Genomic DNA, 72,089 nt, shown 5'->3' with positions numbered 1-72,089 from the left:
TTTTAACATTCATTGATTAGGTCAATAAATCTTTATTACCAGTGGAGTTTCCTCAATTAGAATTGTAGCAAATTCTAAACCTTTTTTTCATTGAAGCCGTATTATGGGCTATATCATTGTGTCTGTTCATAGAGTTTAGGCATAATCAGGATGACAGTTTTAAACCCTGAAAACCATGATGTTACTAAGAGCACAGATAGAATTTTTTTTAATAATTTAGTTTCATCATTCCTGTTAACTAAATATTTGGTTGGCAATCTCAGAAAACTACTTACTAATAGATTTTAAATGAATAAATGTTAGAAAAATTATTGAAGTGGGTACTGTGAGTCTTAGAAGCAAGTTTTATTACATGTTGGGGATGGTTTTTTTGGTGAAACATCCAAAACCGAAGAAAGAGAATAGTTTACATGCAAATACTTGCTTTATACACAACCATGTGGTAACATATCCATGGCAAGTTAAAAAATGCAAGGGCTACAGTCTAAATGTGGCCCGTAGGTATGTTTCACTTGCCTTCATAAATTGTGTCAACATGTAAAATTTAGGAGACTAATACATAAATCTGGATTTTAGGCTTCTCTTAAGCATCAAATCTGGTGTCCCTTGAGCTCATATCACTGACCTGTTGTGCAGAGGTTGCTCCTTTCTATGAGGCCTGTGTTCTCTAGTTTGCTGTGGTGCCATCTAGGCACCCCACTTAGGCCACCTCCTTTGCCCTTGTAAGCATTTGACAACTCTCCTCTTACAGTATATTTTGATAAAGACGTCAAGGCTTTCAAGACAGTTTCTATTTGTTTATAATATATAATCTATATTTTATATAAATCCCTTAGCATTGGGATTGAATTCTAAAATTTAGAAGTTTTCAAAAAACTGATAAATTCCATATTCTTTTTATTTATGGTACATATTCTTTATATTTAATATAAGATAACTCTTATTCTTTATATTTGCCATAAATAAGCAACTTCTCATTAGCATGCCTGTAAGTCTTTCTAGCTGGATGTGTTATGCATATTACAGACAACATTATATCTTTCTCCTCAGCATCATTCTTTAGAAATGCAAGTGATTTAGTGACTTCCATCATGATAGGGATAGATAGATCAGTAGGAGAACTTTTAATGATAAGCCATTGTATTTTTGTTTCTGATACATATTTTTTCCTAAAATAAAATGTAAAAAAAAGTGCTGGAATTACAGGCATAAGCCACCGCCCCAGCCAAAACTGAATTTTAAAAGTAGATATGAGGCTGGGCGTGGTGACTCATGCTGTAATCCCAGGACTTTGGGAGGACAAGGTAGGTGGATCACCTGAAGTCAGGAGTACTAGACCAGCCTGACCAGCATGGTGAAACCCCATCTCTACTAAAAATACAAAATTAGCCAGGCATGGTGGTGAATGCCAATAGTGCCAGCTACTTGGGAGGGTGAGACAGGAGAATTACTTGAACCCTGGGAGGGGGAGATTACAGTGGGCCAAGATCCTATCATTGCATTCCAGCCTGGGTGACAGAGCAGGACTTCATCTCAAAAAAAAAAATAAATAAATAAAAAAAATAAAAAAATAAAGGCTGGACACAGTGGCTCATGCCTGTAGTCCCAGCACTTTGGGATGCCAAGGTAGGCAGATCACCTGAAGTCAGGAGTTTGAGACCAAACTGGCCAACATGTTGAAACCCTATGTTTACTAAAAATATAAAAATTAGCTGGGTGTGGTGGCAGCGACCTGTAATCCCAGCTACTTGGGAGGCTGAGGCAGGAGAATTGCTTGAACCTTGGAGGCAGAGGTTGCAGTGAACTGAGATCGTGCCATTGCACTCCAGCCTGGGTGACAGAGCCAGACTCCATCTCAGAAAAAAAAAAAAAAAAAATTAAAATAAGTAGATATGCATTAGGGTCCTAGGATTAGAATGACAATTGAGAATAACATTTTATATAGAAGTTTCTAATGGCTAAAATAAAAATCTATTCTCTTTAAAAAGGAGAAAACTCATGGATCATTTACTAATAAGCAGTGGAAGTTCATTTAAAGCTGATTTAATGCACAGACCATTTTCTCAGTGACTCATTTGCAGCAGGAGTGCCTGACATTGGCATCTGGGATTCTGACACCGTTGACAGAAGAGAAACAAGTGAGTTTGTATATAACCTGGAGGAAACCTCCACCTTATTGGAAAGCTCTCACAGCTGTAGCCCTGAAATTCTGATTTCTCAAATGCCAATGTTTGCCACAAAACAGTGTTGTGAAAAAGGGATTAGACAAAGTGTAAGAGATTTCTTGACTACTAGACATATAATGCACAGTTCTGTACCATTTCTCAAACATCTATGATCATGGAATCCTTCTGTTGGAGTACAGTCTTTAACATCTGGTAAAGTAAACATTCTTTGAATGCAGTGTAAGAAACACTGCTCTAGAGGCAATAATTTAGATCATTAATGAGAATGCTTGAAGCATTTACTAATATTTCTTAAGACTTGGGAACATAGGTATAGAAGATAAAGCCCCTGCCCTCAAGAAGCTCTTGGTTTACATGAAAAATAGTAAAATCATTGCAATATACTATGCTAAGTGCTGTGACAGAAGCAAAGATTATTGGAATTGGTATTGAAGTGAGTTTTGGAGATGACCAGACTTCATGTGATGAGGTGGAAGACGTTTTTCCATGGGAAGGAACAGCAAACGGGAAAGCACAGAAGAATAAAAAGGAAGGGACTACTTATTATTTAATTTCTATATTATATGTTTAAGTCTATAGGATCTTATATAAATATAAGTTTTCCAATTCAGATGAGAAGTATGTAATTTTGTGAGTTATCAGTTCTTCTTGCTGTTTTACAGGATGAACTCATACCATTTTTACTAGCTGTACATGAAGAAAAACAGGAAATGGTAGAATTTTTAACAAAGCAAAAAGAAAATTTTACTGCAGTTAAGTTGGAAAGGTACAGTATTTAGTTTTTTTAAAAAGCTGGCTGATATTCTATAGTGATAACAGTCTTGTGTGAATATTATAGTCACACAATATCTATATATCTAGTTAGAAATATTATATTAATAAGATTAACTTATAATTATTGTGATAGTAAAAAATATCAACACAAATCATTGGTTAAGTAGAAAACTATTTAGGCTGGGCAACATAGAGAACAGTATATAGTAGGATTCATCTTTTCTTATTATATTGACTGGTGTTTGTTATTTGTAATGTGACGTTTTTGGTCATATGATCTGACCAAAGGGTTTTTATATTGGTGTTATTAGTTTTATGAAATGTGGATTTTAATTTTTAGTATACTTTAAGACTTAATAAATATTGAACTTCTTTACCCTTTCATAGTAGCTTTTTTTTTTTTTTTACCTCTGTTTCTTATATGCTCTTCCTTTAAACGTGCTGTATTAGACATAAATAGGAGTTGAAAATCATTATTTCTTCTAGATCACTTTTTAAGTTGCTTCCTTTGAAAAATAGTAATGTTAAGTTATTCCTACATGGTTGTTAATTACTATTACCAGATACTCTGGGTTCATTAGTTTTCTTCTATTTCGTGTCTAGTGTATTTTGATGTTATTATTATTATTATTCTTGTATTGTAGGCAGAGTCTCGCTCTGTCGCCCAGGCTGGAGTGCAGTGGCATGATCTTGGCCCACTACAACCTCTGCCTCCCAAGTTCAAATGATTCTCCTGCCTCAGCCTCCCAAATAGCTGGGATTACAGGCATGTGCCACCATGCCCAGCTAATTTTTTGTATTTTTAGTAGAGATGGGGTTTCACCATGTTAAACAGGATGGTCCCGATCTCCTGACCTCGTGATCTGCCCTCCTTGGCCTCCCAAAGTGCTGGGATTACAGGCTTGAGCCACTGTTCCCGGCCCTGATCATTTTATTTGTAATTGCTATGGGAAGAGAGAGAAAATATAGCTTTAAATGAATAGCCATTTCTTCTAAGGAAGACAAACCATAGGTGGGTAATAAAGAGAAAAGAGCTAGGCTTTAGATTCATACAAGACTGGGTTTAAGTCCTGGCTTTCTCTCTTGTTAGGTATGTGAGCTGGGAACATTACTTATCACCAAATATGATTTTCTATATGAAAAGGAGGATAATAATATATATCCTTCAAGGGTGATTGTGTAGAAGAAAGATTATATATATATGTATGTATATGTAGCATTTAATTCAGTGCCTAGCACATGTGTTTAGGCATCATCAACTGAAACTACTATGATTACTATTATTACCATTATTATCATTTCCTGCCTGCAGACAGCTCTTACTTATCTGACCCCTAGCTGATTTTGAATTACAATATATCTGTCTTTAAATCTTTGCTTGCATTAGATAAGTGACCTCAGCATAGTTTCTTGCTCATCAAAGAACTTTAAGTTAGCAACTTCTATGATGTAATACCCTACTGGGACAAGAGGCTTCATATTTGTCTCCCCACCTTTTTTTTTAGCATTGGTGGTAATTTATGAAGATGAACTCTTAGGCACCCAAGATGCTTATGTTTGTTAGTACATGTAAATGTTTAATTCTACATGAACAGGCAAGATATTAAATTGGCAAAAATATCAAATTTGCTTTTTAAATAACTTTCTTAAAGTTCCTAAGAAAGAAGTTATCTCTCTGGTATTTTCGAACAGCCCTCATTCTTGCTGTACATTGTGCATCAGCAGGTATAGTCAGCCTTCTTCTTCAGCAAAATGCTGATGTGTTTTCTCAAGATCTGTCTGGATGGACTGCAGAAAATTATGTCATTTCTAGGCCTTTTACTAGGCAAGTTTTTACATTAGAAGGCTAGCTTACACTAAATTGCAGCTTAAAATAGTTATATCTATTGTATCCTATATATCAGGTGAGATTTTATAGTTTAATTCAGGTCATCTTGGGGTGACAGTCCACTTTATCAGCCAGAAATCAGGCAAAACACTACTAGACTGGTTAGAAGTATCAATGGGTGCAGAATTCTTTATCTCAGGACTTTTGAGATCTTTGTCTTAGAGATCCAATCATTGTCCCATTTACTCCAAGTATGGCCACATGCATAGGATAAACATAGTGCCACATCTCTGATTTTTCTAATTAGTTATTTGGGTCTTGAAATGTTCAGTTTAGCAGAAAATCTTGTACTGTCTTCTGAGGGCTATCCTCCTCAGAATTTTCTGTGGGCTATACCTTCCTCCTTGAATTTTTCAAGAACCTAAGGGGTTTCCTAAGCTCAAGAAAAAAAAAAAAGACAATCCTTTACCAGTGAGAAGGAAGGGAAGAAAAAAACATTGTAACCATTCTGTTGTTTCCATTGATTCTTTCCCTGCATTATTGCCATTGAAAATGGTTCTGCGGTCTGTTAATGCTTGACTTTTCCATCAGGATTCACTTACTGCTTCAGAGTACTCAGTTTTCATGGTGATTCATACATAGACTTTATAGTTACAACTTTTTTTAGTTAACAAATATGTATACTCAGCCGTTGTTCCCAAAGCATCCTGCTCTGACAGCTGGGCATTCTAGCTTTAGCCACACACATGGTGAGAAAATTGACCAAACTTCCTCCACATTCAAAACCTTATGTGGAGCCCCCATCTTAGCCTAGATATAGCCCAGGATTTCATGGTAAGTTATCCTTTGAGGCCTTGTTTGTCTTTTCTCTGTCAAATATTAGTTGAGATTGTTCTAAACTGTTAAAGAGGATCAAATTATGTTGCAGAAAGAGATCAGTGTTTTCTTACTCCATTGCCACCAGATCTGTACCCTGAGACTCCTTTATATCCTGTTTAGCACATTTTCTTAGGGAGTGGAAGGTTCTATATTGTCCTTCCCCACAGCATGGGTGTCAATTTGTGGGTTTCTTTTTTTTTTTTTCCAATTTGTAGTTTTATCCTCAAGTAATCTGTTTTCCACAATAATGAAAATCTCCCAAGTTACTTGCATTTCTACCTTAAGTTTTAAAAATATTTTCATATTCTACCTCACAGGAAGCCATTCAACAGAATTCTCTGAATCTCAAGTAGGTTTATTGGGTTTGTCAGAGCTAAGCCTCATCCATGACTGATGAATATTCACGTATAAAGTAGGGTTTTATGCTTGCTTCAGCAGCTCACATACTAATACTGGAATAATATAGAGAAAATTAACATGGCTCCTGCATAAGGATGACACACAAATTCATGAGGTGGTTCATATTTTGTGCAGTCCCTGGAAGGTCCTTTGACAATTTTCTGATTAGCTCCAAGGAAACAGCATGAGTCAGAGCAAAATGGTTGGCACCTAATATTGAAATTGTGATCTTCACTACCAAAATATTCACATATAGTGATCTATGGAATGAGAATGGAACTGAGTAAAGCATGCGGATGTTGTGTGCAAATATATTATTAGTATGTGTCTCAGAAATGAGAAAATGTCACCTTGCATCTCCTTCATGGAACTTAAAAAAATAGTTTTATCTTTTGTGTCAAATGGAGGTAAACATGGGGATTAAGTGTCATTCTACAAAGATCTACTGGCTCAGAGTTTGAGTCTGTAAAGAAGAATCATAGTCGAAGGCAGGTCTTGATTCCATTAGTTTTCTGCTCTTGGTGTTCTTGATGAGCTCAGTAACAGTGGATAATTATGTTATCTAATATAATGAGATAATATATTTATAAATAAATGTAGTTACAAACTATGAAATATATGAGATACCCTAAATTAAAAGCCACAAATAGTAGAACACCTAATAAACAAAATTAGGATTTAATAACATTTCCCCAAAACCACAATGTTTCAGTATTAGAACATATAAAAAACACATTGGACTTTATTTGCAGTTCCAAGATAGTTTCACCAATAAAGTTCAAGAACAAATTATTTCATTGCTTCACTATTTTTCTGAGCATTCAAAACATGTTATCTTATTAAATTTTTAAAACAACCTAGTGAAATAAGACAGTAAAATTCTCACTTTTTAGAAGAAGACATTGAACCTAACAAAAGCATCTTACCCAAGAACTAATAGCTTTTGACTATAGAGCTAGGGCTTTTTCTGAGTTAGGACACTTTCCATTATGTCAGGCTAATGCAAGTTAATTTACTGAACTATACTGCCTTCAATTCATGAGTACTTTATGTTACTTTTTTAATTCTTTAATTAGAAGCTTAAAGAGAAGTTTGTAGAGCTTACAAATGAGAAGTGTATGGGATAATTAAAGTTCTAAAATTAACACCAATATTATTTGAAATACTCTAAGAATTTAATATAATTGGTAATTATTTTTAATCAATTTAAAAATAGTAATTTTACTTATTGCATTTTTAGACATAGCATTCACCAACTAATGTCTGAATACAAAGAAAATAAGACAGCTAGAAATCCTCAAAATAGCAATCCAGGTAAGACTTCCAGGTAAATTACTCTTGGTGGTCTTACCATAGGTTAACAAATAAGAGTAAGGAAGTTTTAATTACCAAAGAGCAGCTTAAAATCTCACTATGTAAATTGCATACATACATATATGTGTGTGTGTTTTAAATTTCTTCTTAGTAGGTTAGATTTCAGAATTATTAAAAAAGTTATGTGTAGATAATTCATAATCTCAAACAGTATTATCTGAAAGGAGTCATTTCTTTAATTGTAGTCCCTAAAATCTTATATGATATTTTTTGTATAAATAAGAAAAAAGATTTTTAAGTTAGTATGTGGTATGTTTTATTTATAGTCTAATTATAACAAATGGAATGTGTTACAAAATTGGATCATCTAATTTTTAAAATAAATGGTTTTTGTTTAGTAAATAAATATCAATTACAGTTGGCCTTTGAACAACATAGGATTTAGGGGTACTGATCCCCTGTGCAGCTGAAAATCTGTGTATAACTTTTGACTTCCCCCAGAATTAGCTACTAATAGGTAACTATTGACCAGAAACAGTCAGTTAAAACATTTGGTATGTTACATGTGTTACCATATTATATTCTTATAAGAAAGTGAGGTAGAGAAAAAATGGTTATTAACAAAATCATAAGGAATAAAAATATATTTACTATTTATTAAGTGGAAGTGGGTCATCCTCATCTTCTCCAAGTTGAGTAGGCTGAGAAGAAGGAGGAAGAAGGAGATTGGTCCTGCTGTCTGAGGTGGTAGAGGTGGAAGGAAATCTACATATAATTACACCGCTGTAGGTCAAGTTCCTGTTATTCAAAGGTCAACTGTATTACATAGTGATTTATGTCACTTAAAAAAAGGAACTTTTTAAAACTGGTAACTCAACAATACCTTTTTGGTAACATAAACAAATGTCACTAAGAACCGCAAAACTTATCCAGTGGGCACTAATACTAATAGAAGATTATTTTTAAAAGATACCAAGTGTAGAAGTCAGAAAAGGAATTTCTTGTTGAAAAGCACAGCTCATGTTACATATTATTATACCAACAAGGTCTCACTTATTGACTTCATTCTTCCTAATTTGAAATTGAATGAGATACATTTACTTCATTAAAACAAGATCCACTAGTTAATTGTCATGATAGCAGTAATTTTGTTAGATCAAAATACTCTGTTACCAGTAGCCCAAAGGTTATTGTAATGAATACCCAATAGCCAAACTCTAGGCTCAACAAATTATAATAAAAGTGCTTCACAATAACAAAAATGCTACTATGCTACCTAGATGTGACACCTAATACATTGTACAGTCTGAACTGTATGAGGACACTTTTAATTTAGTACATATTAATCAAAGAACTTTTATAAGTTAGATTTTGCAAGCCACAGGTGACAAACACATAGTCTTGGTCTTTTTTTTTTTTTTTTTTTTGAGACGAAGTCTTACTCTGACGCCCAGGCTGGAGTGCAGTGGTACATTCTCGGCTCACCCCAACCTCCACCTCCTTGGTCCAGGTTATTCTCCTGCCTCAGCCTCCCAAGTAGCTGGGACTACAAGCACATGCCACCACCCCTGGCTAATTTTTTTGTATTTTTAGTAGAGGTGGAGTTTCATGGTGTTAGCCAGGATGGTCTCGATCTCCTGACCTTGTGATCTGCCCACCTTGGCCTCCCAAAGTGCTGGGATTACAGGTGTGAGCCACTGTGCCTGGCCAGTCTTGGTCTTTAAGGTGCTCTTAATAGACTACAGCAGTCCTTATTTCATATCTGTGTTTTTTTCAAGATTATTATTATTATGTTTTTGAGATGGAGTCTCACTCTATTACCCAGGCTGGAGTGCAGTGGTGTGATCTTGGCTCACTGCCACCTCCATCTTCTGGATTCAAGCAATTCTTCCTGTGTCAGCCTCCCAAGTAGTTGGGATTACAGATGCTTGCCACCATGACCGGCCAATTTTTTTATTTCTAGTAGAGACAGGGTTTCACCATGTTGGCCAGGCTTGTCTTGAGCTCCTCAGCTCAGGTAGTCCACCTGCCTCAGCCTCTTACAGTGCTGAGATTACAGGCATGAGCCCCTGTACCTGGCTGACAAATTTCAAAGAAAATATTTTTATTCATTTATATACTTGGTCCATTTAACAAACTATCAAGTGTCTTTTAGATAGTAAGTTTCTTTTTTTTCATGTTACAGAATACAAACATTTAAAAATACAGTTGGACTGTGTGTGGTGGCTCAGGCCTGTAATCCCAGCACTTTGGGAGCCCAAGGCAGGTGAATCACCTGAGGTCAGGTGTTCGAGACCAGCCTTGCCAATGTGGTGAAACTCTGTCTCTACTAAAAATATAAAAATTAGTCAGGTATGGTGGTACATGCCTGTAATGCCAACTACTTGGGAAGCTGAGGCAGGAGAATTGCATGAATACTGGAGATGGAGATTGCAGTGAGCTGAGATTGCAACACCGCATTCCAGCCTGGGCAACAGAGAGAGACTCCATCTCAAAACAAAAAAAAAAATACACTCAGGGCTGGGCATGGTCTCTCATACCTATAATCCTATCACTTTGGGAGGCTGAAACAAAAGGATTGCTTGAACCTAGGAGTTTGAGACCAGCCTGGGTAACACAGTGAGACCTCAACTCTACTAAAAATAAAAATAAAAATAAATGAAAAATTTAGCTGGGCATGGTAGCATGCAACTGTAGTCCCAGTGACTCGGAGGCTGCACTCCAGCCTGGGCAATGGAGTAAGGCCATCTCAACAAACAAACAAACAAAAAACAGTCAGGAGCTTGTTATGATCATTTTCATTTATGTTATTTGCTACATCATTCAATGCCTTCTACTGTGTGCTAGATGCCGTCTGGAAGCATCTAATGATCATTTATTATGTTAAATATGTGCCAGACACTTAAAGTATGTGGTGAGGAATGAAAGCTATTAAAAAGTGGGGTAGGATTTCAGGTAAGCATGCAGAAGGGGTAGACCTTTTCTTGGTAAAGAGGCAGAAGGATGATGTGGGCAGAAGGAACATCTAACAAGTTTGTGTTTTTGGCAGAAGGAACATCAAGCAAGATGGCATGCTTGGGAGAAGGAGCAGCAGGTGCAAAAGGTAAGAGGCTTGAGTGAACTTTGCAGGATTTATGAGCAGTCCTATTTTGCTGTTGCAGAAACTGAGATGAGAGTGGTCGGGAATGAGGGAAAAACTTAGGTAAGGCAAGCTCATGATGGGCTTTTTAATACTGTAAAACTGAGTAGATCTTACCCTGCAGGCTATGGGAAATTTACCAGGTGGAGTGCTTTGGGCTGCAAATACCAAAGAACCTGACTAACAGTGACTAAAACAGTGTGAAGCAGAGTTGCTTTGGTGGCCGGTTCAGTGATAACACTGGGTCCCATTTGGTGTTCCTATTTCAGCTGTGCTCTTGGTAGTGTTTTGTTCATGTCTCCTTTCATGGCTGGCTAATTAGCAGTAGCTCCAAACATCATGTTCTCACAATACAATTTCTGAAGGCTGGAAGGGCTTCTTTTCTTTCCATGTTTCTTTGAAATAGAGAGAAAAGTCAGAAGCTTGCAGTGGGCTTTCTTTCACATTTTATTGGCTTGGTTACACCACATACTCATTCCTAAACCAGGCACTGGGAAAACATACGTAATGACTGTGATTAGATTAGAATAGTCATTTCTCTTGTTGAGAATGGGGAGGGATATTAGGATGATAAATACTCCAATAGACTTGTGGTTCTCCAGCAAGAAAAAAATAAGAAATGGTCATTAGGTAGGGAGACAGCAAATGTTTTCTGTAGGAATTCATTATAGAATTGTGAGAACAAAAGTCACAAGATTAGATTTGGGTATTAGGACATTCTGATTATGGTATTCATAAGCTTTTTACGTAAAGGACCAGGCGGGAAATATTTTAGGCCATGTGGTCTCTGCCATATCTACTCAACCCTGCCATTGTAGTGTAAAAGCAGTCACAAAACTTTATTTACAAAACCGTTAGGCAGGCCAGTCTTGGTCTGTGGCCTGTAGTGGATGACTCCTTATATGGAGGCTAGACGGAAGGTACCTCATAAAGAGACTGGAAGACAAAGGAAGCTTTTGCAGTAGCCAAAGCTATAACTTCCTTGTCGCCAACCCTTAGACTAGCATCAATCCATTATGAGGTTTTCACCCATCCATGGTGAAATAAATGATGTCAGAAAGCTACTTAGTAATTTTAAAATGTTGGTCTTTCTCTTGATTTTTGCATTTTTCATTTGTTTTGCTTATTTTTTAATTTAAGAAATAGTATTAATAGTTGGTAGCCTATAAAAGCCAGTAGTTAAGAATCAGCGGCAGTGGAAAAATATAAAGCAGAGGCAGAAAAGAGACAGAGATAATATGAGTTAGTGATTATTGGATGTACAAATTTAGGGCACAAAGAGAAATCTCAGATGATTCATGGGTTTCCAGGTTGTGAACTAGCATTTAATCTGGACATGAGGAAGGAGTAGGAGATTTGCAGGTGAATGGAGAAGAACAACAGATCAGCAGGAATGGCTAACCTCTTTCTGTGCATGTTGAGTTGAATGGAATATTCTTGTAGGGTATTTTCAGTAGGTAATTGAATTTTAGGCATTTCTAGCTGGAGCTAGAACTGAGGTTGGAGATGCAGACTTGGAATAATGTAGGCAAAATCATGTATCTAAATGAGCTTGTCCATGGTGGGAAAGACATGGAATAAACAGAAGGCAGTGACAAGACTTGGGAATATCAACATTTCCCAGAGGAAAAGAAGTTAGTAAAGAAGCCTGAGCAGTGGCTACAGAAAAGTAGGAGAGTTTATCAGAGGAAGGGATGCTGTAAAAATTTCAAAAATGTGAGAATTTCAAGGAGGGAGAATATAAATTCTTACAAATAAGATTACTAAAAGTAAGTTAAATTAATATTTTCAAAGCTCTTTGATGGTACCCTCTTCAAAAGAACACTTTTAGAGTTGTAAGGTCTTCTATTTAGGTACCTGGTACTTCTGGTGTTCAAGTATGAGAGGACGAATACACCTATCAAAATCCTACCTAATATTTTTATAACTGCAGCAGCTACCTACACAGAGTCAGGCCTAGACTGGTGAGTTCCTGTGCCAACATTTTCCAAGAATTGTCAGAACCTAAGGGTCCACATGAGGAAAAGTGTAGTCTTTCTTACTGGTTTTTGTGGAAATGCTTGTTTTGTACTCAAACCCTTGATAAGCAGTTCTGGATGTCCCAAACAAAAATCTGACAGCAAAAACTGGAAGCCACTATCAGATACTCATTTCCTTTCTCTGACATGGAATCAAAATACAGCCATGGCTGGGTGCAGCAGCTCACACCTGTAATCCTAGCACTTAGGGAGGCTGAAACAGGTGGATCACACAGTCAGGAGATTGAGGCCATCCTGGCTAACATGGTGAAACTCCATTTCTACTAAAAATACAAAAAATTATCTTGGTGTGGTTGCACAGGACTGTAGTCTCAGCTACTCAGGAGGCTGAAGCAGGAGACTCACTTGAACCGGGTAGGTGGAGGTTGCAGTGAGCTGAGATCGCACCACTGTACTCCAGCCTGGGCAACAGAGTGAGAATTCATCTCAAAAAAAAAAAAGCAAAACAAACAAACAAACAAAAAAAAAGCCATGTTTTGACAAAATTTTAAGTTTTGATCAGAAATAGTTTACAGATCAGCAGTTTGGAGAAACTGATATCTTTAAAATATTTTCTTGCAGAACACTAATATAATATCACAGAAAAATATGACATAATATGCTGTACACAGTAATTCTTCTTCTGTGAAGAAGGTCATTGGTAGCTTGATGGGGATAGTGTTGAATCCATAAATTACTTGGACAGTATGGCCATTTTCACTATATTGATTCTTCCTAACCATGAACATGGAATGTTTCTCCATCTGTTTGTGTCCTCTCTTGTTTCATTGAGCAGTGGTTTGTCTTTCTCCTTGAAAAGGTCCTTTACATCCTTTGATAGTTGTATTCCTAGGTATTTTATTCTCTTTGAAGCAATTGTGAATGGCAGTTCATTCTTGATTTGGCTCTCTTTCAGTCTGTTATTGATGTATAGGAATGCTTGTGATTTCTGCACATTGATTTTGCATCCTGAGACTTTGCTGAAGATGCTTATCAGTTTCAGGAGATTTTGGGCTGAGACGATAGGGTCTTATAAGTATACAATCATGACATCTGCAAATAGAGACAATTTGCAAGAATGAGTACCATCAAAATGGTTATACTGCCCAAGGAAATCTACAGATTCAACACTATTCCTATCAAGCTACCAACATTGTTTTTTCACAGTGTTAGGAAAAATGACTCATTAGTCAGTAATTAGAAAAATGTGATGTACTTAGCATATAAATTTTAGGAAATTTCCCTCACTACTCTTGTTAGTTTGATTGAATATGTGTGTAATTTAAAAAAAATGTAAACTGAATAAATATGTGTTGAATCTATATATGTATTGAAAATGTAAGTTGACATCACAGAGTACACTTAGTTCATGGCAATGCTTTCTCTGAAAGCAACTGCAGAAATTTACTCTCTTTCTAGTTTGTAAGAACTCAGAGGCCACAGGGGAAAGGGAGTTCTTTGGATACCAGAAAAGTCATGAAGCAGATGTGGTTATGGTAATTTTAGTATAATTCATTGTAAGGTGATGATTTCTAGGAACATCATCACAGTGGAGAAATGTGAAAGCTCCCAGCAGCCAGCAATGAATGAAAGGTGGGGGTGGGGCTGCCAACAGGGTGGGGCCTGGTGAGCCACATCACAATGGGGGTGGGGGGCTCCATGCCTGATTGGTTCCTGGGCACCAGGTTGGAACTCTGGTGGTTGGTAGGGCAACCTCCTTCAGTTGGTAGAAAACAGTGGAAGGAGTAACTCCCGCTCTGCTGTCTTCTCTGCAATCTCAGCTCTCAGGCTTGTTGTATCTAGACCCATTTTAAATCAAGCAGGTTCCCTTCAGACCAGTCATCTCACGGGAGGCAGCTGAGGCGGGGAGTGAGCTGTTAGTGGGGTGCAGCCCCATAACCAGGGGCTGGCCCTGCCAGTGTGCCTGTGTTTGAAAGAGGTGAAGTGCTGAACTCTGCAGACTGGGAGGCAAGGGAAGGTCCAAGTTGCTGGAGAGGAGCCAAGGTGCCCCATGGGGAACACACTGAGTTGTTGCTTGTGCCCCAAAGTCAGCCACAGGTGAGGTCCGTGTAGGCAGTCTGAGGATCTGTCCTTCAGCTCTGACATCAATGAGGCGGTGGCAAGCAAAGGTGCAGGCCAAGACAGATCAAACATGTTCAACACCAGTTCCAGACCCATTTGGGGCCTGAGGTGGTTGTGTGGGCAGGTGTCTGGCAGCTGTGACATCTATGAGGCAGTGTCAAGCATAAGTGCAGATCAAGGCAGAGAGGAGCAGAGGCCGGGCAGAGGGATCATGGTGCTCCCCAATGCCAGACCCAAGCAGATCCAGCGCAGGGTGCACCGGGCAGAATCGATGGAGGGGGTAGAAGCACCAGACCCTACTGCTGTGAAGCCTGCCCTATGGGATTTGGGAGCTGGCGATGGCCCTGACCTGCAGCCCATCAGCGACTAGGAGATGCCCAAACGTAAGGCAATGAATGATACTGTTTGCCCTCAGGCACGCCTTTGGCTGACACTGATACCAGTTCTCACCCCTCCCCCCACCCCAGAGGCATCCACAGCCTCAGGCTCCTCCCTCCTGCCCCTAGCCAGCTTTCCCAGGCCCATGCACCAGGCAGGAGGACTAGCCCTGCCTCATGCCTGCCCCCAACCTTCATTCTTTTTCCCTTCTGCATCTGGTGGTTTCTTTCCTCCTCCCTACCCCAATGTCCAGTTCTGGCCCCTTTCTCAACCCCAGACTGGCTGAAAGCTAAGTTTTCCAAATAGAAAATGTATGCTACAGATTTCATTGCTGTAGAGGAAGTGTCTTACAGCTCTTCTGTTTACTTTGGTTGGCCTCTTAATTTATTTAAACATTAGAATAATTAAGCTTCATGATGAATGTGACTTTGTGGCTGAAAGGTATTGTTCTCTCAGAATATTCAAAAATGGTGAAAGAATGAACAAAGATAGTATGTGAATGAATTGTGCCTTTATACACAAAGCATGCAAGTACTTGTGAAAGCTTTTCCTTGTTTGGTGGTGTCAAGTAAGCCTCTGAGTGCTTTCACACACCAGGTAGCAGATGGGTAGTGTTGGATGAGGGCCCAAAATAGACTCTTCATATCATTTTTGGGGATTTATAACACATTTACAGGTATGTCTCATTTGACCCTGTCTCTACAAAAAAATGGTTAAAAATCAGCCAGATATGGTGGCTTGCACCCACAGTCCCAGCTACAAGAGAATCTCTTGAGCCCAGGAGTTTGAGCCTTCAGTGAGTTATGCTGGCTCCATCTCACCATTGCACCACTCCAGCCTGGGCAACAGAATGAGACTTTGCCTGTTTAAAAAATTGTTTTTGCCCAAAACAGCTCTTTGTTTTAAGACATTTGGAATATTGAGCTGGTGTCTGACCACAGTAATTGACCACAGCATCTCTTACTGCTTGAGACTTTCCCTGAAATGTGCTGGTAATAGCAGCCTAGAGGAAGGTGGTTATATTTGATAAGTAGAGAGAGGAGGGCATATATGTGATTCATCTAAAAGTTACATCCATTTATTTAGGTGCAAGTTTGAAAAAGAAGTCCCAGCCCCAGCCTGGTTTTATTCCACATGCATGGAGAGATTCTGTGATTTTTGCATTCTCCAGTAGAATTGGGACATTGGTGCCGTTATTTCCTTGACATTTATTACTAAAAGCTTTTCTCAAGACTGTTAAAAGTGATTAAAATGGTTATGTAGCTTTAAAAAGAATCTTTTTTACTCACCTCACTTATGACATTGTTTCCTTTTCTTCCTCTACAGATATTGCTTCTGACCATCCAAGGGCAAGCACGCTCTTCCTGAGAAAGTATCAACTGAGTGGTGAGACAATATTGTTTCTGCCTTCAGGGAAAACCTAAACATTTTCTGTCTTGTGTATTACAGAAAGTATTTAGAGAAACTCAGATATTAGTTAAAAATGTTCAACTTTTCATAGATTTACTTGTCTTATTTTCATATGTGATATAATTTCCTTTAGTTGTCACTGTTTATGGAAACACACAGACTTTGTGTTTACACATTTGGTGACATTTTTACCAACACAATTAATTGGCCACATAATTTAGTGTAGTAGTCACAGATTTATGCCTTTTTTTCATACATCTTTGCCATTTTTCCCTTCCTCTAAGAGTATGTTTTAATAATGAGTGATAGGATTTAGGCCACAGCTTGGATTTCACTTGAGCAAATCAAAAGAATCCATTGTTCTAGATTGGATCTGTGATTTTGGCCTCCTTTTTCACAGTGCTCTAACCACTGTCACATCCAAGTCGATGCTAGAACTTTTTCATTGGAATGTAATAGAAATGTAACATGACCTGTGCTGTTTTCCGTATTAGCATTAGTGTGTGAAACTAAAGTTTCCATATCCCGCCTGTTTTAGGATGAGAATTAGAACTGTAGGATTTTTCTGTACTGTTGCTTATGTTTCATAATGTTCTGTTGTCTTTATTTTCAAAAAAGCCATACACCATGTTTTTTAGTTAATTTTAACAACAAGAATACAAGAACTGGGGGTTCTAGAATAATATCTGAAGTAATGCAGCACAATAAAGAAGGGGTTGTTCACCTGCATTTTCATAGTTTGTGTGGACTTTGTCTGACTTGAGCTAGTAATTTCTGGTTAGGATTGTTATATTTCTCAATTTCTTCCAAGAGCCATGTGCTTTGCACACATAGAGTGTATGGAAGTAGAGGAAAACTGATCCCCTGCCCCTGTCAGTTCAGTGGTGAGAAATGTGTGTCAATGAGACCAGTTCAACTTCAAAGAAGGAGGCATTGTAGGGAAGAAATTGTGGCCCAAGTCCCTCTTTGGAGCTTTTATTCTTTGGACCTTTGTTAGAACAAAATGATTGTGTGTGCTGAGGATACCCTGTTCAGTTAGGTTGGCACGCTCATTTTGACATTTAAGTTTAAGATAGGCTATCTTTCAGTTGAGTAAAGACCCATTTATTTTTTCAGTAATGTATGAATAGATGACCGAGAAGTCATTTGGGATGCTTCCAGATATTCTAGTGCATCTCGAGATTGACTCCTGGCCAGAAACTGGTTCTTAGAGCTGTCAGCTATTAGATCCTGGTAATGAAAGTAAGCTATGTGTAAATGTAGAATCAGAAAACAAAACAGTGCTGCATAGGGGTTCAGAAATACAATAGGTAAACTTTTTTATTAGCTAAATTTCTCATCTGTCTCACATTTTGGCATTTTTATGAAGGAATACTTGAGACGGGATAATTTATAAAGAAAAGAGGCTTTATTGGCTCATGGTTCTACAGGCTGTACAGGAGGTGTGGTGCTAGCCTGTGCTTCTGGCAAGGGCCTCAAGAAGCTAATGATTGTGGTGGAAGGTGAAGAAGTCTTCTTTCACATAGTGAGAGAAGGAGCAAGAGAGAGTGGGAGGTGCTGCGGGCTTTTAAATAAGCAGATCAGGCCAGGTACAGTGGCTCACACTTGCAATCCCAGCACTTTGGGGTGCTGAGATGGGCAGATCACTTGAGCCTTGAGTTTGAAACCACCTTGGGCCAACATAGTGAGACCCTGTCTCTGAAAAATTTAAAAATTAGCCAGATGTGGTGGTGCATGCCTGCAGCCCCAGCTACTCTAGAGGGGAAGGCGGGAGGATCACTTGAGCCCAGGAGGTTAAGGCTGCGGTGAACCATAATCCCTCTGCCATACTCCAGCCTGAGCATCAGAGTGAGACCCCGTCTCAGAACAACAACAGTAACAACAACAAAACCCCAAGAAGATCATGTATGAACTCAGAGCAGGAACTCACTCATCACTAAGGGGATGGCACTAAGACATTCATGAGGGATCTGCCCCCATGATCCAAAGACTTCCCCACCTCCAACACTGGGGATTACATTTCAACATGAGATTTGGAGGGCACACACATTCCCTAATTTGTTTTGCCTTTCCTTAGGTACATGGGGATTCTTTCATTTGAACGTAATAGAATATGTGTTAGGTCAAAAAGTAAAACTGTGTATTTAAATTTTACATTATGAGATTCATCATGCCAGATTATTTAAATGTTAAATTTTGTTTAAAGATTTTTTAAAAATTGATTTTTTTAATATAGTGATAATCAGATTTATCTTGTTTTATATAGTGATGATCAGATGATTAGCAACTACTTTTATTCTATGGTATTTTATTATACCAGAATTGATTAGTTATATTTTTATTTTTAGTGCAAGGAAAGAGGAGAAGCATTCGCCTATATTCTGTAAGTAAGCTTTTGAAAAGTTAAGAAATTAACTGTTTAAATTAAAAGTCTATCTGTCATGATTCCTTAGAAATGTAACAGGGACCCAGTGCTGTTAGCATGATCCTTTTTTGTGAATTTTCTAACGCTTTTCTATTTTCCTAAGTGTCAGATTTATGCAGGAAAGTCTTTAACTTTACTGTGCCCATTTTTAAGGCTGTCTGACATTTAAGTTAAATTTAAATAATTTGGTTGTGATATAAAGATCTGCCTTAAATATTTAATCTTTTAAAATCAATAAAATTGAAAATAGCTAAGTCCATTTTCTTCAACACTTTTTGCTGACTCCCTGTCATAGCAGCTGAAAGCGTAGCATCCTCACTCCACTGCGACCTTATTTCCCTCCCCATTTCTTCCACCTGTAGCACATTTTTAATTAAATCATGAATTGATATTTACATGATTATGACTATGCACATATTATGCACTGCTGAGTCATATAATGTTCTGAGTGTGCCTCCTGCTTGTACATCCTTCATTCTTTCTCTTAAATATTTCTGAAACCTGAACACTTCTGCACTTCTCCCAGATAACCTCCCTTTTCCTAGCCCACGATGGCTCATAAAGCCAAATGTGACCCTTAGCCTCTGGCTGGTCTCTTTGTTTTCACAGCCTTCATTTGTGTGTGTGTGCGGAATTGATTTTCTGACTATATTCCTTTGGCTCTCTAACAGCTATTCTTCCCCAGGAGTTGTAACATTTGTCATATGCCTATCAAAAATATGTTTTATCTACTAAAAAAATACATTCCATGTTTTTTTATTGAAGCAAGTTTCCTTGGCCTTTCGTTATCCTCCTCAGGATAGACTGTGTTTTCCTAGGCTGCCCTGCACCTGTTGGCCTGGGAGCTCTCTCTGAAATCTTCTGGGACCACTAGTGTTGGTTCCCTGAGTCCTAGAGTGTGCATTGCCCTCTGCCTTGTGTTACTCCCCTGTGGTGCTGGAGCACAGTTTCTGAGAAAAGGCTCATGTATACACATGTTTAGAGATCTGGGCTTTCTTAAAACCCTTCCTTTGATGTAGAGTATAAAATTCTAGAGTGAAAACTAAATGTCATGGCTTGAAGACATTTTTCTATTGCATTTTTATTATACTGTTTTTGAAAGTATTGCCATTGTGTGATATGTCATATGTAATCAATGTTTCCATTTGTCAAATTTTTAGGACCTTCTCTATCCCTGAGATTCTGAAATTGTATCACAGAGCTTGGTAGGGACCTTTTATTTTATTGTAGCCATTAAGTCGACAATAAAATTTAGAGAATTTTTCTGTGTGCTCTGTTTTATTATTATTTTAGTCTAATGATTCAGATGTTGGACCTCTTAGACCAGTATTTCTGCATTGATCTGTAATTTCCTCATCTCCGATTCTCCAGTTTGTCTTTTGTTCTGTTTCTTAGAGATTCTTTGACTGTCCATGATAACTGTTCTATTGAATTTTTAAAAATCTCCTTAAGGGTGTTTTAAGATTTTTAAAAAAGTTTTGCTCCTGAATTTTTACTGGTCCCAGGAATACATTTTTCCTGTTGTTTTGATCTCCCATTGGAGGCTTTGCTCAAATGTGTGGTGGTCTTTGGTTTTCTCTCATTGAAAGCAGGACCTTTTTTTCACTGAGGGGTCTCACTGTAGGGATTTGGATGTCGAGGCAGCTTTTCCTTTGAGGGGCATCAGTGTATTATATGAGGGAATGAGGGTATTTTCTTTGCTATGGTTCAGTTTTCTTCCAAGAAGGGCCTCCCAATTTTCTGCTTGGGCAGTGCAAGCATGGCTGCTGGCTTTCTAGAAGCAGTGTTGGGAAGCAAGGTGGAGTTTCACTTTGTGTGTGCCATTTACTCCCATTTCCCAGGTTTCAGCCCTGGTAGGTCTGAGCTCAGAAAACTTCAGGTATAATATATCCAGAGAACACACATCCACATTCCTTATAAGATGAGAGGACAGGTGGACATGGGGTTCTAACCACAGATTTACTATTGACCCTGCCAACTCTGTTGTATGTTTCACCCTACCTTCCCAGGTACTATGTGCTCCGATTTTGGAGACTGTGTTGGGTTCTTCAAAATACACAGGATTGCTTGTTTCTGTTCAAGTCACTCCCTGTGGGCACCAGGGTTGTGCTTTCATGTCAGTTACCACTCCTCTATCTGCTTGTCACCTTGCAACATTGACTAAGAATCATCTGCTGTCAATCCTGTCTCCTAGTCCTGTGTATAATGTTTATTTTATGACTAATTCTCATGAGATTTCAGAAGAAAGAGAAAATAAATTTGGGGTCAATCCATCATATTTAACCCAAATTTAGAACCTATATGTAAGTGTAAATTTAAGTTTAAATTGAACATAATTATGACATTAATTCAATTTTCTAGTTATACCTATAATAAGCATATTACGCTTTTCCACTCAGGTCTTGTGTAATAATTCTATTCAAACTCCATACCTGCCATGTGATCCCATTGCTGTGCAACATAAATGGAGCTGATTTTGTTAGCACACAAAGTATTGGAAATTTTCAAGTTAGCTAAAAGTCATTAATTATTTTAAAAACATCTAAAACATGTCTTATAAAAAAGTGGGAGAAAAAAGTGATCTTGAGGGCTGGGTGTGGTAGCTCATGCCTGTAATCCCAGCACGTTGAGAGGCTGAGGCAGGTGAATTACTTGAGGCCAGGAGTTCAAGACCAGCCTGGCCAACATGATGAAACCTCATCTCTACTAAAAATACAAAAACTAGCCAGGCGTGATGGCACATGCCTGTAGTCCCAGCTACACGGGAGGCTGAGCCAGAAGACTTGCTTGAACTTGGGGGTGGAGGTCACAGTGAAATAGGAAATTTTAAATAAAAAAAATGGGAACAGATATCACCTAAAGCTGTACCAACTAGTCTATGTTTTGGTGCATTTTTCCTGTTATTTTTATTCTCATATATGGAATTTTCCTCAGAATTGACTTTTGTTATGTTAAAGTGTTACACTGCATTACCCCTAATAGTAGTGGCCTTAAGGGATACCTTCTTTCCCTTTGAATGAAAGTGTCTGAATGAGTCCATTTTTATTTTTTATGCCATATTTGTTTTTGAGACAATAAAAGTATATACATTGACACACATACACTGTTAATGTAAACTATAACAGAATAGCTTAAGAAACAGAAGAGTTTAGCTAGAGTTAAAACATTTCTATCTTAAAGGGTAGTTTGGTCCTTCAAATAGTAATATTGTTCAAACACATCTTGGATTTTGGTTAAGAAATAAGTGAATTTGCAGTAAAAAGCATCCGAAGCAGCAAAATGCTGTTGGACTCTATGGATATTTCTGATTATTGGCTACTGGCAATGTTTAAATGCAGTGTAGTTTTAGAAACAACCATTAGATCTTCTCCCTACCCTGCCTTTTTTTTTTATACTAGCTCATTAATAGTAGATCCAAACCTGTTCTGTCTTCAATATGTTTGTGAGAGACCCTATGGAAGAGTGTAATAACATGATGCAAACAAGCATATTAAGAGGAGGAAGGAAGGCTCATCTGAGTTAGTTTTTTTTTCCAGTTAAAATAATGGGTATTTTGTGGTTTTAAATAATGCTGTTGATCTTTTCACCTATTTGGTGACTGGCATTTGGCTACTGGGATTATTTTTAAGGAAGGGCACTTTCTTTCTTTCTCTTTCTCTCTCACTTTCTTTTTTTTAAATTTAAGATGGAGTCCTGCTCTGTCACCCAGGCTGGAGTGCAGTGGCACAGTCTCAGCTCACTGCAACCTCTGCCTCGGATTCAAGCAATTCTCTGCCTTAGCCTCCTGAATAGCTGGGATTACAGCCACTCAACACCACGCCTGGCTGATTTTTGTATTTTTAGTAGAGATGGGGTTTCACCATCTTGTCCAGGCTGGTCTTGAACTCCTGACCATGTGATCCACTCACCTTGGCCTTCCAAACTGCTGGGATTACAGGAGTAAGCCACCTCACCTGGCCAGGAGGAACATTTACTTAACATAGTTGAGGCAGTTTCTGTATTGACTGTTGCACTCTCAACAAATGAATAGATACTTTGAAAGTGTTTTAGAGATAGTTTATTTTCTACAGGGCTGAAAAGGTTCACTGTCATATCTCTGATAGCACTGTGGATGAATTTTCACTGATTTGTATCTGTAGGAAGATTTACTTTCCAAATTGTAACTGATTTAAATATTTGTCAAGCTCTTATTGAACTCCTTAATTTCTCCCACATTCTGTGCTCAGCAGCTTCAGGTAGGAGAGAAGGGGTCCTCCCTCCCCTGAAGAGGCTCACTTTCTCATGAGGGGGATGCTCTGCAGGCAATTGTATCATGTAACACATGGTGAATTAGACTGATGAGTACACAAAACCAGAAATGTTTTGTGGTGTGGCTGCAGGCAAAGGGATCCCAGAAGGTGGATGAAGTCAAGCTTGCTGGGACAAGGGGGAAAGGAATAAATATTCCAGACAGAGAGCAGCATGAGTGAGGCAGGAATGTGCCATAATGTGCATCAAATAACTTAAAGAATGAAATCAATTAACTTTTGAAATGAATGCAGAGTATTCTCAGAAGTTCTCATTTGAGTAGTGTAATAGCAGTCTTATGTAAATATGAAGTGAAAGTTAAATTCCCAAAGTTGTTTTCATCATCTGATTTTTGGATGTGAGAGAGTCTTAAAGCAGTACTTTTTCCATCCTCCCACAAGGAAACAGGCCCAGGGAGACCTATGGCCCCTCACTTGTTTGGTGACTGAGCAGCTCCGGCACACACAGTCTCTGACTCTAACACACTGGTTCCATCGCACTCTCTCTTGAATGCACACACTTAGGATTAGTACCTTAGTAAATGTAATATTAGGTCTTCATTTACTGCAATCAAATGCTCTTGTGTCAATATTATTTAATGTATGACATTTTGTTGCAGTTAATGAATAACAGAAATAGAAAATCTAAGTGCTTTTTACTGCATAAGAAAAAAACATGAAATCCCATTTTAAGTGTTTCCCATTATTTATAAAAGGAATTTATAATAGAGGCTTGCCAGGTTTGATGATCAGTGTCATATCAAGGGCAGCATTTTATCACCCATTTCTCAAACATCATCTGTGAAAGTTAAGGGCCTCCAATGCGTTTCCCATAGAGCTGCACATGATACCACACTCAGGCAGGTCACGGGGTAATAAAAATACCTTAATGCTTTATTGTTTGACATTTTGATAAAGGGAAAAATCCCACACTTTTGTAAGTTCAGCCTACTGTGATATTTTTCTCTGTCTTCCTTCTTCTTCAGATACCTCCGTGGCATCTTGATAGAAAATATAGCTCGTGTTCCACCATATTGCTAGATAACAGCACAGTCAGCAATCCTGATCTTAGCCACATGTTAGAAAGGTGAGTACAAAGAGGCTGCCAAGGGCTGAGTGACAGATCCCCTTATGCTAAAAGCATCCCAGCCATCCGCTGTCATTTCAGCCATTTGGTTGCCCTTTTTGGAAGAAGGAACAGCTTGTCCTCCAGTGGCACCATAGTGTATCTGCGTTTAAATTTTCCCATCATGAACCAGCACTTCATAGGCCACAATCAGAGATGCCCTTTCAAAACACCCTTGAAAGATGGGTTCAAGTTGGTTTAAAAAGCCAGCTCCAATGGAGATGTCCAGGAAACATTATTAACATCTCCTTCAATTATGAGTGTTGATTTTCACAAAACAGTTTGACAAGTAGTATCTCAGAATGTTAATCTCCTTATCCCTAACTTGACTTTCCAGTCTATAAGCATGACTAAGTTACAAGCTTAATTTTGTGTCTAATGTACTAGTTTTTAAGCTAATTTGTCAGTAACTTCTACTTTAGTCAAAAATGGCAGTTTATACTCATAATAATGTGACTTTCCTCTCTCATGTATAACAATAATTGAGATCCAATTGTGTTTCAGCAAGAACTGGACTCTACCTGTGTCTAAAGCCCTGAGCTTTGACCTCTATGGTGTCATCACTTAATGTTTGTATTCAGTCCTAAGTAAAAAGCCACCCTTTTTTGGCTAGAGTCCTTGGCTTCTTCTGAATTCAAAAGATTCTAATGTTTCAGTATGCAATTCAAAAGTAGTTTTTAAGCTCAACCTTGTTGAAACAAGTAAAAGTCCTGCTTTTTCTTCCTGCGTAGTCTAAATTTTACAAGTTTTTTTTTAAAATTGAAATATATATATTTTCTTTTTTGGAGAAGGGGTTTTGCTGTGTTGGCCAGGCTGGATTCAAACTCCTGGGCTCGAGCAATACACCCAAGTCAGCCTCCCAGAATGCTGTGATTAAAGGCATGAGCTACCATGCCTGTACTAGAAGTCTATTTTTGAAGCACAGTAAGTTTTAATTTACTCTCCAGTTTTAGAAGGGATTATTTGGTACATTTGCTTTTGATGAAATAAAGGTTTACTGAGCAAGTTAATGTAGCAAATTGGCTTCTAGGAAAGATTTTGAAAAACATATTTCATAGTACAGCATTGTTCTCAATGGAAGAAGTGAGCCATATTAGAATCACTTATGCTGTTTCTTCAAAATATATGTCTGCAAACACATACATCTTCCCAGATCCACCTTCCCTCCATCTCTGGGCACTCACAAGCCTTTTAGCAAAATGGGGAAGTATGTGAGACATCATTGTAGGGATAAAAGCATCCCAGATGATTCTGATCTTAACCCTAATTCAGTCATTCCCAAACTTTGCTGCACGTTGGAATCACCTGGGGAACTTTACCAATAACCCTGACGCCTAAAGCATACCCAATGCCAATTAAATCAGAATGTCTCCAGCTGACATTGAGGCCCTGTTTAAAGCTCTCCGGGTGATCCAGTGTGCAGTAAATATGGAGGCTACTGCTTCCCTTGTGTGAAAAAGTGATGGTTTTAATATAAAAATTACATGTTTTTCTCTGTCATTTGCTCTTCTTTCTACCCATAAAGCCTTTCATCTGTGCGAGTGATTTCTATCTATGTGTGCATATGCTTCAATTTATACCATACCATAGTGTTTTGTGAACACCTGCAGTTCACAGGAACACTGTTCTGGGACCTTGGGCAAATCAGTTTTAAGCCTTGGTTCTCTTAATTGTAAAATGGGTGGTGCATGGAGTGTCATGTGAGGCTCTGTGGTCCTTTTCAGCGTGTAACTTGAAATTCTGTGATCTTAAAATTTGGAGATGAAACTGTTGGAAGCACTATAGAAATATCAATCTTAGATGCTAATAATGTCATAAGGCCTACTTTTTACAACTCCAATTTGCCTTCTCAAATTATTCTGAGCCTTGTTTTAAATGTTGAGGGTGAATGGAAGGACAGAACTTATCAAAGAGAAGCCCCTGTTTCCTGACACACAACATATGTGGATGACTTTGGAACACAGTAACATACATCCAAAGAGTTGCATTTGTTCATTCATATTTTGTGTAAACTAATGTGGAAGTACCTGTCATTAATATTGTATGATATGGTGTTACGCTGTGTGTTTAGTACTGCTTATTTTAGGAGAGCTGCAAGTGTCATCGCTTTTTGGATGCATTATAATGTTTACCAATAAATTTTCTGCTAATCAGAAAATTAGTGCATAGGTGATTTTAAATTACTTTATTTGGTATAAAGCACATTCATTCTATGCTTTTAGAGAAATAATGACAAATGGGTGAGTAGGTGATGGTGAACTAAATCAGCCGAAGTGCAGGGCCTAGCAACTTAAAAAGCAAAACACTACTGTCTGGCCTAAATGTAAGCATAAGTACACATAGATATAAGTAACTTGCACAGAATGAAAGGTTCTATGGGCAGAAGAGCAAATGACAGGGAAAATATGTCATTAGTTTTGCATCATAACCATTTGCAGACACAAGTCTTCTAACAGCATATTGCCTAGCATTTTGGTTCTCCTATTTTTGCTGTAAAGCCAGAGGACTAAAACAAAAGGAAAGTGCTCATGTGGTACTGTTTGGAATAGAAGATTTCAGAGCCACTGAGAGGGTTCCCTCCCCCTCCTTTAGAAATATATCTTCAGGCCTAACAAATGATAAAATCAGTTCTTACAATTTTTTTTCCCTCCACAGTGTGACTTTGGCAATATATTACAACATAAAGCACAGGTGAGCTTTTTGAAACCTGTCTTGTTATTCCAGCTCATCACTTTGTGTCATACAAAACATGCTGTCAGGTCATAACTCTAGACATTATAAGCTGCAGAGTGCTTATTTTACAGTGTTACAGTGAATCATTTGTGGGTTTTTTGGTCCATAAGTTTCTTTTAAATTATTAAGGATTCCAAAGTATTTGTTTATGTCTTTGTTTGCAATTTATTTGTAAAGAAGCGGTAAAAAGATGCCCTAGCCTCACGCAAATATATAGTAGGAAAAAGGTGTATTTTTAAAGCTTTCAGGTAACTGTGGGTATTCTTTAACCCCACCAAAACTCCAGAAGTGCTAACTGATTAAAATAGTTATAGTGGGATTGTACATATCAATGAATTCATTCACTAATAGTCACTAATCTTTCTTGTTCAATAAATGGATCTTTCCCCTTACTGGCTTTTACAATATTATGCATTGGCTACTTGGTTTATTTATAGTGTCAGAAACTCACTTTCATCAGTATCACCACCATTATAAAAATGTTTTCAAATATGGAGATGCTGTCAAGCTCACAGTAGTAGGTGTGAGTTTTCAAAGTCCTGATTTTTAGCTTGAAAGTTTTAGCTTTATTATAGACAAATATTTGTTATTTTCCTTGAAATGACAGACTCACTTGACTTAATTTTATGGATAATAGTCAGTTATACTTTCAGATAAAAATGGTGTTCTGTGAAAAATTGGCTTGTTCAGCTCACAATTTAATCACAAGTGCTTTTCTTTAACATGACCATACTTCAGTATGCAGAAGCGCTTTATGTGAACTTTCTACTCAAAATACTAAAAAGAGAGGTCAAGATTTAATAACACCATTAATTTCTACTGTTTCATTGAGGACATTCTTCAGTGAAACATGCTACTTTAATAAAAACTGCAAGGGGCAGTGAAGAGTGGAATGAACACTGGTATAATTTGGTACCACTGCCCTTATTCATACTGAGAAACCATCAGTTTTACCTACTTTTGCTTTTAAACAGTCATTACAAGTGTTGAACAGAGAGAAAGCAATAAATGTCTTAATACTTTTAAAAAGTAATAAATTATTTGTGTGTTTTAGTTTCAATCAGCTTCTCAGGTTGAATTAGTATTCTTGTAAGAACAGTTTGGGCCATACATGGTGGTTGACACCTGTAATCCCAGCACTTTGGGAGGCCAAGGTGGGAGAATTACTTTGAATCAGGTGTTTGAGACCAGCCTGGGCAATGTGGCAAGACCCCATGTATCAAAAAAAAAAAAAAAAAAAAGAAAAAAAAACGATCAGCTGGGCATGGTGGTGTGGACATTTCATCCCAGCTACTTGGGAGGCTGAGGCAGGAGGATTGCTTGAGCCCACGGAGTCAAGCCTGCAGTGAGTCAAGTTTGTACCACTGTGCTCCATCCTGGGTGAAAGAGCAAAACCCTATAACAACAACAACCAGTTTTGACATCATGGGTCTCCTAGGGAATCTCAGGGGTCCACAAACCACATTGGGAGAACCACTGGTTTCCTAAATTATCACATAATGTATTAGTTTTTAAAGTTCATTAGAGACTGGCCTCTTTTAAAATAAAAAGGCAATTAAGTCTGTAACTCAAACTACTTCAGCAAACATAAAGTATAATAAAGAAAGATTTGGGAAATCTTAATTGATTTTAAAAAGTTCTAAAATCCTTATTGCCAACAACTACTGCTTTCTAAAATGTTCTTGTATTCCACCATGAGGTTAGAGTAAAAATAGATATAGCTTATTACCATTGCCTGTTAGAGGGAGTCAGTATTTAAAGGTAAGTCTGGTTCATCAATGTAGAAAAGACTTCCCAGTTCAGAACGTGATGTGCTGATGAAAAAGAGGTCAAGAAACCCTCTGAAGGCCAGGATCCAGGAGAAAAATTAGCAACAACTGTTTTGGTGAACAAATTTTACCAAAGCAAACAAGAAGTATTTCCCTCCACCCTCCATGCCCTACTCCCAGCAGATACTTTACTAAGATATTAACAATTCCTGAATTAATTTCTTAAATGCACATTCTTCTTTTATAGATATGGAAATAGATCTCTGGATATTTTGGATGAGCCAATACATCCATTTTCAGTAAGTGTCACTTTCTCTGAGGTTCTGTTTATGTCTTATAGAGTTGTGTTTATTTCATGATGAAGTCAAAATTATCCACCATTAAGTCTTCACTAAGTTGTGTCTAATCATCTTATGTAAGGAGTGTTGTAAATTGGACACACTGGAGTGACAGCTGACTTACACCTTTGTTTAATTTGTGTGCTAAGGGGAATAAACATACCAGCCAAATAACAAAATGTGTCGTTTTAAAAGATAATTTTTTTATAGCAGCAAACAATATGAATATTTGTAAGTAGTCCTAGCAAATATGCACAAACTCTGTGAATAGAATTAGAAAACAATTTAAATTTAAATTGTTTAAATGCTATAGAAACTTAAAAACTTCCTTCTTCAGGCATATGATAGCCACAGGGCCACCTTAGCACCTATGTTTACAGAAAACCAAAAATATTTTAAGATCCTACTGTTTATATTTTTAGAACTAAAAGACATTTTATCCCAGCAAAATTATTGTAAGGGACATGTGGGCACAAATTTGAACATTCCCATCTTAAGAGTCCTTAAGAAGTTTTCTTGAATGAATATTTATATTACCTTTTTTCTTCTTTCAGCAAGAAAAGATTCCCAGGAAATCCTTTGAGGATGATCCCACACGCAACTGCATTTTTGAATATTTCTGTGATCTTTTTAAAGTCACAAAACTAACAGCTCCATGTGCAATCATAGCATTGGTAAGCTATTTCTTATCTATAAAGCATCTTTAATAACTGGTCTCCTACACAGTGTATGGCCATGTTTCTAAATAAAAGTCAGTTCCTAAAGTTATCATCAGATCTTTTAAGGGAAACCTATGCAAGCAAAGTAAATACACATATTAGAGTTTAATCATCCTCATGTTTTAAAATGATGCTATTGCTTTTCTTATCACAGAATAATTACTACTAAAAGCAGCAGGAGAGACTTCTGGTTTCTCCCTCAACAGATTCCAATGTAGGTCTAAGCTGAGTTCCAGGCTGTATTTCCCCACAGTTCTGACGTGGAGCTGCTGCTCTGAATGCTTTGTTGTTCCTGGTGACCTCTTGTGCCTGCTCAGGAAATTGCCCAGGAATGTGGAACCAGTAAGACTTGGACATGGGCTTTGCTAGTTAGCCTGCCAAGCCATAGCTGTGTCCTTACCTCTGCATGGTTCTCACAGAATTCCTGTGGTGAGACTCATTCTGAATATAAAGTCCTGTTGAGACGGCTGGGATTGTTTGACCCCTCCCCACACTAACCTGTAGAGGAATGTCAACCACACAGCCTGGAGAGAAAGGATACTTAGAGCAGTAACCTCTCCTTTAGCATCCAGCTAGAGCTTAGGGGTGAAGGCTTCTGCTGGGCACCTGCATAGAAACCTCTCCATGAGCACTGGATCAGATGCAGGCCATTTCATGGAGCTGCAGCCATTGGGAATGCTCAGCACATGCTGGAGGGAAGCAGGAGTGGTACTTCCAGATGGAGAGAGAGAGAGCTGATGCAGGAGGGAAAGCTGGATTGGAAGAAGGGGGAGTTCACTGTATACAGGCTAAATTTGGTGTGCCTGTGAGATAGCAAAGTGATGTGTGCAGTCATTATTTGAATCTATGGAACTAGCTGCTCAAGGCGAGGCATCATGGCTCACGCCTGTAATCCCAGCTCTTTGGGAGACCAAGTCAGGTGGATCACCTGAGGTCAGGAGTTCAAGGTCAGCCTGGCCAACATGGTGAAACCCTGTCTCTTCTAAAAAATAAAAAAAAATTACCTGGGCATGGTGGTAGACACCTGTAATCCCAGCTACTTGGGTAGCTAAGGCAGGAGAATCTTTGGAACTTGGGAGGCAGAGGTTGCAGTGAGCCAAGATTGCACCACTGCCCTCCAGCCTGCACAACAACAGCAAAACTCTGGAAAAACAAGAAAAAAGAAAAAAAGAGTAGCCACTCAAATGCAAAGAAAGTGTTTAGGATGAAAGTGGACAAGCCGGGCATGGTGGGACACACCTATAGTTGCAGCTACTCAGGAAAAGGAAAAAAAGAGAAGATGGACAAAAGATAGCTCTGTAAAGACTACCAGCATGTAAGGGCCAAACCCCCAGTAAAGTGGCCAGAGTGGGAGGAGGAAGAGCAGGAAAAACTGATAAGAACAAAGGGTTCATGATAGGAAAGGCTGTGGTCACAGTGCTACATGCTGCCAAGAAGGTGCCCATTCCATAAACACCCCTGGGATGCCAACCCTGTGCCACTCTTCTAAGTGCTGGGGTAGAGAAGAGGACAGGTTGAGCACAGTCTTGTACAGGTTGAGCACAGTCTTGTCTTTATGAGGTGTTTGTTTTAATGAGGAAAGCATTTCTTGTTTTACGTAGTGGCAAATAGCAAAATGATAAAGCAGGATACAGAGAGTGATGGGAGGGTCTCGCTCTTTCTGATAGAATGATCAGGAAGAGCCTCTCTAGAGAGGTCACATCTGAGCAGTGACCTGACTATAAAGCGAGGATGATAAGGAGTGCTGGCATTACAGGCAGTGGGATGAGTGCCAAGACTGAGACAGGAACACATTTCATGTGTGTTCAAGGAACAGACAGCAGTGAGCCCGCCTGTGAGAGAAATGAAGGAAAGAATGGAAAAGATGAGGCCGCACAGGCAGTGCCATAGCTCACAGAGCCCTTTGGCTTGCAGACCAGGGGATGAAGTTAAGGTTTTATTCCAGTTTGAAGTGGGGACTAATGGTAGATCTTGAGCAGGGGAGTGCAGTGTTCTTAATTTATAGGTTATCCCAACTGCTTTGGGGAGAGTAGATCATAGTTGGGAGGAGGGTTGGGGCAGAGAAAAGGACTAAGAAGCAACTAGGCTGTTACAGGTGAGCCATGACACATGGTGGCCCAGAATCTGAAGCAGTCAGCCTACAGTGAAGGTAGCCATAGAGGGATGGCACATGGATTGGAGGAGGGTAACTCACATGTAAGTATTAGTTCCCAGGAGCTAGGCCAATGGCAATTCCCTGGGCAAGATTAGGGCCAGATAGGGCAGTGGAGCTTTGGGGTGAAGGGCTCTAGTTTGTGGATGTGAAGGCGCCAGGGACCTCAGCAAGAGGAGTCTCAGGTGAGTGATGGGGGTTTGGGGTGGTTAAGGAGAGATGGGAGGTGAGGAGCTGGCACCAGGGCATGACACTGTGAGCAAATGAGAGGATGTCCTGGGGGAGCTGGGAGGAGCAGGATGGGAACAGGCAACACATTCGTATTGGGGAAAATCTCTGGCAGAGAGGGAGAAAGTCTTCAAGAAGAGGTGATTTGGAGAACAGTGTTCTGCAAAAGTGGGATAGGATCCATCATGCTGATAGAAGAGTCGATGTTAAAAGAGGAACTTTCTCACTGACCCAGGAGGGCAAGTGGTATCGATGAGTGTCAGCAGGTCACTGGCTTACCAGTAAAGGTGACAGGAAGTTGAGGGCTTGCCAGTACTGTTTCAGTGCTCTCTAATGAGTCCTGTGGAGTTGAACCCTGGGAGGGAGGGTTATTCTTTGGATACCCGACAGTGCAGAGTTTTGGAGAAAGGGAGCAGCGTCTCTCATAAGAACATACCATGTTCAAGGGCCATGTGATTTGGAAAACACAGTTGACTTTGGAGAACATTGCCAGATCTGAGCCACCAATCTGATAATGTTCAGACAATAAATGAACTCTCTTAAAATGAACTGTTTTCCTTTCACCTTGATACAAAGACTTCAAGTAGCATAGAGTCATACTCTTCTACAGAGCACCCTCTGAGGTGGCAACACCTCACTGCTTATCTCTGTAACCTTCACTCAGCTGGTCCCTCACCCAGTTCTTTATAGGATAGAGATTGGATAGATAAAGAATACTTTGTGAGATTATCTCACAAACTGCTTAACAGGTTTAGAGGCACCCCAAGGATACAGAGGCCGGCAGCTCTCTCTGCCTTCAAACCCACAGAATTGACTGAATGCAGATACTGTAGGACAAGAAATAAGTTTTCGTGAAGTGATTGTGGAGACATGGAAAATAGGGGCTGTGAGCAGGACTCTCCATTCATTCACATGCATTCCTCATCAAGGCACTGAATACAGGGACTGTTTCTCAGCAACAGAGACCTGCCCTTGTCATGCTGTCTGCCTGTCAGGCACTGGGAAGCACTCTTGACCCGCAGTTCCTAAGCCTGTGTCCTGAGTGGGTTAGTTGTTGTGAAAAGGAGAAGACAGCAGTGTTCTCAGTATGACTTGGGTGCTACACATTTGAGCATGGCACACCTGTAAAATTCCTGTCTACCTGCCAGCCAGGTGTGACGCTGCAGGCGGATGGCACTGTAGCATTTCCTGAACAACCTTAATCTGCACGAGGCCTGTGTTTGTGCTGCCTTTCATGAGTGTGAAGGTGCTGAAGGTGCCTTTCTTCATGCTCACATCCCTGTGAATGAAATTGGCATGGGAATTTCTGTGGGCAGAGTATGCTGCAGAGGTATCTGACTGTGACTGTGACTTGGCCTCTCGCTTTGTCTGAGCAAAATCTCTGCAGAACGTAAGAATAAAAGGCACTTACTTTCTGGCCAAAACCAGAAGAAGTCTTTCATTCTTAAATGTTCTTATCACCACACTGAAACAGAACTGAAATCAAAGACAAGTGCTCTATTTTGCAGGTGTACATTGAACGCCTTTTAACTAATGCTGACATCGATCTTTGTCCTACTAATTGGAAACAAATTGTCCTTGGAGCCGTGCTTCTGGCCTCTAAGGTTTGGAGAAATCGTCATCACTGGAGTATGGATGACAGCCAGAATCCCAAGGATGTTGCAGTTGAGACAACGTGAGTTTCTAAGGTTTTGGCAAACTTTCTCATCATTTTCCATGCCTCATTTGCTCTCCAAGTTATCACTGTAAGAAATATCTTTATAAGTTTCATTGTGCAGATAAAGGAAATAGGCATAAGACCACAGGCTTCAATCTATCCAGCTTCAGTATAACAGTTTATATTTTCCACCATTAATGGGTAGGTCTTGATGTGTTATTGTTGTAATAACTGGCTGATAATCTGAAAAGTGTTTTTCTGATTGTTTTTTGGCAAACCTCTTACAAGTGTGGTGTCAGAATGACACAGTACAGTAAATATCTTTATAGCTTTTTAGAAGCTGCCTGACAGTTTCAGTCACTTTTTAAGGGGCAAACATCTGGCCTTTGAAATAACTGGCCACTGTTAAGGTCTTAAGGCCTCTGGACTATGCAGAAGTTACAGCTTTAACCTAAGTCACCCATCGTGTATTTGCTTTTGCTGGTCCTTGTCTCCCCCTTTAATCTGAAGATCTGTTTTTATAGGAACCTTGAGATATGATGTTAAATAGCTACAGATTTCTGTGCCCTGGCTCCTCCCCATTGGCAACATTGCATGTGTTTGGAAATTGGTCTGATGAGTTAGAAGCTTCCGCCTTCACCTCCCACAGTGTGAGAAGCATTTCTGGGGCATCACCCCATGCCCACCACACTCACAGGCTTCCTGGGTACTCAGATATTCACAGAAGCAGGCTGGGGGCCAGTAGTTGTTTATGAGAGTGCGGGGAGCCTTGCAGGTTCATGGGGTTCCTCCCAGATGCACCAACATGACACTGAAACACAGCTTCCCCAGGGTTCCATTCCAATTTGGCCTTATGACTGCTGTGAAGTGAAGGGCCCTGAAGCAGGCAGGCAGGGTGAGCAGGGGGGCATTTCCAGCAGAGCCGCCCTGGCTGCCCACTGGACAGTGAGGACAACTGTGTTGGCTGCATCTGGTGCAAGACGAGGAAGCAGCTCTTGTTTACATTGAGCAGCAGCAGAAAAGATGATGCCAGGCAGTGGCAAAAGTTAGTTTTGTGATCTTTGCCCGTGACTCCAGAGAGGACTGTTATTCAGAATCACCTCAGTGTATGTCTACAATTGAAGATATAGTGTATATTGTAGATATACTGCAGAGTGTATATGTCTATATTCAAAAATAACCACTTGGTGCCTGAGCTCAGTGGCTCATGCCTGTAATCCCAGCCCTTCAGGAGGCTGAGGTGAGTGGATCACTTGAGCACAGGAGTTCAGACCTGCTGGGTAACACAGTGAAGCCTGTCCATACAAAAAATTTTTTAAAAAATTAGCCAAGTGTGTTGGCAGGTGTCTGTAGTATTCCCAGCTACTTGGGAGTCTGACATGGGAGAATTGCCTGAGCTTGGTAAGTTTAGGCTGTAGTGAGCTGTGATCATGTGACTGCACTCCAGTCCTGGGTGATGGAGCCAGACTCTCTCTAAGAAACAGACAAACAAAAAAAAAAACATTTTCCCACCACTTTGCTAATAGTATAAACAAAGTGATCATTGTGATATTTGTGGTAGGCATTATAGCAAAGAGCGTGACAGCAAATGAATTTGAAACAAATGGAAGTACTTTGAAAGTTGCAAATGCTAAAGTGAGTTTAATCGTAGTCATCCATTTGCAAACTGGTCCCTCAAAGGAAGCAATATTTGTGACTGCCTGATTTCTCCTTGCCTGCTGCCTAGCCAGAGCTGATTTATCAATACAGGACAATTGCAATAGAGAAAGAGTTGAATTCATGCAGAGACAGCTGTACGGGAGACCAGAGTTTTACTATTACTCAAATTAGTCTCTCTGAAAACACTGGGATGGTTTTTTTAAAGAATAATTTGGTGGGTAGGGTGTCAGAAAGTGGGGAGTGCTGATTGGTGAGGTCAGTGATGAAATCATAGGGAGTTGAAGCTGTCCTCCTGCATTGAGTTGGCTCCTGGGTGGGGGCCACAGAACCAGATGAGCCACGTTTATTTGTTGGGGTGGTGCCACCTGATCCCAGTACAGGGTCTGCAAAATATCTCAAGAACTGATTTTAGGTTTTACAATAGTGATGTTATTCCCAGGAGCAATATGCAGAGGTTCAGATTCTTGCAACCTTCAGCCTCATGACTCCTAAGCCACAATTTCTAATCTTGTGGCTAATTTATTAGTTCTGGAAAGGTCATCTATCTAGTCCCCAGGTGGGAAAGGGGTTTGTTCTCAGAAAGGGTTGTTACCATCTTTGTTTCAAAGTTAAACTACAAACTAAGTTCCTTCCAAAGTTAGTTTGGCCTCTGCATAGGAATGAACAAGGAGAGCTTGGAGGTTAGAAGTGAGATGAAGTCAGATCAGCCCTCTTTCACTGTCATAATTTTCTCAGTTACAATTTTTGCAAAAGTGGTTTCAAATTTGTAATCATGAACACTTAGTTCTGCCATTTTGGCGGCTGAATTGTTCTCAAAACCTTCAGCTAAGCTGTCTGGGGCTCTGATTTCTAGTCACAAGATCAGAGAACATGCGGGGATATGTGCAGTTTTCCACAGAAGTGAGCTCCAGGAGCAGTGGAGGCAGAGGTCAGCTCCAAGAAGGCCGGCTCCAAACAGAGCTGTTTGTGTGTGAACAGAGAAACACCAGGAGCTATGCTCCAAACAGGGTGCTTCTGTGTATGATCTTGGGAAGCTGAAAAGCATTATGTCCAAGCGTTTAATAGCCATGTGTCTCACCCCACTGCTGTTGACTGTTTGCAATGATCCCATTTTGAGTGTCAATTTAATAGATAAAAAAACTGCTGTCCATCAGATTTTTCTTAAAGCTTTCCAACATCTATGTGTCTCCCTAGAATATATTTTCTTTCTAGAGAGTAAAACTGAGTAGCCACTATTCAGAAATGCTGTGTCATAAAGGGTATGCTATTCAATCATCTAGCCTTTTAAAAAACCAGAAATCCTAGAAGATGCATAGTCTGTACACAGAATCCTTTTCTTCAGTGGTTAAACCTCTATTAATAGATACGTTAATTCTGTGAAGTGCCTTTAATTCTGATAGTAAGTCAAGTCCTGATTAGCTATCTATTCAAATATTGTTTGATTTACATTTCTATAGACCTATGGACATGTGAACAGGAAATTAATTTTGGAAGTAAGTTCAGTTGGGTTTTAAGTTCAGCAAATGAGATCCCTACATCTTGGCTTGTAGTCTAACTGCCCCCCACTTTCAAACATTTGTTGACTTAGCCAGTGGGTAAAACGTTAAAACTTTCAAACCAAGAAACCAAATGTATTGTTTAGATATTGATCATTTTTAATCAATTAACTCATTACAGGGGTTACTCTGAAAGCAGCCAGAATGACTCTGTGTACCTATTAATTTAGCCTTGGTGAGGGCAGCTGGATGACCATGAGGCAGAGGACGGCTCCCAGTCCTTCTCCCATTGCATCCAACTTCCCCACATTGTGTTCTGTCCAGGGGTGACAGATGCTGAGTCCTTCAGGGTTGCATTCCCAACTCAAGAGCAGCACTGCATGTGTTAAGGCCAGGGCCCTACTATTAATCACATTAGAAAATGAGTTTAGTTGAGCCAAAATGTCTGTCCTTGACTTTTCTGCCTTTCAAATTGTACATGTTATTCTTCCCCAGTCTCTTCATAATATTAAGGTGAGCAGAAACTTGCATTATGTGTCCTTGACGTAGCCTTGTGTGCTGGAGCAGAGGGAAGGGGATTCTTTTTGCCATGGAATGTATCTTGCTTATGTATTTATTTGGGACAAATCCTCCTTGTAGCCTTAGAGTTTTTCCTCCTCCGAGGTAATCGGGTGGGTCTCCATGGGTCCATTTGTTGCCATGGTGATGTACTCCATCTTCCCATTGGTGCTTCTCTACTTCAGTAAGTCCCTTCCTGTTATCATCCTGGTAAACATGCGTGGAGCTTCTACAGAGCTAGTAAATGGTACCCATCATTCCTGATCATGATTGTGGGGTTTGTGAATGAGCGTGGAGTCTTTGTGCAGCTGCCCTAAGGGAACTGTGAAGGATAAGCCCCGGGTCAGCAGGAGGAGTGCAGAAGAGGCCTCTACCTATCCCTCATCCCAAACTTGGGGTGCTGGGATGCCGAAGAGACCCCAAGCAGCTGTGCCTTGTTTGGTCATTAGTGTAAGGACCCAACCAGGCCACCTTTATTTGTTTCAAAACAGAATTTGGAGCCTCCTAGTAGCTCAGAGTGATATTTTTAAAGATAACCCACTTGACTAAAATTGCCCTATGTTGGCTTTATTGTGTTTCTCCTCCCCCAGGAGTAAGATGGAGAAGTGTTTTTTGGAGCTACTTGAGTTTAATATTCGTGTGTCTACCAGTGTTTATGCGGAATATTACTTTGACCTGCGTGCCTTGGCATACGACCATGGCCTGTATTTTATATTTCATTTTCTTCACAAAGATAAAGCACAGAAATTGAAGGTAAAGCTGTGAAGTCACTTAGTGGAGTTTCCCATTGGCCACAAAAGCCAACATCTGTGACAAAATCATATTAAGTAGTGATTAGGAAAATGAAAGCCTTAAAATTAACAGAGCAAAGTGCTTATTTCTTTGGCATCCTATTTCTTGTCTTTTATGCTTTATACAAGAATCCTTATTATTATTGTCATTATTATTTTATGAGAAGGAGTTTCACTCTTGTTGCCTAGGCTGGAGTGCAATAGCATGATCTCAGCTCATTGCAACCTCCACATCCTGGGTCCAAGTGATTCCCTTACATTTGCCTCCCGAGTAGCTGGGATTATGTGCATGCACCACCATGCCCAGGTGTTTTGTATTCTTATTAGAGACAGGATTTCTCCATGTTGGTCAGGCTGGTCTCAAACTCCTGACCTCAGGCGATCTGCCTGCCTTGGCCTCCCAAAGTGCTGGGATTACAGGGATGAGCCACTGCACCCGGCCAAGGATCTATATTTTAAAAAATTATTGATATTCTCACTGCTTTGACCATAATTCAGAATATTTTTAATTAAATTTAATCTGTTCTTTGTGGGTTTTGTTTTTAATCTCTACCTGTTCACATAACATTCATGAATAAACGCAGATATATTCCTAATTATATCTAAATAGACAATGCACTTACCGCTCCTGACTGTCTTTTACTTAAGCAGTTTGCAGTTTTGTGTCCTTGTCTATTCTATATATCTCGGTGCAGTCCCAGGAGTTTGTTAGACAAAGCAGTAGTGGCTGAGAGCCTTGTGCTTAGACTGTATAAGGTGCCAGTGTTTCAAGTACTAGGTGTAGGAAGGATATGGGTTTTTCATGAAAATGGCTTCATGGGACAACATAAGATTTATGGCTTATGACTCTTAGTGAGTATACAGGAAAATTACAACTGAAATAGACACATTTAAAATTGGCACTGTCTCTGGTGTCTTGGTGGTACTTTGGAGTAATACATTTATCTACCACAATGTGCAAGTGAAGTAGCACCTTTTGGTGCTTCAATCATTAGGCTTCTTGGATGTTCCAAAACAGCCCAGCACACACCTGCCTCATTAAAATCTGCTTGGAGTGTGTAGTAACTACTAAGGATTGGGTAGAATTTGAATCGCTGAGTAAGTTGATTGTTTGGCACAAGTGTATGTTGATTATGTTGAAGGAACAATATTAACAGATATTATTGTTACAAGCTTGTCACAATACTCTTAAAATCTTTAGGAGCCCTATTTTATTTTTTTACGTGACAGTATCATCAAGCAATGAGCCCAATTTTAAAACTATAAAGTAAGTTCCTCTTGGCTCTGGCAGTCTTTTCATAGCTCTTAAAGGAGACTACCTTAGTGAATGGGCAGGGAGTTGCATCCTCAGAACCTGGCAGTGTAAACCTCAGCCAAAGCAGCTGCAAGGGAACCCTCTAAAGGAATCTGTGTGTGTGGCTTCTCATCAATGATGCCTTTTAAAAAATGTTGGAGCCTTTTTAAAAATTGTATCCATTTTCTCTTTGATTGACTTTCCTAGGCTATGTCACAGCTGTGTGAACACAAAGACTTGCATCAAGATGTCGCCGCTATGAGAAGGGCCATCAGCATGGATTTCATCGGTATTTGGCATACTAATGCCATCTTACCTTAAAGAGAGAAATTAGCATTATAATATCCTGGACTTGTCAATCATAAAGACTACAAAATATCACTTCTCCTGCTGAAAAAGACCAGCAAAATTAGGATTTTCTTTTTTATGTTTTTTATTAAATTTTTATTGTTGCTGTTGTTGCTGTTGTTGTTGTTGTTGATTATGATTTTCATAGAGCAGAGACTTCTTCAAATAACCACACTGTGAAGCTGGGTGATGGTGACATGAACAGTGGGTGCCAGGTGCTACCTGCCCTTCTTGTTCCACTGAGTCCAGATGGCATTCCTAGGGCACCACCTTCTTGAACAACTCTTGGGGAGGAAGACTGTCACATGGACACAGCACATCCCAGTTCAGAGTCCACAGTCACTCACAGTCCCAAGCAGGTGACAGTCTGAGCTGAGCTGGAATTCAAAAAACTTTAGAATTGGCTCCAGATTTGTGAGAGTACCTGGGTTTGGATCTCTGTCCACTGAGGCACTGAATGCATGATGGCCCGAAACAACAAGTGTGGGAAGAGAGAATGGCATGGGGACAAGGACATGTACTTGTCCAAGTACTCCAAGTGCCATGGGGCCTCAGGCCTGTTCTTCTAGTCTTTGGAGGGAATCTGTGCATGTGAAATGAGGCTCCCATGTCATGGCTATAAACAGAGAGATGAAATCAGCTCATCTTCCCCCAGGCCCATAATGGTCATGGCAAAACACAGAGTCTTGCTGTGTTGCCAGGCTGGAGCGCAGTGGCAAGATCTCGGCTCTCAGCAACCTCTGCCTCCCAGGTTCAAGTGACTTTCCTGCCTCAGCCTCCCAAGTAGCTGGGACTACAGGCATGAACCACCAACCCAGCTAATTTATATATTCTTAGTAGAGACAGGGTTTCAGCATGGTAGCCAGGATAGTCTTGATCTCTTGACCTCGTGATCTGCCTGCTTCAGCCTCCCAAAGTGCTGGGATTACAGGTGAGAGCCACTGTGCCTGGCCTCTTGCATTTACATTCACAATAAAGTGGTTTGGAATATCCCACTGTTGATTTGCGATTTCCTCCTCCAAACATAGTCTGTGGCCCTGTATACATAATTGAATATTTTCATGTATCGATATTTTGTGTCTGAAGATGAAATATTAGATGAAACATGTTAAAACATTTCATGCAAAGCCTTCAGTGGTTGTAGAGTCTACTCTTTGGTGAATACACAATTATTTTAAATATTAAATTTTTTATTAGATGTGATAATGATATTTTCTGTTTTATCTTCACTTGTTAGATAGTAGTTACTTAACGTTCTTCCATAATTAATGACATTGTATCTTATATTTGATGTAAAAAGCTCCTAGAATATTTGGAATTGATAGTTGAAATTAAACAGCAAAATGAGAATTGCTGAAACCTAGTGATAATGTATTTATGAAGGGTTTATTATATATTATCTCTATTATTGTTAATTTTTAAAGTTTCCATGGAAAACTATACTAAGAACTTAAAATTTTCTATAAAACCCTTTGTGCCCTGCACTTTAGCTCCAATGCATAATGAATAAAGGAAAATGGATTCTCCTGCAGGAATTCTGCTGGACTCTTCCTTTCTTTTCCCTTTAACCTGGGAGGAGTGTCTTGAGGTCACCCTGGGGTGAGGCGACTATGAGTGGGGTCCCTAGAGCTGCTGCTGGGAGGAGTGTGTATGTGGAGATGGGTTTCGTGGCCATGTTTCTCCCTCAGGCCTTTCTGGTTGTGATGGTGACTTTAAGGATAGTTTCTGAGGATCCTTTCCAGGGGAGTCTTCCACCTGTGGTGTCTTCCTTGGCGGAAGGCCTGAGGATACCTGAAGAGGGATTCATAGTGTTGCCCCTGTGTGACACAGATGCCTTGTGTGGGGTCTCCAGAAAGCAGCGTTTTAGGGGCTGTGGAGCCTCATCTCCCCTGTAGGGTGGACGGGATGTCTGAGGGAGTGCTGGAGGGAAGCCCTGTGTGTCGGGGTCGCTGTGCAGTCTCGGTACAGCCCTAGACCTGGGGAAGTCATGATGGAGACTCAGAGGTGCTTGGTGTAGGGAAGGGGGCGGCCTAGGCAGTCACCAGGCTGTGACAGCATCGCTGATGCCAGGAGGCAGTTTTGGGAGGGGTCTTGAGGGGAATAATTGTGGAGTCCCCATGGGTGGGGAAAGTTTGAGGGTGCTCCAAGGCTGGAGGTCAATGCAGGGTGGGTGGGAATAAACTAGGGGAACTCTCAGGGGAATAATGGGCCCCCCAGGGGTCAGGGGTGGAAGGAAGGGGCCTCAGCAGGTCCTGTCTTACAGGGCCCTTCTGTAGGGCATCTGAGAGATGGATCCCTGGGGCTCCTGAGGTCGCTGGTACCCCGAGTGGGGTGTTTTCCAGGGTCAGAGCTTCCTGGGTCCTACAGCAAGGAAATGAAACTGGCTTCTTCCTCCCCACCGCCTGGTTGGCGCTTGGCAAACTCCCTTTGGGGAGTCCCGGGGCTCCTGGGTGGGGAAACTCCTTGAGCCCTGGGGGACAGACGGGCCACCCCTTGAAAAGCGAATGAGTCAGGAATAGAAGCCCCCTGCACCTCCCAAGACAGACACAGAACTCCTCATCTTTCCTCAGTTTCCTATTCTCATACCAGGTCTCCCTGACTCAACACCCAAACCAGACTCTACAACACAAAGGGCCTGAGTGTGACCCACTCATCTCACAGACAGGAAACTCAAGGCCTGATAAGGACAGAACCTTCTTGTCCCGGGCTCTACAGGGTGGGGTGCCTGGATACCTGTGCATGGTGGGTGCGTCTGAACCCAGGGCTGTGAAGGGAACTTTCTGACTGGAGTGTGGGAATCCCAGAAAAGAGCAGGAAAAGTAGTATTTTCGGCTCAGCATGGGAATCTAGGAACCCTGAGAGAAGAGAAGGAATCCTGAGGCTCAGAGGGACCCGGCCCGGCCAGATGCCTCACCTGGTCCTTGGCGCTCTTCACTTTGATGATCTTGGCGGCCAGTGGAAGGCCTGTGGATTTCTCTGTGCACCTGTGGACCTGGCCAAACTGGCCCCTGCGGAGACACAGCCACACAGCTGACTGAGAGCCAGAGGCTCACCCCATATCCATCCCTGGGCTTCTGGGCCGACTCCTCCACACACAGGCCATGTGGAACAGCCTACACCCCAGAATGCAGACCATCACCACCCCATAACCCTGCTGGCTATCCTGAAACTTACAAAGCAACTCTTCACCCCGCATCACCCAGGCCATCCTGCACCCCAGGGAACATCCTCTCACCCCATACCACCAGGGCTATCTATCCTGAACCCCAGGGAACATCCCCTCACCCCATACCACCAGGGCTATCTATCCTGAACCCCAGGGAACATCCCCTCACCCCACACCACCAGGGCTATCTATCCTGAACCCCAGGGAACATCCCCTCACCCCACACCACCAGGGTTATCTATCCTGAACTGCAGGGAACATCCCCTCACCCCACACCACCCAGGCCATCCTGTACCCCAAGGAACATCCCCCACCTCACACCACCTGGGCCATCCTGCACCCTAAAGAACCTCCTCCTCACCCCACCCCATGTCAGCTCTCCACCCACCACCAGATTGTGCCTCCCACACCGACAGGGTGCTCGCCCTCCCAAGCCTCTCCTCCCCAATGCCACAGGGGATCTCCTGTCCTCTCAGGCTATTCTCTTTCTAGCTCTTCGTACCACCATGCACCCCACACTGTACGGGATGCCCCACCCCAGCCTTGGCTCCGTCAGCCTGAGAGCCATCCCACAGCACCCAGCCCAGTTCTCCAGGTGATCCAGACCCTGTCCCATGGTTCCTGCTCTGAGCCCCTTCCCTCAGCAAGGCAGATGCCCACCTACCCTCCCAAGACTTCGTGCTGACACACCTCGTAACCCACCGAGATGGAGGTCTCCTTGACGCTCACCAACTGGTGTTCAAAAGGAGCTGGCAGGGCCGGACTGTCATCTGCTCAGGAGGCAATAGGGGCCCGTGAGCCTCCTCTGCACAGCCCACACCTCTCAGCCACCTGTGCCCGACCCATTTAGCTTCCCTTAGTCCACCAAACCCTTCGTACAGCCCGGTATTTGAAACCTTTCCCACAAAACCAACTCAGTGGGGCCACCTGTCTGGCAGAGAAGGAAGCTGAGTGTCAGAGAGGTGAGGTGACCACCAAGGTCACACAGGGAGCACATGACAGATGGCACTCAAACCTGGGTATCCCAGCACCCAGGACAGTGCCCTTGGCAAGACTGAGAAGTTGTATCCAATCTGTTCATGACGTCTAGAAGGCGATCCTAGTGGATCTGTGTGGCTCACAGGAAACAGAGGGCCTACATGGACAGGATGATGGGGCAGTTAGTGATGCCATTTTTAAAGGGACTGTTAAGTCAGGGTTGTGGAAATTCACGAAGGTGTAATGAGAGGGAGGCAGCTGGAGAAATAAACACCCACCCTCTCTCCTCTCACCCTCCATCTCCTGCCAGGTGAGCCCAACCAGAAGCTCAGCATGACAGCCAGTGATGAAGGGGGAGCAGGTCCTGGGTCACAGGATTGGGGAGGGGGTGGGCAGGGGATCTGTCTGGAAGGGAAACAGAGGACAGCCAGCACTTGGAAAGGTTTTTTTTTTTGTTTGTTTGTTTTCAGGGTTGTTTTATTTTAATCTTGTCCTTCAGAGGTGATAGGAATACCTAGAAGTGTTACAGGAAATAGACTAGATGGATAAGGCAGAATCTAGAACACACAGAAAGCACAGTGGCATGAACCGGTGGTGCACTAAGGGCTGGAAGGTGCCATGGTTGGAAGTCAGCTCTGGCTGGTGGCTGTTCAGGGCTTGACATGGGAGCACTCTGCCTGCTCTCCAACTACCAGGAGCACTGGGAGTGGTCTGTGGACAATTCTCAGACCAAGTAGGTTGCAACCCTAGGGCTGGAGGGATTGAGGGCCTTTAGGTCAAAAGAACGCACCCTGGGTCACTAGCCCGAGTGGGTGGGAACAGCTGACAGTGGTCAGAGACACCAATTCATGTCTTCGCTTTTTAACAGAAGCCTTCTCTGTCTCAATCCAAAATGAGACTCATGGTGGCAAGCTCAGGCGGGCAGGTGGTGGTAAGAAATCTCCCCAGTGGCCGGGCACCGTGGCTCATGTCTGCAATCCCAAAGTCCTGGAAGGCTGAGGCTGGAGGAGCACTTGAACCCAGGTCAAGGCTGCAGGCCACTGCACTCCAGCCTGGACAACAGAGTAAGACCCTGTCTCCAAAAAAAGAAGTGTACCCAGGTGGGCCACACATGTTCCCTCTCCCTTACCCCTGCAGCCAGTCTGAGTTCAGGCCCCGAATCTCTGCACCTTGGTCTTCGGCCCCAGGATGTACTAGAGATGTTCCCGACTCTTAGATGCCCCCAGACCCATATGATCTATCCCTGGAAGCTACAAGAAGACTCCCCAGGAGTAGGGCCTCCAAACTTCCCTCAGGGCTCATGTCTAGCCAAGCAACAGCCCCACTCACCCAGAACCGTGCTGCCAGCCTCAGCATCCGGGGGCATCCTCCTTACTTAAAACTTTTAATGCATTGCTTTTACCAAGGTCTTAGTATTGGCTTTTTGGCTTCTCATTGTATAGAAAACACATAAAATCCATGCTCCTTTGGATGTCCTTCATGTCCTAGTCTCCTTGCCTCTCTCTCTCACCTCATCTCTTGTTGCTCCACTGCACCCGCCTCCTCCATTTCCTCCCTTTGGCTCCAGCAAGAAGGACTGTCTTTCTGCTCCTCCAGCTGCCAACCCTGTCTCTGCAACAGGCCTTCTGTGCCTTTCCTGCTCTTCAGATGGCCGCTTCCTTCTCATCCTCCTCAGCCTGGCTCAGAGCTGACTTCTCTGGGCATCTCAGCAGAACCAGATCCTCACCCCTGCTAGTTACTCTCTGTCACCTACTCGTTACCATCGTGCTTATTGATCTCCCTGATTACAGTGTAAGCTCATGAGGGTAAGAGCCAGCCTGTCTTGTTTATCCTTTATATTATGGGTAAAGGTTCCCCACTCCTGTTGTATGCTTTTAAAAAAATCAGGCTGTCATTAGTGTCTTATAGGTGTATCTTAATTTTGATTTCCTTATGTTAAATCACATTATTTTGAATTTCAGGTCACAGATGTGGACTTTGCAGCCTTGAAGGCAGTGGTGAGGCTTGCCGAACCATACCTCTGTGACTCTCAAGTGAGCACTTTTACCATTGAGTGTATGAAGGAACTCCTGGATCTGAAGGAACATCGGCTGCCCCTGCAGGAGCTGTGGGTGGTATTTGATGATTCGGGAGTGTTTGACCAGACAGCCCTTGCAATTGAGCATGTCAGGTAGGAAAAGAAGTTGAGAAAAATAACCTTGTGGCCAGAAACTTTGAATGAAATGAAGTAATTCTGGTTTGTGTTAGACCTAGATTTAAAACTCAACTATAAACTTGGTCATTGCGATATTTAAAAATATCCAAAGACAGGATAATCTTTTTTAAATTAAAAAAAATTTAAAATGTTTTAAATCATTTTATGATAATTTCGAACTTAGAGAAAAGCTGAAAAATCTAGTATAGTTGACTCTTGAATGATGTGGGGGTTAGGTGTGCCTATCTTCCCCCACCCCTAGTTGAAAATCTGAGTACAACATTGACTTCCCCAACACGAAACTACTAATAGCTTACTGTTGACCAGAAAAGAAGCCTTACCATTAACATAAATAGTTGACTAACACATATTTTGTATGTGTATTATCTTATAATAAAGTGCTAAGAAAAGAAAATTCATAAGGAAGAGAAAATGTATTTACTACTCATTAAGTGGCAGTGGATCATCATAAAGGTCTTCATCCTCATCATCTTCACCTGAGGAGGAAGAGGAAGAAGAGGGATTGGTCTTGCTGCCTCAGGATGGCAGAGGCAAAAGAGGTGGAGGAGAGGTGGAAAGGGAGGCAGGAGAGGCTGGCACACTCAGTGTAACTTATCAGTGGACCCCACGAAATTCAGACCTGTGTTCTTCAAGGGTCTAGTGTATAAAAAATTCCTATTTGTCTTTTACTTGATTTTCCCAAATGTTAACATTTGGGGATTCTTAATTTGGTTTGTATATAAACTGGCTTAAAAGTTATGGATGTTAAGGCTTATGGTTGGTATATTTCACTATAAGAGTACAGAAAGTAGAAGAAGAGAAAGACGGTGAAGAAGGTTATATACCATACTATATGCACTGCTGAAAGATGAATACACAGTTTTTCAAGCATAGGTCTGGTCAAAGCAAGTGTTTTCTTAGGCTGCTTTTAGGATCATTAGGGGTTGTATTCCTACCTGTCAGCCTTTTTTGCCATAGTTATTTCCACGGTACAAGCAGACCCCTTGTCCCTTACGTGGGAAAGAAAGCCCACACCTGGATCAGTGGATATGATTTGAACAATTTTTCAGATCAATATTTTATTAGATGGCTCCTGATACAGATAGTTGTTTTGGATATTCTGTATGTAAGTATATTCACCAAAGAAGGCTTCCTTTAGCTATTTAAAAATAGACATATTCCTCCAGGAACTAGAAGACTGAGTAATAATTAATGACCACAATGTAAATAATATTGCTTGGTGTTTTGTAGTATAAAAAGTACTTTCCATTTTCTATACCATTAGTGAGTTAACCTGCTTTTGCTGAGCTTAATTTGAATGCTCTGCAAAGAAGCAGAGTGTCTCAGGCTCTGCTGCCAACATCTTACAGACAGTTTCTAATTGTGTGCAAGAACATGTAACCCTCGATGTTCAGTATTGGGCCAAGCAGAATGAATCTAAACCAGTTTCTGTCCAGAACCAAAAGAACTCCCTTCCCTTTCTCTCATTTTAAAAAAGTCTGCCAATTGAAGCATTTGAAGATAAAGGGGTATATTGTGTGCACTCTCTCTCTCTCTCTATATATATATACAGAGAGAGATATGTACATATTTATATGTATATATATAGAGAGATATGTATATATGTATATATAGAGAGATATGTATATATGTGTATATATATGTGTGTATATATATGTGTGTATATATATAGAGAGATATGTATATGTATATATGTATATATATGTGTGTATATATATAAATATATATACATATATGTGTGTGTGTGTGTGTGTGTATATATATATATATATATATAGAGAGAGAGAGAGAGAGAGAGAGAGAGAGAGCTAGAACAAGCTCCGTGGGAGGGGATCCAGAGATGGAGTCCATATAGGTAAGGGAGTAGGGGGGATTTTAACCCTGGAGTTACTTCCACCCTATTCAAGTTCTTGTCCAATGACAGGAGCTTTTTCAAACTTCCTCTGGAGTGATTGATCTTCGACTTTGATATTGGATTGGTTGCCTGGCTTGCAATTAAAGCCTCCTCCCTCGGAGCTTTTGGCAGGCTTTCTACCCAACCTGCACGGGAAAGTTAGACAAAGAACTCTAGGTTTCTGGATGGAAAGGCACGGCACTGGGAAGTTCTTGCCTTTGAAACTATGCCCCTTGTGGACCCAGGAAGAAAAGTTAACATAGTCCCTCAATTTGCCTTTTAATAAAAATGGGAAACTGGAGAGAGAAAAAGTATGTATCAAAAACTATAGTACACCCGTTGTTAAATTCTAGTTTTGCCTGATGTTTTTCATTTTTGTTATTTTCTAGAGTTTGGATTAAATTCTGTTTTTTCTGGCTTTAGGTCTCCAAAATAATATTTTCAATTTTTTTCTTTTCTTTTCCTTTCACCCCATTTTTCCTAATTGGAAATCACTGAAACCTAACCTGTACTTTCCTAAAACCCTGTGAACTGAAGACTAGAAAACTTCAACTTTAGAAGAAAATAGCAGCAACCTATTTTTATGTGCTGCTGTTGCACATTATTATGATATTTCTGAACAGATTAGACCCCACTGAGATTCCACCTTTAAAGAAATTCAAGTGGCCACTTGACAGCAATGCCAGATAAGCTGACATGAGGAGACAGACAGCACGGGCTGCCAAGCATTCTCTTTATCAGACACCCAGCTCCTACCCAGTGTGGGAAGCCAGGGTCCCGGTGACTGTGCAGGGCTGAGGCTGCTCCTCCTTGGGTGACACAGCAAATATGGTATGTGTCGTCAGGTCACTGGCCATCCTCTCTGATACAAGACATTTTGGCATTTTGGACCCTCACCTGAAGCTTCTGGCAGCTCCGAGTTGGTGGTGGCGGGAGGGGGGTCTTGTTCCATCACGCACAAGTTATTTCAAGAATTTACACCAATTTTTTGTTGTTGTTATTATTTGGGCCATAGGAAGTGAGTATATACAGAGGGAAAACTCTCAAGAGAATGTTCCACACAGTGTGGTGGTTACTGTGCTATCATATTGTCTTAATTCCTATTTTCCAGCCATCCACCCATCCCTGGCAGTCACTGGCTCAGCACAGGGCCTTCCACCTTCCATCAAACAAATGCCTGAGCTCCTCATTGAAGGGTAAACCACCTACCAGTAGTGAAGCGTCCCTGTTATGATCCCTCTCTATGCAGGCCTGGTCCAAATGAACTCCCAGGAGCCCACACCCTGGGAAATCTCCTGGCTACTGTTACGGGTGGTCCCGCCTGCTGGAAGAAGTTCCTCCAGGGCCAGGTGCAAGCCCTGTGGCTTTTCCAAGAAGCCTCTGCATCATTAGCTCAGCCTTGTACCATACTGGACTCCTGGGGGCTTTCTGCCTCTATTTCTTCCTTCTTCACTCCTCCATTATTGCACCCTTGGCCCAGCCCTTGCAGGAATCCATCCTATCCTACGTATTTCTGATGGCATGATGCCCCCAGTCAGAAGATGCAGAAAGGATGTTTAATAATAACAACATCAATAACAAACAATTTTTTATTTTCTCAATAGTCAGGTATCTTGCTAAATGCTGTTCATTGTTAACTTTTTTAATTCTCAAGAATCCCTATTAGGTGAACATTATTCCAATCCTCACATCATGCATGAAAAGTATGAGGTTTGGAAGGATTTTTAAAGTTGCTCTATGTCCCACACTAATAAGAGTAGATGTCTTTGGATATCTACATTTCTGCAAGACATCTCTTGCTCTGATGTCCTGGCTGCCAAATTCTCTGTCAAGTGCCTCCAATTTTCTCTGTCCTTTGATTTACATGACAGAGGCAGTTATGCTCCATGTATTCAGGGTTACTGCCAAACCACAAACAGGTTAAGACCAAGTAGTAGATATCCCTGTCCTTAACGACCTGTCAGCCCTACTCACCTACTTCTGCTCACTATTCTTACTGTTGAGTCCTGAAGCCCTTCCTTGTCATTTTTTTTTTTTTTTTTTTTTTTTTGAGATAGAGTGTCATTCTGTCGCCAGGCACCAGGCTGGAGTGCAGTGGCACAATCTCAGCTCACTGCAACCTCTGCCTCCCAAGTTCAAGCAATTCTCCTGCCTCAGCCTTCCGAGTAGCTAGGACTACAGGCAGATGCCAGAACGTCCAGCTAATTTTTGTATTTTCAGTAGAGATGGGATTTCACCATGTTGGCTAGGATGGTCTCGATCTCTTGACCTTGTGATCCGCCCGCCTCAGCCTCCCAAAGTGCTGGGATTACAGGCTTGAGCCACCGCGCCTGGACTTCCTTGTCATTTTTATTTTTTTGCACGAACAATTTAGTTCCCTTTGTCTCACTCCTAAACCATTCTCAAAGGATTGGGTTTCGACACAAACTGCCTATCTCTGCAATCTTAAAAGTGATGTGATTTTGAACAAGTCACTTAACTTCAGATTTTTCATCTGTAAGATAGGAATACCAGTTTTTGCTCCATTTCTGTCCTGTGATGGCCTGGACTGATGTGAAAACATCCTTGTCAACTGAGGTAGAGTGTGCAAAATTTGTATATGTACATATATCTCCACCAACTCCTCCCAATGAAGCAATCTGATCCTAAGATATTAGAGATTGAGCCTCCTGGGACTTTTGGTGGCTTAGGTTTTCATGAAAAGAGGTTGCAGAGCAACTGCTTTTTGTTAGACCAAGATTAGGCTACTGCAGAGACTCAGCAAACTTTTACAGAAGGTGTCAGATGGCAAGTAGTTTAGGCTTCGCTGGCCAGGTGATCTCTCAATTACTCAACCGTGCTATTGTAGTCTCAAAGCAGCCGGAGACAATGTGCAAACGAGGGCATGGCTGTGTTCCAATAAAACTTTATTTTAAAAAACAAGCAGGGAAGAGATTTGGCCAAGGGCCATAGTATGCCAGCCCTAAGACTAGAACAATGCACTTTTAACTTTTTAAATTCTATTTCATTTTTGTAAAATGCCAAGATCCACAAAATTGTTACTGCACCCCATGTTAGCACTGTGACTCAAACAGTTTGGAAAATTTCTGCTTTGAAGGCGTGATAGACAGGAGAGCAAGGTCTGGCCCCTTGGGGCCTTTCTGGTTGCAGTGAGCATTTCTAACTAGAGAGCAAGGCCAGTGGCCTGTTCAGCACTAGGGATATCCAGCAAGGTGTCCTGGGGTCAGAAGATGCCATAACTGGTCCTCTGTCTGTCTCCTTAGGTCTTGCACTTCATTCCATTTTCTGTTGAGTAATAACTCACGTTGAAAATGTCCTTTGTGGAGGAGAACTCAGGAGTGAAAATGGGCTCTGAAGACTTGGAAAGAGATGAACCCCAGTGCTGCTCAGAAGGTAAGGTTCTTGTGGAAATCCATCTCAGGGCTGAAGTGTAATTCCTAAAGTGGACTTCGCTAGGTGCTGTGTACAGACCCAGCTGTTTCCTGCTGACCTTGCACAATAAGTGAGCTTTCAAACTTCCCTGGACAAATAACTAGATAAGAGAAATTCTGGAAGGAAAAAGAAAACTTTGCTGCAGTGTTCAGGCGCATCAGGTGGTAGATAAAAGGATCATTCTCACCTACAGATTTGGGCTTTAACGTCCTGTTTGCCAACTAGATGGCTGCATATCCTTCCTCTTCCCTCCCAACCTTAACAGGTGGAAGAGAAACCTTCGATGAGCAGTGACTCTCTGAAGCTGGGTTGGAAAAATGACCCAGGCACGGGGCATCTGAGTATTCCATGAGGAACGCATTTGGGTGTTTCCCATGGGGGACAATAGGAGGAGGCTTTTGACCCAGATAACTGTCTACTAGGGTGTGAAGGGAGAGGCCTGTAACATGCCAGAGGCCAAAGCTCCCAAGCCAGTTCATCTCTGTTCTATGTTTTTGACGAGGAAAGCTATGATTTAATGTCATTACTATCATGCTGCTCTAGTATTTCTCAGCAAGTACACAGAAGAGAAAATTAAACAGTCCCTCATACCCCTAAGTCCTCGGAAAATCCCACTTGCTTGTGCTAATCTCACTGCATCTGACGGCAGACCCAGCTGGAAGCCCCCTGGAGCCAGACCCAAGCCTCCCCTCCATGAGTTTTGTTCACTCAAGTAAGGCCGCAGGTGAGGTGATGGGGGTGGCTGGGGTGCGAGGGTGGGGATGGGGAATGGTGTCACTTAGGAGGTGGGAGAATTGCAGACTGGGGATACCTAAGGGTGCTGGATGGGGCTGAGATCTTCCCTTTGCAGAAGCATATCCCATCAGGAGAGACTCTGGGAAAGATGGGCCTAGTGAGGGACAAGTGATGCTCACCTGCCAAGAGGTACAGGGCAAGGAAGGGTTTGTGCCTGGGAACCTTCCAGGTACCTCTTCTGACCATAGTCAAGAGGCTGGTGACACAGACCTCCTCCCAGCACTGATGACAAACTGCCATGTGGCCAGTGGGGGTGCAGGGACACCCACACCACCAAGGGCTCAGGGCGACATCTTCAGAGCCTGAACCTTCCTCTCATGCTGCCATATGAACACCACAACACCCCAACAGGAAATTGTTAATATCACCACTGTTCACGTGTGGAAACCGAGACAGACAGTGGAGATTCCCTACACCAGGTGACACTGGTAGTAAGTGACAGATGTGGAAATTTAATGGTACTATAAGTTCTGTCTGCCCAACTCAGGCTTAAGGCTCCCATCCCTCCTCTTCTCAGGACAGAGTCAGGAGACCTCAGTCTGAGCCCCAGATAGTGCAGGCTAATGTGTGAATACCGAACCTCACTTTGTCAGTGAAATGACAAAGAGGACCAAATGGGACCAGGTGTGTAAGGGTGCCTGGTACAGTAGCGGGAGGCTGCTGTCACAGCCTCCACCACTGCTGCCGGAGTTACCTTTGATGTTTTGGTTGTTTGTAGTTACACATTGCTGGCTTTGGACCTGCACTGTGTCCATTCCAGGTGCAACCTGGAGGTTCCAGGCACACAAGCCTGTCTATCGGGCCTGTCCTGACTTCTTGTCAGGGCTGGGATCGCCTTCAAATCTGGGGGGAGTGGTTCTCAAAGTCTGGTCCTCAAACCGTCAGCAGCATCAGCTCCTAGAACAGTGTTAGGAATGCAGAGTCCCAGGCCCCACAACAGACCTCCTGCATCAGAAACTCAGGGGGCTGAGGCTTTAGGGGCTGCTTTAACAAGACTTCCAGGTTATTGTGGTACACCTTAAAAATCTGAGAGCTACTGCCTTACAGAAAATTACTATTGCCTTAAAACTGGCACTAGCACTGATGTTACTGCTGCTGTGGGAGTACCACTTCCCTATAGAAAACAACTGCCAGCACCTTAAAACCACTCACGCCTTCAGAGTGGCCTTGAGAAAGATTTGGGGTCAAGAATGATGAGCGAGAACACCACTTAAGAGCATAGTGAACTAGTCTGCATTCAAGATGCAGAGAGCCTCTGTCAGGCTGTGATAGGAGCAAAACAGAAATTAAAAAAACAAGTTTAAGAAACACTTAAGAGGTACAAAGTAAAATGATGATGCTAGAAAAGCAGCTTCTTAAAAATAGCATATTCCAGTCTCACTCTGGACTAACTGAATGAGAATCTCAGGGGTTCGAGGCCCAGGTATCCATGGTCTTAAAATGCCACCCACCAGGTGATTCCCAGTGTGCACCAGGCGAGGGTTGAGAGCCACCGCCCTAGGCCATGCCACTCAAAAGTCCTCAGACCTGTAGTATCCATAGCTCTGGGAGTGCATCAGAAAGGCAGAGCCTTGGCACCACCCAGACCTACTGAACTGTAGTTTGCAGGTGATTTCTTGCACATTAAAGTGTGGGAAATGGAAAGGCTTAGAGTTCAGCTAGCTCAGTAACTTTCAGTCAACCTGCATCTGCCCCATGAACTCAGAATGTCTGGGTGGGGCCTAGAAAAGCTCCTGAAGAGATTCTGATGTAATGCAGGGCTGAGACCCTTGGACCTCATCTGACCTCATATCACTGGGGAGTTACTTAGGATCTTGCCTGGGGCCAGTCATCTCTTCCATAGGCACCGAGTTTCCACGATGCTTGGGGCACTACAGGGTGGGAGGTGGAGGATCATAGGTGAGTCAGACGGGGAGCCTGCTCCTGGGGAGCTCACAGTGCTATGGGGAAGCAAGACAAGGACACCAATACCTGTGTGCAAGTACCACTGATGAGTGCAAAGTGCTGCAGCACCAGGGAGGAAGACACCCTGTGCAGAGGGGGCCAAGGAGGGCTGCAGGGGGGAGGTGGCTGGAGAGCTGGTGTTACAGGAGGAGTCCTCTCCACTGTCTGGGCATGAGGAGACGAGGAGGACATTCCACAGTGAGAAACCCAGAGAGCGGCTGTGTGCTTATGGCATGGGAGGAGAGTAACATCTTAGAATTATTCTCTACATTAGAATTGCCTATCACAGATACCCATATTATAGCTTCACATAGTGTGGTGGTTACTATGTTATCATATTGTGACATTTGCCATTTTCCAGCCACCCACCCATTCCTGACAGTCACTGGCCCAGCCTGGGGTCCCTTGTCCTTTATCAAACAAGTGCTTGAGCTCCTTGCTGAGATGAGGGTAACCTGTCCAATTAGAGGCCAGGAGGAAAGGTTCCCTTTTAAGACCCCACTCTAGGCAGGTCTGGCCTGAATGAGTTGCTAGAAGTCGACACCCTATGACCCTCTGAGCACTGTTGTGGCTAGTCCTGCCACTAGAAGATGTTCCTCCAGGGCCAGATGCAAGATTTGTGGCTTTTCAAAGGAGCCGCTAATGCTCCAGCTAAGCCTTGCACCGATCTGGGCTCCTGGGGGCTTCCTGCCTCCACCCCTCCCAACTCTTCCATCACTACTCCCTCAGCCTGGCCAGTGTGGGCGTCTGTCCCACTCTAGATACTGCTGATGGAATGATGCCCCCAGTCAGAGGGTGCTAAAAGAGAGTTAAGAAAAACAATGATTATAAAAAGTCCTTTTTATAGGTCTTAGGTCAGGCTAATTCCTACTTACTTGAGTGAGCATTTTAGTTCTCATAACTCCTCTCTCAAGTAGGTGCTGTTCTTACTCTCATTTCACAGATAAGGACATTGGCATTGGGAGAGATTTAGTAACTTGTCCTCTGTCCTACAGCAGAGCTTGGATTTTAATCCATCTGTCCAAATCTGGAACCCATGTGCTTGCACAGAATGCTAAATTGCTCATCCCAGTCAGACAGCAAGCCCAGGAGTGGAAGAAATATTCAGTGGCTGTGATGCCTGAGCCCACAGGCAGGGTGGAGAGCTGGGGCTGGGGCTGGGGCCCTCAGATGTGGGGAAGAAAGGGCTGAGTCTTCCATTTTCAATGTGAAGTGTTGATAATCTGGTTATGTTGATCTAGGTCCAAAGCTGAAGAACTTAAACCTGAAGAAATTCAGCATTCATGACCAGGATCACAAAGTACTGGTCCTGGACTCTGGGAATCTCATAGCAGTTCCAGATAAAAGCTACGTATGCCCAGGTGATTCTCAGTTTTGGCTGTGTTTTCTGTCCCCACTCAGCAAGGGTAAGGCCTCCCTCCAGGTGGGCTCAGCTGATGCTAGACCATGCCCCAGCTCCAGCAGGTGGTGGAAGCGGGGAGGAGAGGCCCCAGAGACTTGGGCATCAGATGGAAGGTCTCTAGCAATGACCAGATCTGAAAGGACTCTTTCTGGAAGGGCGGGGAAAAAAGAAGGAGCCAGAGACTTAGGTTGGAACAAGAGGAGGCTTAAACCAGTGTGACGGAGGAGGATGTGGACCACAGAGTCAGGGGGAGAAGGACTGCATGTCAGGCCTGAAACCCAGCAGACAGGAGGGACCTTTCCCTCCTCTGGGAACCCACCCATGTTCTGACTGTCTTTTTCCAGAGATATTCTTTATGTTACCCACATCCTTGAGCTGAGCCTCTGCAGAGAAAGGAAGTCCTATTCTCTTGGGGGTCTCTAAAGGGGAGTTTTGTCTCTACTGTGACAAGGATAAAGGACAAAGTCATCCATCCCTTCAGCTGAAGGTGAGTTCTAGTTCAATTTCCTGTGCCTTTGGCTACCCCAAAGTAAAAGGCCAAGATCCTCAATGCCTCTCGCTTTCCTGCAAATTCTTATCTTGGCTAGTATAACAGAGACATTCACCTTTCTGGAAGCACCAGGCAGAAGAGTCCCATACCTTCTTCTCTGGTTCCTTGCCTCTTCTAGGGAAGGAGGAGGGACTCCACACATCAGGGAGACAATGAAGAACTGAGGACCCTTTCTCCTCTCCCAGGCTCATGGGCTCTGGCCCTGGATGGGCAGTGCTCTCCTCCTGCTGTGGCCTTCTATGTGGTAGGCAGCACACTTGGGCCAGGACCCTGGTGTCTGCTGCAGGGTAAGAGGGTACAAGGGAGCACTCAGAGGGTAGTGAATCTGCTCTGCAAATTTAGTCCTGGATGGAGCATCCTCTTACTTGAGGGGAGAAATCTTAGGAAGCCCAGCTGGATGCAGATCTAAGCCATATTCTCTAACCTAACTTTAAAAACTATAGAGCTGAGATTTTGTTGTCCATCTTGACTCTTACATCTCTCTCAATTTATTTTTAATTTGGGGGACAAGAGAGCATAGAAAAGAAGGCATGATTACTTATCATCCCTTAAATTCCAGTACCAAGGCTGACATACCGTCTTCCCCAAGGACCATCTGCCTTCTCTCCTTTCCTCCTCTCCTGTGTAAAGGCCTGGAGGATGAGCACATGTGCTGGGTTTTTCTCCCTCTCAAAGCCTGTCTATATAATTAATCTCTTTTACCTTACAGAAGAAGAAACTGATGAAGCTGGCTGATCAAAAGGAATCAGCACACCGGCCTTTCATCTTTTATAGGACTCAGGTGGGCTCCCAGAACTTGCTGGAGTCAGTGGCTCACCCCAGATGGTTCGTTTGCACCTCCTGCAATTGTAATGAACCTGTTGGAGTGACAGATAAACATAGCACAAGAAACAAATTGAATTTTCATTTCATCCAGTTTGCAAAGATGAAATGAGCCCCAGTGAGGTCAGCGATTTGGAAACTGCCCCATCAAATGCCTTCCTCACTAATTGAACTAATTATATAAAAACCGAAATCCTGCTCACTAACCTTTATGTCAGTGTGTTTAATTTCTCATTCATACTTTAAGGATTTATGTTTTTAGGAAATACAAGAAGATTGTTTAATTAGAAAGTTCTGGGTTGGAAAGAGCCCAGCTTCTGCTTGTATACTGCTATCCTGAACCATCAGACATCCATGTGCATGTCATATGCCATGATATGGCCAGTCTGAGGGTGATACTTGCAACAGGAAGGAGCATCTGGGTTCATGCTGTGCTCTAGATCAGTCCTTCCTACTGGGGTTTGGTAGATGCTGAGGGCATTGATCCTGGGGAAGAAGTGGCTGCCTCCATGTTTAAGGCACTGTGTGCAAGAAAGAAATGCAACAGCCACCATCCAGCTAAGTGATAACAGAAAAGGGGCAGTTGGGTCCCAGGTAAGGAGCAGGGTGACCTGACCTGTGGAAAGGCACAAAGACAAGGAATCTGGGTCAGAAGATAGGAGAGCAGTCAGTCAGTGTCTGGGACGGCTGTTAACAAGGAAACAGTCATATCACTAAGCAGGGCTCGGATCCTCATATTGGGGCATAGGAAGGCTGGCCAAATGGAAATCAGGGCCTGGAAACAGAGTGAGGGGTGGAGACAGGGGACCGAGGCTTGGAAATTAGTTTATTAGTTTTAGCTCTTCAGTTACAAGCAATAATAATCACTTCTAGCTTGTTTAAGCAAAAAGTATACTACAAAAGGAGCTTTCTAGAAGGGTATTGGGAATATTTATTTCTTATTGCTGCCGTAACAAATTACCACCAACTTAGTGGTTTAAACAATGCAATGTCTTATCTTGCAATTATGGAGGTCAGTCTGGAATGTGTCTCACTGGGCCAAAATCAAAGTATCAGCAGGGTTGCATTGCTTTGGGAGGCTCTAGGGAAGAGTCAATTTCCTTGCCTTTTCTAGCTTCCAGAGGCCACCTGCATTCCTTGGCTAGTGGCCCCCTCCTATCTTCACTGCTTCGGTTTTTCTCACACTGCTTTACTCTGACTCTCCTGCCTTCCTCTTTCACATGTAAGAACGCTTGTGATTCGCATCAGGCCCACTTCAATATCCAGGATACTCTCCCAACTCAAAGAGGCTTAACTTTAATCACAAAGTCCCTTTTGCTATGTAAGGTAACATATTCACAGGGTCTGGGATTAGAATGTGGACATTTTTGGGGTGCCATATTCTATCATGTGAAGTAACTTTCAAAATGGAAAGACATGCTGAAGAATAAGAGTCGGAGATTTCTGGCAGGCCAAACATGACAGAAGCCAGAAAACGGTGGTCCCACCACTCAGATGGGTAAGAGCCAATCATGCTTTTTGTCAGTTAGCAAAAGATTGAGATTCCAAGCAGAGCATGTGACTACCCTAGTTTGGGTCATGTGTCAACTCCTTTGGCAGTGAAAGGCAGCGCACGTCGATGAACACTCCCTCCAAGACTGTATCCCACGAGGCCAGTGATGTTCCTCAAGCAGAGGTGGAGAGCTAATCCTAGGAGAAAGGTGTGTGGGTGGTGGGCAGGAAGACAGAACTCAGCCATAAAGGAGGAGTGGGGACAGCACCCCCGGCACACAGGCTCAAGTGAGATGACATGCATGGGAAGAGCTCTCACAAGGTTGGCTGCTTATGTTTCTGATCCTGATGATGATGGTGATTAACACGAGCAGAGTGACGAAAAAGTACATAGTATATTTAGAGGATGTTTTCAACATGGAGAAATGGTAAATATTCAAGGCAACAAATACTTCAAACACTACCTTGATCGTTACACATTCTGTGCATGTAATAAATACATATATGCCACAAATATGTGAAATATTATGTATCACTATATAAAAGAAAAAAATGTGACCAGGTAACACTGATACTTTGGAGAAGAAGGCATGTCTTCTTTGTAATATCACAAAACTGTTTTCATGACAAAGACACACAGTTATTCAAATTAGTCTCTGAGTCCGGGCTGTCTCATGGCAGTGAGGACTCTGGTTCCCTTACAGACTAGCAGAAAGGAAATGGGGCTTACTGATCATGGCCTTGAAGAGGCCGACCATGCAGGCCAAATGGAGACATGGACAGCCTGGGCTTGGTCCTGCTCCATTCCCTTCCAACCTGGAAGTCAGGTTGGCGAGTCACTCTGGTGTGGGTCACTTGTGCTTGCAGTGAGGCTCCAGTAAGATAGCAAATGCACCACCACCTTACCGAAGCACAGGCCCTGTGTACTGTTGACTTCTTTGTCAGAAGGCTCAGGGTGTCACAAAAGGCATGGCTGTAGTGATGGCATGTGTGTGCTGCAACCTTTTCTTACCACAGCACTACTGACTTCCCTTTGCCCAGTCTGATTTTTCTCACTCTCTCATGCTATATAGTTTGCTTCTCACATTTATTGTTTGTGTCTCCCACTAGCATGTAAGTCCCACAGGGGCTTTGCTCTCTGATGTATCCCGAGAATCCGCTGCAGTGCCTGGTACTTGTAGGAACTCCCTAAGATTTTTTATAAATGAAGAAAAGAATAAAAGAGGGAGGGAGGGAGGGAGAAAGGAAAGGAAGGCTTCTATTTAAATGATGGTCTTCTCCTTATTTCTATAGTAATATGACTTCCCCCTGTAAAGTAGATGCATTTTGGAAAATGTGTATAAATAAACTCAGGTGGTTTGAATTTCATTTTTCTAATTGTAATTGTAATCATGGGTTTTTATGTTTAGTGAAAAAGTTTTGGCTCTTATGCATTACTCCTGAGAATCCCAAAGTATTGGTTTGTGAGGGCTCCCATAAAGAACCATAAACTGGGTGGCTTACAACAACAGAAATTTATTGTTTCCTGGTTCAGGAAGCCGAAGTCTGAACTCCAGGTGTTTGTTCATTCTGAGAGCTCTGAGAGAGAATCTGTTCCAGGCCTCTCTTCAGTTTGTGATAGCTCCAGGGGTTCCTCGGCTGGTGGCATCTTCACGTGGCCGTATTCTCTCTGTGTTTCTGTATGCAGATTTCCCCCTTCCTATAAGGACACAGTCATACTGAATTAGGGCTCACTCGAATGACTTTATCTTAAGTTGATTGTATCTGTAAAGACTCTATTTCCAAGTAAGGTCACATTCAGCTACTGTGGGGTAGGACTTCAACATATCTTTTCAGGGAACATAATTCAACTCATAATACTGAACATTATAACTGTTCATCTCATGAAATTTAATGTCTCTCAAAAGGTGATTTCAGGGCATTTGATCTGCAGCAGAAACTCCCATAGGAAACATTCCAACCAGTGCTCCTTTCACAGCTGGTCACTCCTTCTACCCCATCTAAGGTCCTGGGCCAGGGTGAGGCAGGTGGGACAAGAGGAAGGCTGTCTTGGGAGTAGAAAGAGAAGACCCTTATTCACCCTGCACTCTGTTTGGGAATGAGCTATCCAGCATAGACTATAATAAATAGCTTTAGGAGTGGTAGACTCTAAACATTTTTTGATCCCAGTTACCCTAATCAATTAAACAAAGTCTAGGACACGGCTTGAAATGTGGGCATTGGTACATTATGAAACTTAAACAGAATTCAAAAATTTACAAGGGCTAAATAGAATAGGAACTGACATCTAATATTTTCTCCCCATATTCCCATGCACTGTCTGGTTCAACCAACCCCAGCCCTCACTCTCGTCCTGGTGGACACATGCCTAATGGTGTGAACAGCTGGTTCTTAGGGAGCGGTGAGGGTAGATATACAGCTTTTGCCAATTTCCATGGTGTAACTACTCCAAATATGGCCAGTTTCAAGCTACCAATATGGCACGGACACAGAATTTGGAAGAGATGTTAACGATTGGCTATTCCAAGCTGATATAAGCTAGCTCCTGCACATCACCACCGCCACCTTTGAAACCCCTGTGTTAGTGCAGGGGTTGGCAAACTGCAGCCTAAAGTCCAAATGCAGTTTATTTCCTGTTCGTGTGATTTGCTAACACAGCCCTGTTGTCTATGGCCTTCTTTGTGCTGTAACAATAAAGCATGTGGCAGGATATATAAAATCTGGCACTCTGTGAAAAGCGCTGACTCCTGCTCTACGGGACAAGAGACCACAGATTGTCTTCAGCTTCCAAACATTCATCCCTGAGTCATTCTGGAGCCTGAAGCACAGTTTCCACCAGAGAGCTGCAATGCATGATAGTTAGGTTTTCCACCTCTCACCCAAAAGTCTACTCAATTTTTTACTGCAAAAATATGTTATGATCATTATTTTTTACTTAGCCCACCTTCCCTTGGCAATTTTCCATAGGAAAATCCATTCTAAATTCCAACAAATCAGGGGATTTGGAGCCTCTGGACACCTCCTTGTTCCTTGCCCACAGCCCCTTGCAGAAGTTGCTTCATCAGAGAGGCTCCATGCAGGGGTTCAGGACAGGATCAGAGGTCAGTTGCAGCAAGGGGGCAGGGAGAGATTCTCTCTGCTGACCATGCAGAGGAGACTGTTCAGCACACTCTCATAGTCCTGGTGATTCCTATTCCATAAGAGAATTTTCACATGCATTGGGTAATTGTCACATCAGCTCAACACTGTGAGGAAGGCAGGGTGAGAATTTGTGTGCCCACTTTATAGGTGAGAAAATAAGACCTAGAGGTATCAAGTAACTTGACCACAGTCATGCAGCTTTTAAGTGGCAGACTTGCAGGTGTTGTGACTCCTAGTCCAGAGTTCTTTGCACTGCCCCTGAAGTGCTAAAACTCTACTATGCTTTAAGACTCACTGGTGGAGCTTCCTAAAAAGAGAGATTGTACAATCTGAGATTCTTGCATAACTGTTTTGGGATGTGGCTCAGGGATCTAGCTGCCTTAAAAAAAAAACTCCCAAGTAATTCTGATGCAAGCAGTTCTTTCTTGTCCACCCTTTGAAGAAACACTGCCTCCTCCTATATGTTTCGTTAGAAAATGGTGACATGCTTTTCAGGCTGAGAACTATTTCTAGGTAACTGGACATTGGTAGCCCACTGTACTGGCTTTCAGTCTAGGCTTTTACACACATAAGAGATGTCCTACTCCAGATGATATGTGTCTGAACCATGGAAAAATTCCATTGTGTGGCACATCCTCACTCTTCACCCATGATGATTAAATCTTCTCCTACAGAGTTGAACAACAAAACCTTGATTTCCTGCCTCCCCCTTGTGTGGTCACGAGGGATACACATGACCAGGAGCATGTAGATGTCTTCCAAAACTGAACAAATTATTAAATTTCAAATCTCATTTCACTCATCAGTAAAATGGGGATAATAAAACCTATTTTACATAGGGTAGATAGGAGGAGTAAAGAGGGATTCAATGAAAGTTCATTAGTATCATTTGTAGTAGCAGTATTGATAACCCTCTTTTCTGTGCACTCTCACTGGTAGGCCCATGCCATTAGCAATGCCCAGGGTGTAATGGATCTCTGCTGCATTGGGCACCAGCTGTGCCAATGGTGAGGACAGCAGAAGAGTGAAAAGCTCCTTCCACCCCAACCCTGTTCCAGCTAGTCCTCAGTTTGGTCTGGTGTCTGAGCCCTGCCTCCAGAGTCAAGTCCCACACCGTACCTCATAAGGAGAAATGTAAATAAATGGAATAGAATTGAGAGTCCAGAAATAAACTCATACATCTGTGATCAACTGATTTTCAACAAAGGTGCCAAGAACATTCAATGAGGGAAAGAATCATTTTCTCAAGAAATGGGGCTGGATAACCACATGCAAAGAAATACAACTGGGCCCTTATCTCACAACATATACAGAAATTAACTCGAAATGGCTCAAACACTTAAATGTAAGAGCTAAAACTATAATTTTAGAAGAAAACAGGGATATATCTTTATGATCTTGGATTTGGTGGTTGATTCTTAGATGACACTAAAAGCATAAACAAAAAAAGAAAAAAAAAGTAGGTAAATTGGGCCTCATCAAAAACTTTTAGGCTGAGTGCAGTGGCTTATACCTGTAATCCTAGCACTTTGGGAGGCTGAGGCAGGAGGATCCCTTGAGCCCAGGAATTTGAGACCATCCTGGGCAATGGGGTGAGACCCTGTTTCTACAAAGAAAAAAAAGATTACCTGGGTGTGGTGCACACTTGTAATCCCAGCTACTTGGGAGGCTGAAGCGCCAAGATTGTTTGAACTCAGGAAGCTGAGGCTACAGTGCACCAAGATCGTGCCACTGCACTCCAGATGGGGTAACAGGGCAAGATATTGTCATAAATAAATAAATAAATAAATATCTCTTGATCTTACCTTCAGAGACTGACTCAACTAACTGGTCTGGGTTGGAGCAAGCTATTAGTATTTTTTGAAAGCTCTCCAGGTGATTTTATTGTACCGCCAAGGTTGAGAATCACTGTATCATAAGGTTGGGCTCCTAACTGGAAACAGTTTGCACCGTCAGGTGTCACAGCATTCTGATAATAGTTAAACTTGCTTCCTAGATTTTCTGATATTTGATGCGTCATGTTTACAAGTTTTTAACCAAGAGACAAACTATCTTTCTGCCTTACTTTCTTTCTTATACTATTCTAATCGCAGAGCCCTTTGAAACTTCCACTGGGAGATGAATCTAGAAAGTGACTCTCTTGGCTACAACGGAGAGTAGTGTTGGCCTGTTTGTACCAGATCCAGTTGGTGCTAGTGGTGAGACAGCAACTCCCTGAAATCCTCTCCTCTCCCATCAGATTCAGTCCCCCATTTACATCATGTACAATCATCACTATGGGGTTTTATCACCTTGCTGGAGCATTTGGAGGTCACATGTATACCAACTACTAGTTCTGAACCATGACTTCCGAGTGTGGACTGTACAGCACCTCAGCACACTCATGAGGTGTCATGGGATATTTAAATATTTTGAGGAAAACACAGTGACATCTTTAAGCCCATGAAAACAATTTCTATTAAATTGTTTCAACCCAATTACTTAAGAAGTAGAACTGTCAGGTATTTCTTTTGGCTTAAAGTACCCTGTGAAGACATTCCTGGGACATGAAGGGTATCATGAACTGACAGAGTTTGGGAACCCCTGCTTTAGAAGCTGGAGGTAGCATGCCTTGGGCACAGCACTGCCTTGGGGTCAGCAAATCCTTTTGATGGTGCATTTAGGTGTGGGAAGACAGTTCTTAGAGTGGGACTAGGATGTGCCTGGAGATAGCATAAGATAGAAAGTAAAGATAGAGGGAACAAGGTTGAGCTGCCCAATAAAGACATGGCAGCTTGGCAGGGTGTAGTGGCTCACGTCTATAATCCTAGTACTTTGGAAGTCTGAAGCAGGAGGATTGCTTGAGGCCAGGCCCTTGAGATTAGCCTGGGAAACATAACAAGACCTCTAGAAAAAATTTAAAAAGTTAGCCAGATGTGGTGGCATGCCCCTGTAGTCCCAGCTACCTGGCAGGCTGAAGTCAAAGGATCACTTGAGCCCAGGAGGGTGAGGCTACAGTGAGCCATGACTGTACCACTGCACTCCAGCCTGGGTCACAGAATGAGACAGTCTCAAAAATAAATAAGTAAATAAATAGTGGCCTTGGCATCCCTAGAAAGACAAGGGCCTCAGGATAGGTAGAAGCCAAGGGAAATGAGAAGTGAGGGGGTCCCTGGGGCTGGAACTGGGGGAGCAGGATGGCCTCTGAGAAGTTCCTGGTAGCAGTGTCACTGACATGTCTGATGTGTGGTGGTAATTGTTTGCTGGGCCCATGTCATCCCTCATATCTGCTAACTCCTTGCTAGTCAAAGTGTGATCTTGTGATCAGTGGCATCAATATCACTTGAGAACTTGTTAGAGATGCAGAATCTAGGGCCCCACCACAGTCCCAGAAACAGAACCTGCATTTTAACAAGCACTCCAGGTGATTCTCACACACGCTGGCATTTGAGAAGCAGTGGGCTAGATGACAGGTTCTCAAGCATGGCTGACATTGAAATACCTAAAGGAGTTTGGAAAGATACTCAAGGCTTGGCTCCACTGCCAGAGAGTCTTATTGAATTAATCCAGGGAGCAGGCTCGGCATCAGGATGTTTAAAAGTCCTCCAGGTGTTTCTAAAGCCAGGTTTGAGGATTTACTGGGTTGTTACAAATGTTTTGTGAGAGTGGGGTGTTTGTGTGTGTGTGTGTGTGTGTAAGTTCTGGGTCAGTTTGGCACCAATACAGGAAACAGTTGAAATATGTGAGCCATGAGAGAGAGGTCAGGAGATATAAGAAGTTAGTGACATGAGAGATACTCTTGAGGTGTTATGAAATAGGGTAGAGCAAACTGGGTTTTCCACCATATGTTGGACAGGGGTTTAAGTAAATTTCTACCTAAAAATTACAAACAGGATGACCCCAAACCTGCAGGACTTGGAATCATCTAGGTGACTGACACTCACTTACAAACATAATTGGTCACAAGGCTGATGAAATTCACAACAGGCCTTCAGATGGTATGCATTCAAGTGATATCCACAAGTCCGCCTAAAAAAATGCTATATTCAGACATTTGGCATCAAACTCCAGCAAGCAAAGATAGTCCAAAGCAGTGGGTTTCAAAAACATTTTCCTAAGACAAGTTCTCTATTTGCCTTCAATATCAGTCATCCTAGCCCCTGGAATAGAGGAGCAAATGACACCAGTGCTATCCTACCACAATGCACCAAGATATTATGCTCTCATGCTCCATTTTCTCCCTCTGTCTATGTCACTAATAACTCATTAATTTCTGGTGCAAGCCCTCCTGGGAGAAAAAGTCTACTCTTGTACCTTGCAGAAAGTTGCTAAGAGTAGGTATTAAGGATAAAATTTGGAAAGTTAGAAAAGCTCTTAGGAGGTGATCCTTCTAGTTGAAAGCACAACCTGACCAAGGCAATGATAATGTTTCATCTTCCCAGCCACACAGGTTCATAGCTAAGGAAGACAATTGGGCCAGAGGATGGGAAAGACCAAAATTACTGGTGCCACAGCCCAGAGAGGTATTCCAGTAATCTGAGGGTGAGGACCACATACGTGCTTCAGGGATGTACAGTGTTGACAGCTGTGAATGGACGCCTAGAGCTCTAGTGTGTGTTCTAGCACAATGATACCTGAGACTCTTGCATCATTGGGAATAATAAAATGGGGATGGATAGATACGAAATTATGATAGCAATAAGCAATCAGCTAATAGCATCATTGATGGGACACATTAAAGATGACTGTAAATTCTTGACACTTCTCTCATTGAGAGGTGGGGTCTACGTTCCCTCCCCTAGACTTTGGGGTGGATCTGTGACTGCTTGAACAATAGAATGTAGTGAAAATAATGTTGTAACAATTTCTACCCTCTTCCAGGTCTTAAGGAACTGGTAGCTTTTATTAATACTTTCTGTCTCTTGGAATACTTGTTCTTGCAACCCAGCCATCACACAGTAAGAAATTCTAAGCTGCCCCATTAAGAGGCCCACATGGTGATAAATTGGGGTCTTACGTAAAACCCCAGCTGTGCTCCTAGCTGACGACCAGTACCAAATTGTCACCAGGTGAGTGAACCACTTAGGACTGCATCCTCCAGCCCCAGTTGATCAATGTGGAACAGAGTAAACCATCTCAGCTTAGCCCTGCCCAAATTGCAGAATTATGAGCAAAACCCCTAGGTTTTGGGCTGATTTGTTCCAGATTACTGGAACAGAATTTGGTATCGGGAGTGAGGTGCTACAGTAATGAAAGCTTAAGACATGTGACTTTGGCTTTGGGTCTGAGTGGCAGGTGGAACTTGGCAGGCCTCAAGTAAACTGTTAGGAAAGTTTGGAGGATAGTGAGGAAAATAGTATGGGGAGCCAGAGGAAAAATGATGCTTGGTATATAGTGGTGGGAAGTTTAGCAAAACTCACCTGAAGTAATGTGGGAAATTGTAAGAACTCAGAACGATTTAAGAGTGTGTTTTATAGGTCCTTTAAGAAACTTTAAGAGCTGATCCTTGGAAGCTTCACACATGACCCAAGGTAGAGAAAGGCTTCCTTGAAAAGGAACCTAAGTGTGTTTTTTGGTCTAATAAAATTGATTATAAATGGATAATGCAAGACATTTTAAAGAATTGCAGTAGCTTACATTAGCAGGTTTGGATCCAGTGATTGTTACATTCTGGTGCTGAGCCCCTGAACTACTTCTTGGAGAAAGGCGTTATAACAAAGCTATTAATATTTGGGCTACAGGTTGTATATTTGCAGAACTACTAATATCAGAACCAATATTTCATAGTTGACAAGAAGACATCAAAACTAGTAATCCTTATCACCATGACTGGCTGGACAGAATATTCAATGCAGTGGGATTTCCTGCAAATAAAGATTGGGAAGATGTAAAAAAGATGCCTGAACATTCAACATTAATGAAAGATTTTAGAAGAAATATGTGTAATAACTGCAGCCTTATCAAGTACATGGAAAAACATAAAGTTAAACCAGATAGTAAAGCATCCCACTTGTTTCAGTAGTTGCTTACCATGGACCCAATAAAGCGAATTCCATCAGAATATGATTCCTATTTCTTAGAAGACGCACTTCCTACATCAGACTTCTTTTGCCAGTTGTGAAATCCCTCACCCAAAATGAGAATTTTTAATGGAAGAAGAACATGATGAAAAGGAGACAAAAAGAACCACCACCAGCAGCAGGGCAATAAACATACTAATGGAACTGGCCGCCCAGGGAATCAAGACAACAGCCACACACAGGGACTCCTGTTGAAGAAAGGAAGGCTTGTTCCTCCTACCACTACCTCAGGTGGACTTATCATGGTCTCAGACTATCAACGTTCCAATCCACATGCTGCCTATATCCCAACCCTGGACCAAGCACATCACAGCCGCAGAGCAGCATGGGATACTCAGCTACCTCCCAGCAACCTCCACAGTACTCACATCAGACACATGAGTACTGAGCTGCATCGGAGTCTTGTCAACTCACTGTTATGAATGCTGCAGGGCTGACAGTGCAGCTCTCTGTGGGAACCTAGTATGAGCCATGAGAATGTACTGTGCAACGACACCTTCCCAGTAGCCAAGTTCCACCAATTTTCACAGATTGGGGTAGTGGCTTCCAGGTTGTACCTATTTTGGAGTTAGACTTGAAAAGAAAGTGCTAGAACAGTTTGTGTTGTGGATTTGCTACTTCCATAGTTTACTGGACATGGGTCAGACTCACCAGTACCTTTTTTTCAGTGACAGTCTGTAGCAGTTGAACCTGTGAATATGCTAGGGGCAAGCATTTGCCTTCGTATGTCATGAATTCTTTCAGTGTAATAACATTATCTGACTGATAGTACACACACAGACACAAGGTTTAACTTGAAAACCTACAGTATGTGTTAACTCAATGAAATAACTAAGACTCAAAATGAGATTATTTGGATATACCTTTCTTTTTAGTGTTTTATCAGTGGGTTGATTCATTTTCTGCATTAATCAGTGTTTTCTGACCAAGAGTATTGCTTGAATTTTTCTGAAAGTACAAAAAACCATATAGCTTTCTAGAAAGATTTCAAAACTCCTAAAGATTAATTTTCAACTTATAAGTTTGTTTTTATTTTCAATCTATGACTTGATTGGTATTAAAGCTGCTAGTTGATAGTAATTAAATATATCCTCATTGATAGAAACCTGTTTGGTTCAGCAAGAAAACTAAAATAATTGTCATAGAGTTTTATCTTTTCTGTTGGTGTTGCTGATTTGTGAGCATGCTTTAAGACAAAATAAGCATGAGTGGGCCAGGCACAGTGGCTCATGCTTGTAATCCCAGCACTTTGGGAGGCCGAGGCAGGCTGATCACAAGGTCAGGAGTTCCAGACCAGCCTGGCCAACATGGTGAAACCCTGTCTCTACTAGAAATACAAAAATCAGTGAGACATGGTGGCAGGCACCTGTAATTCCAGTTACTCGGGAGGCTGAGGTAGGAGAATCGCTTGAACCTGGGAGGTAGAGGTTGCAGTGAGATGAGACTGCACCACTGCACTCCAGCCAGGGTGACAGAGCAAGACTTAGTCTTAAAAAACAAAACAAAACAAAACAAAACCATGGATGATAACTTCCTTAAAAAGGTGCAGCATCCGGCTGGGCGTGGTGGCTCACGACTGTAATCCCAGCACTTTGGGAGGCCGAGGTGGGTGGATCACGAGGTCAAGAGATCGAGACCATCCTGGTCAACATGGTGAAACCCCGTCTCTAATAAAAATACAAAAAATTAGCTGGGCATGGTGGTGCATGCCTGTAATCCCAGCTACTCAGGAGGCTGAGGCAGGAGAATTGCCTGAACCCAGGAGGCGGAGGTTGCGGTGAGCCAAGATCGCGCCATTGCACTCCAGCCTGGGCAACAAGAACGAAACTCCGTCTCAAAAAAAAAAAAAAGGTGCAGCATCCAATTTAAATATTTTTGTCCTGATTTTAAAGATGGTTGGTGTAATGCTATTAACATTTTGTTCAATATAGACACAGACAGGGGAATAACACACACCAGGGTCTGTTGTGGGGTAGTGAGGAGGGGGTACTTAAAGAACTGGTTAATAGATGCAGCAAACCACCACGCACACATGTACCAATGTAACAGACCTGCACGTTCTGCACATTTATCCCGTTTTTTTTTTTTTTAGAAGAAATAGAAGAATAAAATAAAATTTTGTTCAGTGATTCTTCCTTTTTAAAACCTGTTTCCACATTGTTTACGATGCCCTTACTTCAGCAAAGGAGAAGAAATAAGAGAGCCTTAGAATTTTTGAGGGAAAAAAACCCTATAAGATACCAGATACTGTATCAAACTATTTTACATGAATGACACAAGTATTCTGAATAAAAAAATAATTGAGCATTGTTAAAAACAAGGTGTTATATAATAAATTTATTTTTCATAAATAAAAAAATTATAGTAGCTTAGACTGAAAGGAACAGAGAATTCAAAAAATTAAAAAGAGGCCTTAATATATTATTATATATATATTATATGTGCCATATTTGCCATAATTGAATGAGGCTTTTGGGACCCTCAGGAGGTTGTGAGTATATTTTGCATAATGGAGGAATAGAAATAGATTGTACCCAAAAGACAGATAGTGATAGATGCAAATTCCTTGACACTTCTCCCATCGAGAGATGTCCTCTACATGTTCTCCTCTTGAATTGGTGCAGGTTCTGTGACTGATGAGTAAATATGGTAGAAATGAAGCTTTTGCCAGTTTCTGGGCTGAGGTCTTAAGAGACTGTGAACTTTCACTATTTCTCCACTCTTCTGTAGATTGGGATACTTGCTCTTGGAATCCAATGCCATTCTGTAAAGAAGCCCATGCAGCCCTGAGAAGGGGCCATATGGACAGGAACTGGGTCAATAGCTCCCTGTCAATAGTAAGCGGCAACTTGCTGAGGGAGCCATCTTCGGTGTGACCCTCCAGTATCAGTTACACTTTGTGACACTGCGGGAATGGAGACAAGTTGTCCCCATTGAACCCTGCCCAAATCTCAGATTCTTGAACAAAATATATGAGTGCTGGTTTTTTTTTTTTTTTTTGAGATGGAGTCTCACTCTGTCACCCAGGCTGCAGTGCAGTGGTATGATTTCAGCTCAGTGTAACCTCCACCTCCCGAGTTCAAGTGATTCTCCTGCCTCAGCCTCTCAAGTAGCTGGATTACAGGCGTAAGCCACCACACCTGGCTATGAGTGCTGTTTTCAAGTCCTGTTTTGGGGTGGTTAGAAATGCAACAGTAGATAGCAGAGATATTTGGATTTTTGTCATTTTTTTGCTGTAACCATCTTCTACTTCATGAAATCATCTAAAACATGTGAAAACAAGGTGGCTGCACATCCACTTCTACAGCAAGCTGACCACAGAAAGTAGTCAAGACTGAGAGGGAAGGGGTAAAGAGTAGGTTAAGTCAGGGAGTGAAGCTGGGCTCAGGGAAGACTTCTGCTCTTTTTAGTTTTTCTTAACAATCAGGGAGTCCAGGCAGAAGTGGCCTCTCCCATCTCTTCTTCCAGGTGCTCATTTAGACTCAACTAACATCTCTCCCCACCTCCTCCCTGTACCCCTCTTCTTTAACACATGAAGCACCTTCTGGAGACTTCTCTCACTTAAGCCCCACCAAGGGCTTACTTCTTTCTATGGCCCCTTTGCTATTTGATGATTTCACGTTCTTCATTTTTTTTTTGGCAAATATTCCTTAATGTTTTTAATTTTTAATTTGTTAGCATCATTATGTTTCATAATGCCAAAAACAGATGGTCAATGTAGGAAAAAAATTGATAAAGCAGTTAGGAACATATGTAACAATGAGTATTATGATGCACATTTACTGAGCGCATAATACATGTTAGGCACTCTCTCTCTGTACTGCACTTAACTCTTACAACAGCTCTAGCACATAGATGAAGGAACAGGGCCTTTGAGGCTAAGTAAATTGCTCAAGGTCCCATGACGGGTAAGTGGGAAAGAGGCTGTAGTTTTCTGGCTCCAAGGCTGTGGTCCTAACTATTATTACTATGCAATGTCTTAAGCACTATGAATGTTCAATGTCTATCCTTCCTGTCTTTTATGTGTGTGTGTGTGTGTATCGATAAATATAGAGGCACACATTTAAAACTCATTTATAACCTATTTTTGTCAATAACAGTATATCTCCAATGCCTTTCTGTCACAAGATAGCCTTCTACAGATCATTTTTAACTGCTGCATGATGTTTTATTGAAAATGTAAAGATATTCAGAAAACCTCATGCTTTTATCAG

The 72,089-nt window shown here is 41.9% G+C and overlaps 2 protein-coding genes, 1 non-coding gene and 1 pseudogene across 3 annotated transcripts in view; all 4 read left to right on the top strand.

The window, feature by feature from the left end:
* The window catches only part of LOC135275598 (putative ankyrin repeat domain-containing protein 26-like protein), a 27,358-nt gene extending 2,546 nt beyond the window's left edge, over nucleotides 1-24,812 (top strand). The window contains 7 exon segments of the mRNA XM_064377785.1: nucleotides 2,849-2,952; nucleotides 7,313-7,380; nucleotides 10,430-10,483; nucleotides 16,324-16,383; nucleotides 18,756-18,790; nucleotides 24,105-24,205; nucleotides 24,749-24,812. Coding sequence (XP_064233855.1) covers nucleotides 2,849-2,952; nucleotides 7,313-7,380; nucleotides 10,430-10,483; nucleotides 16,324-16,383; nucleotides 18,756-18,790; nucleotides 24,105-24,205; nucleotides 24,749-24,812 — 486 coding nt within the window.
* Nucleotides 6,094-6,196, top strand: LOC135275652 (U6 spliceosomal RNA). Its single transcript, XR_010343257.1, has one exon. It is a non-coding gene; the product is annotated as a U6 spliceosomal RNA (small nuclear RNA).
* A 26,738-nt stretch (nucleotides 24,813-51,550) lies between the features above and the next one.
* IL37 (interleukin 37) lies at nucleotides 51,551-57,355 on the top strand. Its single transcript, XM_012438949.2, is given in 6 exon segments — nucleotides 51,551-51,632; nucleotides 52,321-52,383; nucleotides 55,652-55,771; nucleotides 56,157-56,299; nucleotides 57,072-57,240; nucleotides 57,243-57,355. Coding segments are annotated over 6 exon segments (690 nt in total).
* Nucleotides 57,356-65,278: 7,923 nt separating this feature from the next.
* LOC105707881 (cyclin-dependent kinase 8-like) lies at nucleotides 65,279-68,263 on the top strand (annotated as a pseudogene).
* Nucleotides 68,264-72,089: the final 3,826 nt, after the last annotated feature.

The sequence above is a fragment of the Aotus nancymaae genome, unplaced genomic scaffold (assembly GCF_030222135.1).
Source record: "Aotus nancymaae isolate 86718 unplaced genomic scaffold, 86718_ANA_hifiasm-v0.15.2.pri h1tg000017l, whole genome shotgun sequence".
NCBI classification, from domain to species: Eukaryota; Metazoa; Chordata; class Mammalia; order Primates; family Aotidae; genus Aotus; species Aotus nancymaae.
This window is presented reverse-complemented; position numbering and strand designations above follow the sequence as displayed.